Below are 72089 nucleotides of genomic sequence, written 5' to 3'. Positions count from 1 at the left end.
AAATAAAGTAAATAAAAAAAGCATAAATATGCATATTATAAAAAAAATATTGTTTATTTAAAGATAAAGAAATTGATGAATTTTATTAGACATTATTCTTTATTGATTTTTAAATAATATAATAAGAACAAATTTAATGATAATGATTAATGTCCAATAAAACCTATATGATATACTGGACCTTAAGAAGGTAAGAGATTAATCATATTTCTTTAAGTTTTTATTTCTATGCTAAAAAAGAAGTGAAAGAAGTATTTACAGATCACCATAGTTTTGTTGAGTTAAAAGGTCAAGAAGGTTGGTTGTGTGACAAATATTTTGAATATTAGATTAAATGTGAGTATAAGATGAACAATCTAAGAGAAAGTGATTTTCATCTTCAACCTCTAAGGATCACACATGTGACAAACTCTTTCATCCATGAAGTTTTGAGGATTGACCAAAACCTAGTTTCACTATGAAGCTCATGAGAAGTAGTTCTAATCTTGACATTGTTCATTTTCTTCTTAACACTAGTCAAGAAAGAGAGATAATTTTGGTATTTGAGATTGGTGTTGATCACCTCCTTTTAATATCATAGTTCCCTTTTTTCCTCCAATTCTTTATTTCCCCATAATTTATCCTTAAATTTGGAAGGAATAATATTTTTAATATTATCTAGATTCCTCTAGATGATATCCTCCTTTATTCTCCAATTGTCCAGCCAAGAATGGGAATTCTTATGCCACCCTTGCTTGAGGCCAAGGTGGGGGCTTTGGCATGAGTTAGAAGCAATTTAGGGAACCTCTTTGCGTTTATGTTGTATTAGTTCTTCTTATACATAAGATTCCTATTCCTAGCCATGCTTTTAATGGGGGAAAGGCTTGCTTCAATCCGAGGATAGGGTAGGGAGTATTTCCTTTAATATTGAGGTTGTAGGTTATAAAATAATTTTGGGTTTGTTCAATCTTTCTCCATGTCTCTTTGGATATACTGCAACCCCAAACCTCACATTCATATAAAATAATATGAGTGACAAGAGTCTCAAAAAGGTTTTTTGTTTTGTTTTTTTTTAATCCAAATCCAAAGATTTGCAGATTTGCTATTGTTTTCAAGACCATAGTAATATTTTCAACCTCCATTTATCCTTTTCTCAGTGCTATCATTCTACTTGAGCTTATGATGGATTTTGATTGCCAGATATGTATGAAGGAACTTCCTCCAAGGAGTTGTTGTGATAAATGAAAGTATCATAGGTGATCTTTCTGGATTTAATTATCATGGCGCTAGTTTTATCGATATTTACAATCATATCCATCTTGAAGGATTCTTAATTGCTTGTCAAGATCATAATGGTTCCTTGCCAAAATAATAATATCGTCATCATAAAGGAGAAGAGTTATGACCATACACACATTCATTCCTCATTGTTTTTAAACAATTCACATTATTAAAGGTGATTTATATGATGCCAAGCATTAACACATGCACACACACACACATTATCATAATTCCATTTTATTTTGAGATCTTTTAAGTATCGAGATTTGCATCTCAATTGTTTTTTTGATTTGCATACACTAACATGCATCCATCTTAACTCAAGATCTTTTAAGTACCAAAAAATTTGAATCTTAATTATTTTTTGTATTCCTCTTGGTGTTTAATAAATTAGAAAAATGATGAGAGATTCAAAGTATTGGGAGAAGTAAGGAAAATCATAGCATGCCATCAACAACTATGTTCCTAAACTCTTCATAATTCAAGCCCAAGCCAACATTCCTTATTGTGCTCGAGTTATGGGAATGTGAGAGAATATTCTTATAGAAATAAAGGTCTTTAAATTGTTGGTTCACAATTTTAATCTAACCAATAAAGATTGCCTTGTGTTGAATAAATTTGTCAAAGGATGGATATCGTTCCTCACTTGGATCTGTTAGTCTAGCTCCAAGGAAAAAAACTCTTATCCTCCATGGGCAAGCCCTAGTGGAAAAGTTCATAGGCTTGTGACCCCATCCAAGACCCATAGAATCATGGGTAGCAAAATAATTGGCTCCCAGGCTCTGAGGATAGGGAATTTTGTTTACTTTAGGAAGAGGTTTTTTCATATCGTATTCCGGAGCAAGGAAGACCAAGTCTTGATCTTCCACTTAGGGCCCTATTTCATGGGATCTAGGGGTCTATTTATAACCAACTGTCTCTTAATTTCAATGTAGAAGAAGAGATCACAACAACCTTTATGTGGGTTAGACTGCCTCATCTTCCATTTATGTTTTATGATGCTATAAATCTCAAAGATATAGGGATTAAGCTGATATGTTTTATAGATATAGCATAACTGAAAGGAAATATGTATTTGTGTGGTGTGCCATTGGAATTGGAGAAGGGCATATCAAAGGAAATACAAATTAATATGGGGTCTGGAGCCATTTAAAAGCTCTATATTATGATTAAATTATGTTCAAATTTTATTTGTGTCACAAGTATGGACACTTTACTGAGATTACCTAAAGAACCCAAAAATATTCCCAAAAGTGGAAATTGAATTCCACTAGTAATTGGAAACATAATCCTTTCAAGCTAATCTCAAACAAGAGAAAAAAATAGCATTCCAAGGCAGTGTAACATTTAGAGATAAATTAAAAAATCCATCAATTGTGAACAACAATAGATATGAGTTTCTTGAGGTTATAAAGGAAGTGAGCAAATATAGTTTACAAATAGAACCAAATATAATTCAATCAGAACCTATAGATGGATCAATAACATTTGAGGTCCTTGCAAAAACAACAAATACAACAACAAAGAGAACAAAAGTAGATCCAATGTAAGAAAAACTTCATAAACACAACTGGATTCAAACTTGAAACAAGTAAGGAAAATCCTTTGGAACTAAGTCCTTTTGAATCCATTAAAAGAGGAAGAGCGGGAAAAAGAGGAACCAATGGAGGAATCAAGGGAAGTTGAGGAGATAAAAGAGGAGGATGTAGGAGAATAAGCCCCTCATACTATGTTCTTAGTGCAATAATTGGATCTTTTTGAGACTCTGGAATCATTGTCTTTTTCTAATACCCCAAGGAAAGGTTCTCAACCCTCTCCTCCTCTCACAAGGGGAAGAAATCAAGGCAATCATAGAGAGACATGAAAGTAAAGTGAAATATTTCTTAGTTCATTAGTCAAAATTGGAATCCATAGTCAAGAGGGGGAGAATTTGGTTAAATAACTAGTTACATATTGCAAGTCTATATTGATCCTAGGCCAGCTTTTTAGGATCTATACTTATATGCCTCTTTGTTATGCTTTTGAAATAGATAGAGTAGTTTAGTCTTTAGGCATTCATTTTATATTTTGAACATTTTCTTAAATTTCAATTTTCAAAAAGCATTATATTTCTATGTTGTTTGATACAACTTCAACAACTTTTTAGTATAATTATTGATAATTTTTGTTAAAAATAAACATAAAGTAAAAGTGGATTCATATTTGTTATATCAACATATAAATTTATATAGCAAAATCAACGTGTGTGTGAGACTAAAGAAATTTGTAACTGGATCGGTTTCGTACTTGTGTGACATCGAGTCGATTCGACTACTACCACTATAATCTCTATGTGTCTATATATGTCCCTTCTATAAACACAAATAAATCAAGAAAATTTAAACCTAAAATCTCTTAATACATAACTCTTCATTCCTATAACATTTAACCAACCCAACCATTTGTTCATTTCGCATAAATAACTACAACATTAAACAAAAAAAAGCTTACCTCTACCATGAAAAACCAAAACAAGATATTTATCTTTTTAAGATGAACTTTTGATAGTTCAAGCAAGGCACTTGCATTATCGTGAAGAAAGTGCCCTTCTTTTGTTTGCTTTTAAAGCCGAACATCACTTTTAATTTTTTATTACAAGCAAGACTTGGGAGAGAAGTAAGGCACTTATGTGTGAGGCACTTCAACTTCCAAATGTGTTTATCCACGATTCTCCTTTATTTTTAACACGTGGAGTTGGATTTTGCTCTCTCCTTTTGGTTTCTCATTTACTTTTAATGTCGTGTGACCAACGTTAACAAAACTGCCTAACCTTAAAGTGTTGGAAATTCAATGGGAATGGGATTTGGTTGGACAAGACTCCACTTAATTGCAATAGAAATTACAACGTAAGACACACAATCACTATACAAAGTTGTTCTTAATTTTATTTGTGGATACTGAATAAATATAAATGTATACATATTATTTAATTAATCATCTTATTTTTTAAATGGGTAAATTGGAATGTTGAAGTATTAAAATGGTGGTGTGCATAATATTGTAAATTGGAAAATGATGGCAGGTAAAGTTAGATATAGTTATTGAATGTAAAGCTAGATATAGTTGTAGTGAAATTATTATATTTATTATTATATTATTTGTAAATATTGAAAATATTTTTGTATATTTTGAGATCACAACTTATATTTTCTTGAGATGACTTATAAAAAAATAATTTTTTTTAATTTTTTTTTTTTTTTTTTCAAATTAAAAATGATTACATTTTTTTAGAGAATATCCACACTTAAATATAATTATGATTTAATAATTCATTATCTTGATTAGACACATACTTTTCTACAAATTTTTCATAATCCAATCACCTTAAACTTTTTCTCTAAGATCACCATTGTTTTTTGTTTGTCGAGAGCTTTTCAACAATATAAATTTCATCCAAATCTAAGCTTTGGACACAAAATTATTATCTTGAGAAGTTTAACTATCTTATTCCATGTCAATAGTAGAATAACTGACATGTTACTAACTTGTGTCCACATGTTAACACTGTATTATACCATGTCATCTAACATGTGGATAACACATGGTGCTCCTGCACCCCAAGTGTCACTATTGTACTATGCGATCTCTGTAGGATAGGCATGTTAGGCCCAATGAGATCTAAATCCAAATAAATCTTATACGACCATTTTCCAAAGAGTCAAATTTCTAATCCAAAGTTCATCAAAAGATGGGAACACCTAGACAAAACGACAATTAATAGATTCTAGTCAACTACATCTGGATTCAGAAAAAAATCTTAAAAGTCTATTTTCAAAAAAGTCAAATTTATTGATTGATGGATTATGAATCCAAATTTCATCAAAAGATGGGAACACCTTGACAAAATGACAACTAATAGATTTTGTCCAAGTTCTGTCAATATTGGATTCAGGTTTTCTTAAAAAGACCCATTTTTTCAATAAATCAAATTTTCATATCTCAAGCCCACTTCTTCACTTCCGTGTCATCTCTACCACACAGGCACCACTTTAAAAACCTAATAGAGCTTCCAGACTATAATGCCACAGAAGCACACAACATCAACATGCCATGTTAGCATGCCACATCATCTAATTTTGACCTTCATGCCACGTTTACATGACACATCAGCTTGCCACACACCAAAAGGTCGATGTCATATCCTTCTTATGTACTATCGAATCTAAGTTTTTCCACAAAGTACACTTTTTAGAATTCCGGATGTCTAGAATTTCGGTATTAGAAAAATTCAAATGGTAGGACTTCACCATTTAATAGAATCTAGTAATTACCTTTTAGTTAGTTAATGAGATTCTTTCTCGTCCTCTAACATAATTTGAAAGTCTGGAAATTATTTTAATTGTGCGTTTTGGGAAAACTTGAATCTGGATGCGAGTGGATAAAAACACACAGTGGACATGTGGTGTTGGGTGTGGAGCCTGATTATCTTCTTTATTCATAGGTATCACCGCATTGGACCCCAGTTCGTAATGTGGCAGCTATTATGGCCTAAATTTACCTCAGGCTGAAAAAGGCAGGTCTAGGGTAACATCAAACCACGCTTAACCTGGTAGCTAGCCCTACCAGGTCGGGAGAGGGCTCTCTCCTTGTCAATCTCAGGAAAATATAGCAAATGAGGTTTGAGATGACTGATGTAAAGACTAATTTTAGGCTAGGTATATGCTCAGAGGAGTTTGATTGATTTTTTATGTTGGTTTGCTGGATCAAATGTGAAAGGCAATTTTGGGTCTGGGGAATGAACTCAGTCTTGTAGAGGTTTCTGTGGGGCGAGGTAGGCAAGTGCTTTAGTACTTCAGATTAGGTGTAATGGTGAGTCTTGAGATTGGTGAGGGCATGAATGTGTCATGAATCCTCTTCAAACAGTAGAAAACATGTAAAACTAATGAAACCCTAAGGTAGAGCACTGCAACATCAATGATTTCCACCTTTATACTTGATTCATTTAGTCAAGCAGAAAAGAGAAAGATAATGGAACACATAAACATATGATATCTTGAATCACAGAAGGAAAAAAAATACTAAGTCACATTGCCACAAGAATCCCACAAAATGCTGCAAACCCTGGTCTATTTCCTTGCCAAATTGCAGAGATGAATGTACAATAATGCTCAAAGCATTCACAAGAGTCTAACCTTTACAAATGACTGGAAAAACACATGATATAGACCTCCAAACCACCTATGCTATCCATCAGGGGTCGAATCCATGAGAAGAGGGGTGGTTTCAACCATATCTAAACTAGGAACACAAAAATAGGTAGTGGAACAGTTTGCCTCTTAAGCCTAGGAAACTGATTCATTCAACTCCAAACCACCTACAAATGATGTATCTACCTTATCAAGTCAATTTTTATTATTTTTACATCATAATACATCAATTTACGTCAATTTACATCATGTCACATCATGAATTTGACCATAAGAGAGAAAAATTTAAACTAGAATAAAACTAGGCGAAAAACAGAGTTTTTGAGCAAAATTGACAATTTTTTATCCTGTGCGTAGCGCCACTTTTTCTGTGCATAGTGATTTTTCCAAGCTGATTTTGGAAGGCTTCCCGAGGTCCAAATTAGGTGTAGGATAGCTCGTTGGAAATCCATACGAGTCTAATTTCTGGAACAACTTGAATTTTTTGATTTGGAGTCCATTTGCCCCTCCAAAATTGCATTCTCCCAAGACTGCTTCCTGTGTGTCCAAAAAGTGGCAGAGAGGGTATTTTGAGGTGTTTTTGGCCCTTTTGGAGGTCCAAAACTTGTCAAAATTTCCTAGTAATTTCTGGACATGCATAACTTTTCATAAGGAATCCAAAAATGCAAAGTTTTGTTCAAGTGGAGGTCTCTATCAAATGCGAGCGCTAGGTGGCGCTATGCACCTGCTGGAAAAACCTGTTTTTTCCATGAAAAATTCAAAATTGCCAAAAAGTTTACCAAATTTCTTGAAATTTGGCATGAGTGATCTATGTCAAGTGCTATGTTAGGCTAATGAGGCTTCAACCAAGATCTTGAGTTTATCTTGTTCTTGCTTGCTCTTCAAAGTCTTCCTCAACTTGGCTTTTAGGCTTCTTATCCTTGTTTTACAAATTTTGTTTCGTGCCAAATAGTGATAAGCCATGTGCCACAACATCTTTTTCTCCTTGTTGGCTTTCTCAAGCAGCTTCTCCAAGTGCATATTCACCCTCTCTAGCCAAGATTCCCGGTCGGCATCAATCTCTTACTCAAGGAGTGTCAATTTGACTTTCTTTTTGCTGCTTGCCTGTTTTCCCTTATTGGCGACCATACTAGGGAAGAAAAGTTTGCTTGTGATTGTTGTTTGCTTTGTAGACTACAGACGGAGCCTGAAGTTAGCTAGGTAGCCTTCAAACTACTCTTGCTTTACAAGTGCATAAGTAGATGAATGCTGCCTCAGTCAATCTCCGGTTTAGTTTATGAACTGAACATCTGAACTAAAAACTATTACCCCAGTATCTTAAAGCAATTCTAGACTTTGGATGATGAGTTTAGAATTTGATAGGCTAACAAATTGATAATGTCCATTTGATTTTTGGGAATAATTCAACACACTGGCTTCCAAATGATACACCAGAGCCAATCCTGATCCTGATCCTCCTCTCGTGTATGAAAACCCAAATCTCATCCCAAGGATTCTCCGTCAATCAAGTTCTGCGATTCCTGTTTTCAAATCTCATTCATGTCTAGTTGTTTTTGAATGCCTTGAAGATCTTGAGTTTGATGAACATTTTGATCTATCGTTGTTTGAAACTAAATCTGAAAGTGCAGATGGTTCTACTGTTCTAAATCTGGAGTTTGTCAAAGATCTTGAAACTGAAAAGGCTAATAGATCAATTGATGATTATATCTTGAATCTTCAAACTTCCATTGTGGCTACGAACATTCTCGAGTTCTTATAATTTTCATCCGCAACTCTTGGTTCATCTACTGTTGTATCTGGTTCAGAGGTTCCTATTGAAACTCCTTTTATCCCCACCATTCCTGTGAAAGCCATCATATTTGATCAGATACCCCTTGTCTCTTCTCCCCCATCAACCCCTTCAACACCTCAAGCATCTCATATTTCCTCCCCTCCTTCTACACCTCATACACCCATTACATTGACTGCTATTGTTGTTCCGACTCCTCCTACATCCCCAAGGCTAGTTTCAAATCCACCTAGAGCAATGGCTGCCCGATATGCACCTCTCGTTTTGCCACAAAACTTGGATGTTATGCTTGCTGATTACCAAAGAAAAATTCCATTGTTTGATGGTACCCAAGGTATCATAGCGCAACAACATGTTGATAAGGTGAACGATTTCTTTGACCTTCATGAGATAGATGAAGAAAATGTGAGCATGAGATTATTTGTGCAAACTTTTGGAGGTGAAGTGCGGAAGTGGTTCAGAGCATTGCCAGCTAGGACTATCAATTCATTGGTGGTTCTTCATAGACAATTTCTGGACTGTTTGGAGGTAAAGAAAAATCCACTACAAATTCTTTCGGAATATGAAAACATAAAGAGGAATGTTGGTGAAAGTATCCAGGATTACTGTGTTAGATTCAATACTGTTTATAATGCAATTCCAGCTGATATAAAGCCACCAATGGGGTTGTCTTTGATTAAATTTCCTGATGGATTTGATCCTGACATGGCATATCAATTGAGAGAAAGAGACTTGGCCACATTGGAGGATATGCAGAAAATTGCAGTGAGCATGGAGGAAAATCTGCTAGCTAAAAGAGCTAGAACAAAAATCGAGAAGAAAGTGACCATAAAGGAGGAAGCTTCTTCTTCAGATCACTTGCTTCGCAAGATTGAAAAGATGTTTGATAGATTAACTTTTGCAGATAAGCCCGAGACACAAATCAGAAATCCAAACTTCCGTGGTCAGCAGCAACCACAGTTCAGGATTAAACAATGGGAACAAAGAGCATAAGACCAAGCAGCACAACAACAAGTTAAAACACCATTACAACAGAATTTTGTACATGGTCCGGAATTAGATGATGATGAGAATATAATAGGAGAGGAGAATCATTTCTTTACACCTAATGGTTTGCCAATTTATATCACGGAGGATGAAGAATATTCAGAAAGCCCAACTGTACAAAAGGATGAAGATTTTATCTTAGCAAATGAAATAGTCCTAGAAGAAGAATCTGATGAATATCAGAGGGGATACATGAATGCCTTGACAACCTAGCAACGACAATATTCACTCAGGAGTAGAGAGGTACCCATCAATCCAATTCAAAAGAGGAAGGAAGCAACACGACCAAAGAATGATTCTCCAAATGTGCAGAAAAAGGGAAAGGAGGCAGCATATCCTACCACTAGCAAAACACAATCAGTAAATGAAAAGTCAAATCAACCAAGTGCATCAAAGGAGAAGACTGAAAAGAAAGATGCTCCACTCAAAGAGGTAGACAAAACTACAACCTTTAGCTTAGAGAATGAGATTTCTAAGTTAAAAGTGTCGATACCTTTGACTGAATTAATGAAGAATAGCAGCTATAAAGGTCACGTGTCAAAGATTTTGAATTTAGATCTGTTATCTGATATGGTTAATGTGGAGGATGACCAACTCGAACTTATCTTTGGTCCGACATTAGAAGGTCAATCTGAGGATAGTGATGTAGCTCATTTTTACATCAGCCTTAGATTGCATGATTATGTCTTGTACAATGCCATGTTTGATTCATGAGCATCTCATAATCTGATGCCAAAGGAAATTATGGAAAAATTGGGTTTAGACATCACTCGCAAGTACCATGATCTTTATTCCTTTTATTATGGTAGGGTCAGATGTATTAGTCTCATCAAAGATTTGGTTGTCACTTTAGATCAGATTCCAGCAAAGAATGTTCTTATGGATGTGGTTGTGGCCGACATTCCCCCTAGATTTGGCATGCTTCTATCTAGATCGTGGGGCGCAAAACTCAAAGGGACATTGCAGCTAGATTTCTCATATGCCACTATCCGTGTTTGGTTAGTTGAGGAAATTATATCGGGAGAAAAAGATGAAGTATATGATCACAAGCAAGGAGAAACCTTTGAATCATCCAATCAATTATGTACATATAAATTTAGAATCTTTTGTTCTTTATTCTGATAGTTTTAATGATGTAAATAGTCAATTAGTTGAAGTTGAAGATATTCCAGAGATCATAGAAAATTTCAAATCCATACTTGATCAAGAAAGACAAAGGCTTGATAGTATCGCTGAACGATCAACCTTCTGCCAACAACAAAAAATTGTGGACAACAAGCAAAGGTAGAAGAGCAGGCAAAATTTCAGCAGTTGGAGGACGAAGCCGGTTTGTGGAGTATGGACTTTGATGGAGCAGTAGGTAAGGATGGTGCTGGAATTGGTATTTGGATACGTAGCCCTTTTTTCCTACCAAATAAAGTCTCGAGTAATGTTAGAGTTTGTTCATATAAATTGGCATTTGACTGTTCCAATAATGAAGTTGAATATGAGGCTCTTATTGCTGGTTTGAAAATCCTCAAAAAGTTGAATGCAAAGAGAATTTCAGTTTATGGTGACTCTGAATCAGTAATCAAGCAAGTCAAGGGTGAATACCAAGCCAAACATCCTCGAATGTGGGCTTACCATAATGCGGTTTTAGATATTTTGAGGTTGTTTCCAGATTATACTTTGACATGTGTCCCCTATGTACAAAATGTTATTGCAGATTCCCTTGCTACAGCTGTAAGTAACTTGAAAATCCCGATGAATTCAAACAATAAGTTTGAAATTCATGTGAAGCATCGCCCAGCTATCCCTGATAATCAAAGATATTGGCAGGTGTTTCAAGATGACAAGGAGATTGAAGAATTTCTGCAAAATGAAGGCAAATACAAATATACTTCTATCGATGGAGAGCAAGATGATGGTGAATCAGACATAGAGGTAAATCTGATGGAAGTTTTGCAGCTGAAGGACAATGTCATTCCTAAAGGCCTAATACCTTTAGAGGAGTTATTTTATCAAGATGATGTAGCCTGGAAACCAAGCTTAGTGCTGACCGAAAAGGGAGTTGAGGATGTGAATATTGGAACAACAGAAAATCCAAAGAGGTGAAGTTGTCAAAGGCATTGCCTCCTAAGGTAAAGGAAAAATACATTAGTTTATTGTCTTCATTTACTGATGTATTTGAATGGGACTATTCAGATTTGAAGGAGTACGATAAAAGTATAATTCAGCAAATCATTCCAATCAAGCCAAACCAGAAGCCATTTCGACAAAAGTTAAGAAGGATAAATCCAAAGTTGCTGCCATCAATAGAGAAAGAGGTGAATCGATTGTACAAGGCTGGTATAATCATTCCAATAAGATTTTCAGATTGGATTTCCAATTTGGTGTTCGTGCGGAAGAAGACAGGTGAGATTAGATTATGTATTAATTTCAGAAATCTAGATAAGGTGTCTTTGAAAGATCATTATCCATTACCAAAAATGGACCACATACTTCAAAGAGTAGTTTTAGCATCTCTTATGTTATTGTTCGATGGGTATTCCGGCTATAATCAAATTATGGTCCATGAGGATGATAGGGACAAAACAACATTCACCACTCTGTGGGGGACTTTCCATTATGCCAAGATTCCATTTGGATTAAAGAATGATGGTGCAAATTTTCAGCGGGCTATAGATATCGCCTTTGCAAATGAGAAAGATGTATTTTTAGTAGTTTATCTTGATGATTTGACAGTTTTTTCCAATTCAGATGAGGAGCATCTTTATCATTTGAAGATTGTTTTTCAGCGGTGTAGAAAGTATGGCATATCTCTTAATCCAAAAAATAGCTTGTTTTCCATGGATGAAAGGAAGCTTCTCGGTCACATCATATCCAAGGAGGGCATCCACATCGATCCTGTTCAAGTGGAAGCCATTAAGAAAATTAATTTTCCACGTAGTAAAAAGGAGATCCAAGCATTCAACGGTAAGATGAACTTCTTACGTTGTTTTGTGCCAAATCTAGCTGAACATTTAAGGGAAATCACAAACATGTTAAAGAAAGATAGTGTGGTCAAGTGGACTGAAGAAGCCATCAAGTCTTTCAATTTGGTAAAGTTGGCTCTTTCTTCAGCTCCGATTTTAATCAGTGCGGATTATTCTCAAGATTTTATATTGTTTTCATTCGCTTCGGTTCATACTATGGCAGCAGTGCTAATGCAGAAAAGAGACCAGCTTGAGAGGCCAATTGCCTTTTTCAGCAGGACAATAAGAGATGTAGCCTTAAAGTATAACATTATTGAAAAGAAAGCTCTTGCCTTGGTAAAAGCTTTGAAAGATTTCCAGGTATATATTCTGCATTCTCATATTCTTGCTTATGTCCCTAACACAACCATTAAAGGTGGCTTAGTACAAACAGATCTGGAAGGGAGACGAGGCAAATGGATCGCAACTTTATTAGAATATGACGTGGAGATAAAGCCAACAAAGCTCATCAAGGGGTAGGGGCTAGCAAAACTGATGGCAGAGTCTAATTTGCATGCTTTGGACATAAAATTGATTGCTGCTATGTTCGAAGAAGATGAGGACAACTCACTTGTTCAGGTATTTGAAATTTTTCTTCATTCTCCTTGGTATTCACATGTTGTATATGTGCTCTAGCATCTTTCACTGCCACCGAGGATGGCTAGAAATAAAAGTAGAACTCTGAAATCAAAGGCTGCCAAATTTTGTATTATGAATAATGCACTTTATTGGAAAGATCTTGGCGGTATTTTTCTGAATTGTTTGGTTGAGGAGGAAGCAAAACAGGTCATGGATGATTTTCACAAGGGAGACTGTGGAGGTCACCTATTTTGGAAGACGACAACGAACAAAATTTTGAGAGCGGGGTATTATTGGCCTACCTTTTTCGTTAATGTGTATAAAACTATTACAAGCTGTCACAAATGCCAGATTTTTCAGGGAAGGAGAAATTTGCAGCCTTTACCTCTCAAGCCAGTGGAAGTTAGTGCTCCATTTCAGTAGTGGGGTCTAGATTTTATTGGTGAGATTCATCCTACATCTTTAGCTCAGCACAAGTGGATCCTCAAAACGACATATTATTTCACAAAATGGATTGAGGCGATTCCCACTCGACAGGCCACCGACTTGGTAATAATTCAGTTTCTTGAAAACAATATTTTGTCACATTTTGGCTGTCCTAACAAGTTGATTACATATAATGCAGTAGCTTTCAAATCTAAAAAGATGATTGATTTTTGTAACAAATATCAAATTACCTTGGGGCATTCTACTGCATACTATCGACAAGGTAACATATTGGTGGAATCCTCAAACAAATCATTGGTCAAAATCATCAAAAAGCTGCTGGAAACAAACAAAAAGAGCTGGCGCAAGAAGCTAGTTAATGCACTATGGGCGGATAGAGTAAGTCAGAAGAAATCAATAGGCATGTCTTCTTTCGAGATTGTATATGGTGTTGACACGGTGTTCCCGACATCTCTCGCAGTCCCGGTTTTTAAACTTCTACAAGAAGCTAGTAGCAAGGAAGATTATTTACAACGAAGAATAAACCAAATGATCTATTTACAACAGACGAGAGAGGAAGTTTTTCAGAATACCTTCAGGCTACAAGAGAGAATAAAGAAAATCTATGATCAGAAGGCAAAGGCAGACAAATTTAAGATTGAATACATAGTGCTGAAATGAGATGCTAGAAACGAGGACAAAGGCAAGCATGGCAAGTTCGAGAATTTGTGGAAGGGACCATTCAGAATTGCTGCATATCGGGGTCAAAATGCTTTCCTGCTGAACGAAATGAACAGGGAAGATTGTCTAGGTGGGTCGGTCAATGGTCGACTGTTGAAACGGTATTATCTTTGAGATATTTTCTGCTGTCACATATATCACTGTATATACCATTTTATTTCCTTCATTGAAAAGTGTGTACTATCGTCATTCATTCAGTTTGGGGCCCGAAGTGAAGGCTATAAAGATGAATGTATGATTTCAGTTTTTGGGTTGATAGAGTCAGTTGTTTGAGTCTGTTTTGAGTCAGTCTTTATAATTGAGTCAGTTTTTAGTCAGCATATTGGTTTTAGTTTGCGGAAGTTATTGACTCCTTTACCCAATGGAAGAAGGCACTTATCTGCTTTCCAGAGATCTATGGTTCTTGGCACCTCCCAGGAGCTACCATCCCCATTGGAGCCAATGTTAGTGTCGGTATCTTCATCCCTCCATCAATGATCAAAATTTCTCTTTTTGCATGCATATTAGGTGTCTCATCCGATCAGTTGCACTCCATTAGGTCATGGATCATCTGATGCTAGTGGTTCTTTGTCAAATTTCCCTCATGCTTTTCATCTGCTGGCCTATTTCCATATGTACAAGTCATCTGTTGTGATTTTTATTTCATTTCATTTGCAGTAGTCATTTTAGGGTTTTCAAGTCTCATTAGGTCTAGGGTTTCCCACCATGATCTTCAAAAGCTCAATAAGAGGCCAGGAGTCACATGAGGATTTTCAATAAGTTCATAAAATCATAAATATTATTGATGATTTGCTCCATAGAGGGTTTTTACCTCAAAACTCTGTTTTGAGGTGAAAATAGGGTTTTTCCATTTCTTGTACTAATTTTATGTAATTTTATTGTTTTCATATGTAATAAAGCATCATCTGCAGCCCTAGGTCAACTTGCCAAACTCTTGCACTCCAACTCCTGCAAAAGAGACAAGAAAATCCAAGCATTAGTCCATCAAATGACAAAAAGAGCCAAACTACAAAAACATGGTTTTTAAAAAGCAAAGTAAAACGCAACTTTAGAAAGTGGGTCTTTCCTAAATGAAAAATTAAAGTCACTTGTATATAAAGGGATCATTTGTGTTAGAAGACATCATTTTGTGCAAAGGAAAGAAAGAAAGAGCAAAAAGTCGTGTTTGAGGAGAGAAAAGGAAAAATTGCAGCAAAGTTCAGGTTTTTTTCTTGGCACGACGCACCTGGGCACTGGCGCGGCGCACCTGCCCGGCGCTACGCACCGAGCACAGGAATTACAAATATTTTTCAACGAGCGTGGCGCACCTGCCAGGCGCGTTGCACCTGGGTGTTGGCATGGCGCACTAGTCTTCCAAGCCAAAAACTCATCCCATCGATTCTCTAAGGCTCAAAAATTTCCAAATACCATCCCTTAAATTAAGTAAACCCTCCCATTTTCCATAGCAAGAGATTTAGTCATTCTTGATGATGTTTTGAAAGGTGAAAAATTAAACCCTAAGTTGTTTCAAATTTGCCTTGACAAAACTGTCCGGGGTTTTGCAGTTTTTTTCATTCTTGTTGTTTATAATCCCTTGCATAATTTTCCCATATCCCATTCCTCTCCACTAAATTTCCATAATTTTATTTCCCTTTCCCTCTCTTATTTACACTCTTCTTACCCCCTTATTCCCAAACCCTAAGCCCTACACCTAATTCCCACTATTCCCCAAACCCTTATCTTCATTCCCAAAACCATATCATCCCTTAGTAACCCTACAGCTGGCATCAAAAACCTTACTTTCCACTTATATTATCAGTCCACTCATCAAATCCAAAAGAATAAAACAACAATCACCTATTCTTGAGAAAATCTCTTCATACTCATCATTTTACACCATACATTGGCAAACATGGAAACAGATTCAACTTATGAAAGGGATGAAGAAACTGATTCCTCCCAAGAGATTCATGCACAAAGAAAACCACATAAGGGAGGAAAACACAACCAGGAGGATCCCACCACACTCACAAAGTTATTAACTTGTCCTCTTGCAGTAACATATTTTAAACATCAGTCTTGCTACCAGTTTTGTGAGATGGTGGAGAGGGTGAAATACTACCATGAACTTGCTAGGCTATTTGTCCTTCATCTTCACAATGGCCAAGTGAACTTGGCAGGTGTTTCCTTCACTTTAACACCTGAAACTATAGTTGCAGCAACATGTATTCCAAATGTAGGTGAACAGTGGAACAAAGGACAACTTGTGGGCAAAGAGCATTATGAGCCTTATGTTAAGGCTAGCATGGCTCTGGAAATTTAGGACCCGAAAAACTACCAAAAATAGTAAACTGTGCTACAATTCAGGAAACTAAAAAAATCTAAATTAACAATGGTGAGTGTCCAAGTGGAATAGGCGGGTTTCCACCAATATCCACCTGGATCATGACACCCATGGCTAAAATTAAAAATGTATTGAAAATCTTAAGCAATCCCATTAGTTTTACTGCTAATGGAAGTGTAAATGTGAGCAAAGTAAGTCTTATTGATATTAGAGTCCGTTTACATGATGCATTGGGGATAGTCGAATTTCTTTAGACCGAGTATCATGTACTACAAGACGATCCTAATTCCAAACAACAATCAAAGAGTAATGAAGTCACGTGAGGAGAAAATTTGGATGCAACTGAAATTCATGTTTAGGAAAGTGTATGTGAGATTCATTTGCATACAAATGTGTAACTTATCATTCCCAAAAATTTCATAAGACCGTGGGAATAAATTACGCATAACAAACACATAATTGGTTTGGGGTATAACAAATATTTCCTCGATGTATCATTTCATATGCCTGATTTTTATAAACCTATACAATTTGGAAGTGTTGGATTTCTAGATGGTATTGTTCCAGAACAAATTAATCGATGCCAACAATGTAATAGAGTTGGACATGTGAAAGATTAGTGTTTTGATATCATCCGTGCGAGCATTGTGGAAAGCGCAATCACCATTCAAATAATGTTCCAGAAAGAAGACTATTGGATGAGAGAAACTAAGTTTCAGATGGATTGCTTCTTGGGGTTGGTTGAAAACAACCAAGAAGGTTTGTAGGTCATACCAAATGAAACGTTTCGAGAGTGTTGACCAACCTTACAGTAATGAATAATACTTCATATTCTCACCTTGTATTCGACAAGGGGGGAATTGTTGGTGGTCTACTACAGGTTCGAAGAGTTGTCAAGTGAGCTTGAGTCAGAGATCTACAAGTGAGCCTGATCTGCTATAGGCTCAAAGATTTGTCAAGCGATCCTGAGTCAAAGATGTACACGTGAGCCTGAGCCACAACCTGTACCAGTTAGAGCCAACTTTTTATCCAGAGAGACTTTTGTTTTGGCTGATTGAGTTATTTTTGAATGATCACTTCTAGATTTGAAATTGTTCAAGGAACTACATTGATTGTTCCAGATGTTTTGGTCACCTTAAAACCACATTTTTGGTTGTTCTAAGAACTGCTTTGAAGGTTCGAGAGTTGGTGTTGGCTGAGACCTTGATTTCTCTCACATTGGTTTATGTTCATCCTTAGAAACCATTTCAGAGAGACATTCAACTCTTAGATGAGATGCATTTTTTCATTTTGAGCTCTCATTCTTGGACTTTGGTACATCCCTTTGGATTAAGGGGAGAATGTTAGATAGCTAATCCTCAGGGTTAAATATTGGGTTAGTTTGTATTATGGTGAGTAGTTATTGGAGTCCAAGAAGAACCAAAATCTGATTCAATAGTTTCTTGTATGTATTAATATGTACACATTGTACATCATTCATTCTTAGACCGAAGGTGATTTGCAGGGATTCATGTGTGAGATCTTGATGATGTTGTTCTTCTTTTTAATTGTAAGTTTATCTTATGTTTCTACATCTCTTGAATTTATGTCTTCATGCTTGGAAGAACCCGATGTTTAATTTAGAATTCATCTTAATGATGCTCTGATTTAGTTTTCCCAAGTAATCTATGTTTTCCTCTTACAGAAATATTTGTAATTCATCAACAATTTTGATGCTCTAAGTGTTGTTTCCACATTTCTTACACTTACCCTCCTACAACGATTTAACTTGATTTCATCACCAAGTCTGCCTACCTTTCCCCTGTGGAAAAACCCTTTCTCTCTTCATCATATCACCGGAGAGATTATAACTTTGACATGACTCCATGCCCAATGGATTTGTCTCCTTTCTCACTAGCAACCCTTTGAAAAAACATACCTTATTGAGCTTTATACCCTAGCCTAATATCATACTAGTTGAACAACCTAAGTGAGAGAGCCCTCTCCAAGCTAGAAGGGATAGATTCTAGCCCAAAAGTGGTTTGTGGTTACCTTTGAAATTTTTCTCCTCATCCTAGGGAAATTTACAGAGTGCTAGGATTCTGGAACTATTTCTAGGGACGAAGGCTAAATTTTCCCAGGTAAAACCTTTGTTTCAAAAGTATATCCTAGTTCCTATGGGTGGTTATGAATCATTAGGCTGAAATTTTTACCTAGAAGTTGTGTTTAAGCCTAGCTGAAATCAATATGCTTGGAAACCTAACTTCTAGAAAGATCCATACAAGATCACATCCAGATCCTAATCCCCCTAAAGTTTTAAGATATCTTGAGAAATTTCTTAGAAAGAAGAGGTTTGAAGAAGGTGAAGCAATTAAAATCCCTCTACAGAAATTTTACACCCTTCCTGAAAGTATTGTAACATTTGAAAACATTGAGTTTGATTTTCCATTTGAGCGAAGTATTTTTAGATCCAAATATGAATCTTTTCATTTGAAAACATTGAGTTTGATTTTCCATTTGAGCGAAGTATTTTTAGATCCAAATATGAATCTTTTGTGTCCGAGACAATCATTGATGAATTTGAAATAAAATTATACATTCCATCTCAGAAAGTTGGCATTTCAAAATCTGATAGAGACATTTTACAGGAATTTTGTAAGCTTGAACATTTGGTCAGTCAACTGCATGGAGCTACTAAGAAGTCACCTGTATTTAGCAGGTTGTCCCAACCTATTCTACCCCTCCATCTACCTTGGCTTTGAATTCTCCATATTATTCTACTTCACTTATATCTATTGTCCCTACTCCTTCTATCACAATAACCCAACATATCACCGTTCCACCATTTTTTTCACCTTCATTACCAAGTACAACAACCAGAACAATAACATCTCAGACCATAATCATGGCAACTCATTATGCTCCACTAGTCTTGCAGGCACCAATGAATGATATGCCATAGAATTATGGGAATTTCCTACCTTAATTTGATGGAAATGGAGCTAATACAACATAGAAACACGTAGAAAAAATGAATGACTTTGCAAATCTTGAGGAAGTTGATCATGATGATGTTAAGATGAGGCCTTTTTCCCAAAGCATTGTTGGGGAAGTCCAAAAATGGTACAGGGGACTAGTAGCAGGCAATATTTCTAATCTTCAGCAGTTTCATCAACTTTTCCTTTCTAGATGGGAAGTAAAAGAGAACCCTCTTCAAATACTAGCAGAATATGAAAATTTGAGGAGAGCTCCGGGAGAACTAGTCTAAGATTTCTCAATCAAATTCAATAATATTTATAATTCTATCTCAACAGAAATAAAATCTCCACCAGGTTTGGCCCTACTTCGCTATCCGGATGGATTCGATGCTGATATGGCTTACCAATTAAGGGAAAGAAACCCAACTACCTTAGAAGAGATGCAAAAGAATGTTGTTAGTGTAGAGGCTAACTTTCTAGCCAAGAAAGCCAAGTTGAAGACTAAAAATAGGGTGACTATCAAGGAGGATCATTCCACATCATCAGAGACTAAATTAGACACTTTGGTGAAGACCATGGAGAAGATGATGGAGAGAATGACTCTAATAGACAGGGTTGTTGCAAGAGAACCATAGGGAGGTCCCCAAATCAGAAATCCTAATTTCAGAAGGCAACAAATTCAAATAAAACAAAGAGAACAGGGGAATCCAGTTGATCAACAAAATATTACACCACCCAATAGAAGATTAGGATTAGGTCCAAGATCACATTCATTATTTTGGTGAAACATAGGACACCATCTTTTTAACAGAAGAGGAGAGATTTTTTTTCACAATCATGGAAAGAGGTCATGTATACAAAATCATAGGAGTATAAGAAGGGGTATCAAAATGAAGTTTTATAGGTACAAAAACAATATAATTTGAGAAATAGAAAGGTTCTAGTTAATCCTCCAAAGAAAACCCAATCTGATGGACCTTCCACAAGATAGAAGAAAGTTGATCCTGTTGGGCTCTTAATTGGTCATTATTATTACCACTTAACATTCATTTCATCTATTTCCACTATTATTTTATCACATTATTTACCAAAATTTATTATATAATTCCATTTCATAATCATTTATGCTCTTGTGGATAAATAATATCTGATCTCATTTATTTGTAATAATTAATGATTATTATGCATGATTTTGGTTTATTCATTCACTATAGCATCACTCATGATTTTAGCCTCGAAGATCTCTTTTAGATTGCAGATTTGGTCTTCAACAAATAATTAGATATTCCAACTCAAGAATTCGCTGGCATAGGAAGCGACCATTTTGCGTTGGATGTTTTGGGCAAATGAAAGCGAATCTGGAAAATCCGAGACATGGGTTTTGTTAAGAACAGACCGAATTAGTTACTAACAAGCAGTTTTCAGAAATTCAATTTGTATTGGGAGAAACGCAAGGTTCTTCGAAGGACATATTTGTAGATTTGCTGTTGCGGCCGTTTTCCAGAATTGCCCAAATTGTAATAACCAAATTCGACTTGTTCCAGCTGAATCATGATGGAAAGATCTCTCAGATCTCATCTTGAATATTGAGATCAGTTTGTTGTAACTTTCCTTGGATGTTTGTATATTTAAAAGACACAATTCAGAGAGAAAAAAAGCTAGTTGATGTAAGAATTGAGCTTTGTAACAGTGGAACTCTTGTTAATGAAATTTCTAGACTTCTGATATCTTTCTCAATATGTGAGTTGAGCACAACCCTGACCAGGGAGTTGGGCCCACTCTTCTGATCAGGTGCTGTGTGTGTGCCCTTTTTATGTATATTGTTTTACTTGTTGTATTTTCTTTATTGCTGTTATAGAATTCCATAGGTTTTTGTGAATGCTTTTCTTTCTACAATTTAATTTCCATTAATGTTACAACGATGCTTTGATTTCTTAATCACAAACCCTTGATTGATGTAGATTGTATCCTTGCCCCTGCATATACTTTGTGCATTACCTTGAAAAGAGTATGCAATTGGATTGATAAATTAATGTAGGAAATGGGATTGAATAATTTGTTCATACTCGGACACCAACATTTTGGCGCCATTGCCGGGGAAGGCTAATAAGGTGCAAGACATGATCTGTATCGACCAGAGGGTCAATCTCTCGTCCTGGGGAGGGAATCATCCTTTGACACCCTGCTCTAGGTCCTGAGCGTAATTATTTTTCATGCTTTTTTGCTTGTTTTTATTTATAGGATCCACTCTCTCGTCCTGGGGAAAGAAAGAGTTCTCTCACCCTGCTCCAGGTCCTGAGCTTAAATTTTTTCCTGCATTTTTGTTTGTTTTTATTTTGGAAAAACTAATCTCTTGTCCTGGGGAGGGAATGGTTCTTTGACGCCCTACTCCAGGTCTCGAGCTTTAGATTTTCTTGTGTGCATTCTTTTCTTATTTGGTTTCTTGTCCTAGGGAGGGAAGGGTCTTTCGATACCCTGCTCCAGGTCTTGAGCTTTAGATTTCCTTTCAAAGTGTTTTTTAATAACTAGGAAGAAAGAGGTAGAAATTTGAAGAAATCTTATAATTTCACTCAAGTAGTGATGTAAGCACCACCCATTCCACTAACAAATTGACAGGAATATCTGAAGGAGGAACCTCAAAGCAACACATGAAGAAGATATTATATTATGGTAAGAAACGACTCACATTGTTACTTTTGAATTCCCTATCATAGATCTAGAAGGAGTAACACAAATGCACATAATTCCTCCATCTTCTCTACCAAATTTTCATGGTTTGGATAATGAGGACCCAGATACATTCTTATTTGAGTTTGAAGTACTTTGTAGAGGATATGATTATTGTACTAATGATCAAAGGTTGAAAGTGTTTCCTCTTACTCTAAAAGGAGCAACTCTCTGATGGTTCATGAGCCTTGGTGGGAACTACATCAAAACATGAGAGGACATGAAGAATGTATTCCTGGAGAAGTACCAAGACTATTGCAAGGCCAATGAAGATATTTTCAGTATGATACAAGGGGAAGATGAAAACTTGGAGGACTATTTGGAGCGGTTTAAATATAACCTTCAAAAATCAAAGTATAAGCATTTGGAAAAAGAGATCTTAAAAACACTCATTCTTAAAGGGATCAAAGATAAAATTTTAGAAATCTTAAATCTGATAGGAAAATGTGACGTTTTTAAGCTATCATATGATGATGTTTGTGATTTATGCATAAGGTATTTAAGAGGAATATCCAAGGTTGGTAAGAATTCTAGAGAATTTTCTTCTTTCCTTTCCAAATCTGATACAATAACATGAGATATAAGAGATGAATTCAGTGATTTATTTGAACATTTTAAAGTTTATTTTATGAGCTCTCTAAATTCACAATTGCATGTTTTGTAGGTTAAGAAAAGTCAAGCAGAATTTGAAGAAGTGATTTTTCCTCAATGCCAAAAGGAGCATCCCATGGATAATTTCTCTTTCTTACTTGGGCTGAAAACGACATTTCCAAGAGATGTAGAAGCTGCAACAATTTCACAACCATGGAAACCTTGGCCTACATGTATGTTTCAAAACACTTCCTCTCCATTGTCTTACTTTCATAATCTATTATGGAATACTCATGTGTTAGGGCAGCCATGCCAATCTCAATATAACCCCCATCAACCTTGTCCAAAAGTTTGGCATGGTTCATCCTCTGATTACATGACTACTCTCTCTCATCTTGTAGCACAAACACATCATCCATATTCTTTTCCATCTTTTCAAGAACACCTTTCTTGCATATCAAAATCATCCACACATCCCAATCAACTACATCATCAAAATCCTCCATGCCCTACACAATATCCTGCTCAACTCATTCCACACCCTCACCATAATAAACCAGTACAACATGCTTACAGTGTTGAATTGCAAAATTTACCTACCCTTCCCACCCAACCTATCTCACATACGCAATTGCAGAAAACTTATATCGAGATTGGAAATGTTTCAAATCCAAAAATTGTAAAAGTTATGGAAGAAAAGGAGGTTTCTTCTAGTTTGCGTCAACAAGTTGTTTTAGAAACTCAAGAACTTCATGATATGACAACTATGGGAAATCAAGAAATTAAAGGATATATTGAAGATTGGTTCCACTCCATCAGTTGTTCGCAGCGTCACTCCATACTTCAACAATTTTTGACGCCATATTTTCAAGGGAAGTTGGTCTCTCATACCCTAGTATTTATTGACATGCATTTCTCAAATTCGGGTATGTACACACTTGAGGCCTTATTTCGAAAATGATTCCATTGGAAGTACTCTTATACGTAAGTATGTTTTACTTTTCAAGGTAGAATAGGTTAGTGTACAAAATCGAATAAATAAGTATATAAATAATTTTTGTTATATGTAGAACGAGTTGTGTTTGCTGCAACTTTCTGAGTATATCAATATCAATGGTAAATATTTGAATTTAATTGTGTATGTAGATATATTATATTGAAAATCAGATTTCTACAAACACTCATCATCATTTTGAAAAAAAAAAATTATCATATATTAGGGTGTGTGGGCTTGATAAAACCACTGAAATCACAGTCGATACAATCATGTTTTGAGAAACAAAATGGGTGTATTTTCAAAAACTGTTTCTATCCTGAGTAGCCCTTTATTTCTTCTTTCTAATCCAATTTGAATCACTCAATTTTGTTTTGAAAAGAAAAACACCTTTAAAACTCTATTTTTCCAACTGTTCCTTCGCACATTTGACCCATCAATTCTTCATGATTTCAAAACCTGTTTCTATTGGATATAGTTACATGAATCTACTTTAATCTCCAATTTGAATCAGTTCAATCCGTCATCAAACAAAAAAGTTATGCTTAAAATATCAACTGTTGGTCTAAGTTGGGAAATCGAAAATGACTCTGTTATGCAGGTTGTTCTATGTAAATTTGACATATCATATTATGGAATTTTTAAAACCTGTTTCAATTGGAGATATCCCTATTAATTCAATTTCATTTGGCTTTGGAATCACGCAAATCAGACAAAAAACAAAGAAGTTATGATTAAAATACTGTTGGTTAGTAGGGTTGGCCACTGCTGTCCCGCAGGTAATAAATTAACTCTACTTTGTTATTTGTTTTCCATGGATTTGTTTTACAAAGTAACTACTTGTTAATTTTTTTCATATTTATTGGATTTATAGAGCCCGATCACCTCTCTTCTTCCATGATTACATGTTTTATTACAGGTAGACGCTCGTTTTTTGCAAGTCCGAGGAGAATAAAGGAGGCCAATTTGTTTTTGAACAAGTGATTATTGAAGGCAATGATAATGAAATAATAGATTTTCATCCCAGCATCTATTAAGAAATCTAATATCATATAATTTTGATTCTTTCGAGGTGCCATGGAAATTGATCATAAGAGTTTGTTACAAATTATTCTTGTTATTTCTCACCAACAACATGAAGACTTTTTCATTAGCTAATTGATTCATAACCGGAGAAATGGAGAATTGATTCATTTCTGCCAAAACTTTTCATTTACCATTGACAAATTGACAGATTGTTGTTTCTTGAAACAGATTGATATTCTCTGAGAAACAACATTGATACAATTAAAATCATAGCCGTTGCAACTTGAACTATTTATTTATTTACTATTTTTCAATAAAAATTTTGTTTATTTTTTGATTTATTTTATGATGTTGTTTTCTCAAAATAAATGAAGGAAGTTCTTGGGGTTTCATGATCTTTATCCATATTTATCCATTTGTTCCTGAGTCTTATTAGTGTATGATTTCCTTAGATCCATTGGGTGCTGTTGCTCCACTGCTGTTACTCCCAAAATTTTTCTAAGTGTTGGATGCTATTACTCCTTGGATGTTGTTACTCTTGCTGTTACTCCGCTGGTGCTATTACTCCTGCCGTTACTCTCCAACTGTCGTTACTCCACCGGTGCCGTTACTCTGCAACTGCCATTACTCCACAACTGCCGTTACTCCGCCGATGCCGTTACTCCGCAATTTCCATTACTCCACCGGTGCTGTTACTTGGCAACTACCGTTACTTCGCTGGTGCCGTTACTCTACTGGTGACATTACTCCACAACTGCCATTACTCCGTAATAGCTGTTACTCCATAACTGTCGTTACTCCGCCGGTGCCGTTGCTCTGCAACTGCCGTTACTCCGCCGGTGCCATTACTCCGCAATTGCCGTTACTCCGTCGGTGTCGTTACTTCGCAACTGCCGTTTCTCCACTAGTGCTGTTACTCCGCCGCTGCTATTACTCCTCCGGTGCTTCTACTCTATGGTGAAATATTTTCTAAGTACCCAGTGCTGTTACTCTACACATGTTGATACTCTGCCAAGGTAAGTCTTCAGGTACGTCCCTAATCAACTCCGTGTATTTGATTGATGTTTCAATTATGACCGAGGACGGTCATATCTTAGTTGGGGGGAGGTGTTGCATTTGATAGAAAATGTATTATATTTAATATAATAATGTCATGCCATCATTGTTATTAAAATTTCATGTCAATTCATACATCTCACGATTATTACCACCATAATCCATAACAATCCGTAACCCCACTTATCCACACACATTGGAACTTGAATCATGCACGACGACATTAACTTGGTGAATGGGGAAATACATTTAGTTGTCTAGGTCCTCTTTGACATAGTGATTGGGTAGTCAATTATCTTTGTTTATCTATAAACATATATATATTTTTGAAGGAATAATTATGAAAAGATGATTTCATCATGGAAACTTTCAACTTTCCTAATTTGTCAAGTCCCTGATTTTGTAAAATTTATGATGATGACCACAAAATTGTACTTACATCTTTCCATCACTATCTAATGAATTATTCCTCAAACCCAAATCTTAACAAAGAAAAATACATTTATCAACAGTCATTTGAAGGTTATTAGTATTTGAGAAGCAAAATTACCCGAGTTGAAAATAGTTACTACAAAACGTTTTACGCCATCCCTAGCTCTTAAGGAGCTGGCATGCCACCCCATCTATTAAGTGATCTTTTGTTGATTAACAATAACCATAGTTAAATTTTAAACATAAATAGTCAACTGGAGGATAGGAGGTCTCATCACGAGCCGACCTACCATGATCATAGGTCCTAATAGAGTGACATTACCACTACTGGTCACCAAGCCAGGGTAATGGCCTTCGGTCATAAAACTGAAGGATAAGAGGTCTCATCACGAGCTAACTTGTTCAATTTTGTTAGTTCCCGTGAATGGCATTGTTATTAACTGGTTACCAAGCCAGAACAATGATCTTCAGTAGACATCTAAGTAAATTGAAATGCTTTTGTAACTATGTACTTATTTCTAATAGATGGGACACTGGCATCTCAATGGGTTAAAAGGCATCCCTGTCGAGGCTATGGACGCCTGCTGGCAGCAGTGGCCATGCCTATGGTATAGAAGTTAATTCAATACTATGATCTACTTGGTTACCTTGTTTTCTCAAAACTAATTGCCGATAAAGCCACTGTTGCATATATAAGGTTTGCTAGAACTCATGGTTCATGGGGTAATATTTAATCAGTTCTTAGATAATGGTGGTTATGGTTTATATCTATTATTGAGTCATAAATATTTACTTTACATGTTAGGGATGAAACTTTTAGGATATTTGATATTTGACATTTTGTATCATCTAATCTATCATTCCTTTATTCTACAAGTTTCATAACTTTAACCAAAGATAGTTGCTTTACCCAATTAATCTCTATTTAATCCTAGCTTAACAACACTATTATTATTTTGGGAAGGATGAAGAGGGCTAATTCTAATTTTGAATCCTGATGAATTACTGATTGAGGATACTCATGAGATGTGCTATATAAATCTTGATGACAGGGAAACTAATCAGTTTGGGGGAAGGAAATCCTGCTACACTTTTTGATTACTTTCTTTGAGCTTGCATGGCTTCCACCTTTCGCATCACTTACACAAGCTCAACCTACATTAGCTTCAACAAATGTTAATCCATAGATGTCATTCCATGTTATTTTGTTGAAAGCAACAATTGAGGTGAAATAACATGAGTGTTTGATTTATTAAAAGTTTAGGAGAATATCATAAACAACCATTGAGCATTATTCACTCATATTTTTCAAACCATTATTTCCCCTACTTTATACAGAGGCATTGGGTTGCATGTGGACATGCAACATATTCAGTTTGGGGGAATGTTGGGCTCTTAATTGGTCATTATTATTACCACTTATTAACATTCATTTCATCTATTTCCACTATTCTTTTATCACATTATTTACCATAGTTTATTATATAATTCCATTTCATAATCATTTATGCTCTTGCAGATAAATAATATATGATCTCATTTATTTTTAATAATTAATGATTATTATGCATGATTTTGGTTTATTCATTCGTTATAACCTCACTCATGATTTTAGCCTCCAAGATCTCTTTTAGATTGCAGATTTGGTCTTCAACAGATAATTAGATATTCCAACTCAGGAATTCGCTGGCATAGGTAGCGACTGCTTTGCGTTGGATGTTTTGGGAAAATTAAAGAGAATATGGAAAATCTGAGACATGGGTTTTGTTCAAAACGGACCAAATTAGTTACACTACGAGCTGTTTTCAGAAATTCGATTTGAATTTGGAGAAATTCAAGGTTCTTCAAATGACATATTTGCAGATTTGTTGTTGCGGCCGTTTTCCAGAATTGCCCAAATTGTAATAACCAAATTTGACTTGTTCCAACTGAATCACGATGGAAAACTCTCTCAGATCTCATCTTGAATATTGAGATCAGTTTGTTGTAACTTTCCTTTGGATGTTTGTATATTTAAAAGACACAATTCAAAGAGAAAAAAAGCTAGCCGATGTAAGAATTGAGCTTTGTAACAGTGGAACTCTTGTTAATGAAATTTCCAGACTTCTGGTATCTTTCTAAATATGTGAGTTGAGCACAACCTTGACCAGGGAGTTGGGCTCACTCTTCTAATCAGGCGCTGTGTGTGTGCCCTTTTTATGTATATTTTTTTACTTGTTGTATTTTCTTTATTGTTGTTACAGAATTCCATAGGTTTTTGTGAATGCTTTTCTTTCTGCAATTTAATTTCCATTAATGTTACAACGATGCTTTGATTTCTTAATCATGAACCCTTGATTGATGTAGATTGTAACCTTGCCCTTGCATATACTTTGCGCACTACCTTGAAAAGAGTACGCACCCGGATTGATAAATTAATGTAGGAAACGAGATTGAATAATTTGTTCATACTCGGACACCAATAGATCCTCCAAAGGAGATTCCTGAGAAGAAAGACACAATCACCAAAGAAGCAGAAAAGGGCCAATCATCCTTTAGTTTGGAAAATGAGTTATAAAAAAATAATTTTTTTATCCCATTTACTGAACTGATTAACAATGAAGTATACAAAATTCAAGTTGTCAAAGCATTGAAAGTTGGAGATGTTTAAGATAATGTGAACCTAAATGATGATCACTCGGAGATGTTGTTTGGTCCTGAAGTCGAAGAAGGTTCTCAAGATGGAAATGTGCCACCATTTTATGTAAGCCTGAATATACATAATTTGATCCTTCACAATTCCATGTTAGATTCAGGTGCTTCACACAATTTAATGCTGAAGGTTGTCATGGAAAAGTTGGGTTTAGATATTACAAGGTCATACAAATATATTTTCTCTTTTGATTCCAGTAAAGTAAAATGCTTGGGTTTGATTAAAGATTTGTGTGTTACTCTTACTCAAATTCCAGCTAAAAGCATAGTTATGGATGTAGTTGTAGCTGAAATTCCTCCAAAATATGGTATGCTGTTATCGAGATCTTGGGGTGAAAAATTGAAGGGTTCTTTGTAGATGGACATGTCATATGCTACTATCCCGGTGTTCGAAAAACCAAGGAAGTTGTATAGGGAAACTCTCATGAAGTACATGGTAAGAAGTCAAGACAAACCAAATAATTATCCTATTTATTTTGTGCATTCAGATATGGATTCATTCATACTATACAATGATATATGTTTGGAGGAAGATGCTCAAAACATGGACAACAAATCAGAAGAGGATGTAGGTAAAATGCTGGAAGAAAAATCAGAACCCGATGATGATGAAGAAGGCATGTGGAACATGGATTTTGATGGAGCAGTTAGTAAGGAAGGGGCTGGAGTTGGTGTATGGATTATGAGCCCAAAAGTAGGCAAGTCAAAGACATACTCTTACAAACTTGCTTTCGAATGCACAAACAATGTTGCTGAATATGAGGCACTGATTTTGGGACTGCAGCTATTGAAAAGGTTAGGAGCCAAAAGGATTTCAGTCCATGGGGACTCAGAACTGATCATAAAGAAAATTAAAGGTGAGTATTCAACAAAGCACCCTAGAATGAGGGCATATAGAAATGTTGTTTTATATTTTCTGCAATGTTTTCTAGAATACAGTTTGTCCATGATTCCTAGAGATCAAAATGAAATTGCTGATGTGTTGGCCACCTCAACAAGTACATTTAAGATTCCCATTCATCCAAACAAGAAGTATGAAATTGAAGTTAAACACATGCCAGTTGTCCCAGACAATATAAGGTATTGGCAAGTTTTTGATAATGATAAACAATTGGACAATTTTCTGCAAGTGAAAGGAGAGTTTTCAAATATGCACATTGATGAAGGAAATAGTTTTGATAATGATGAAGAGGGAGTTTACATAAATCAAACTAGGGAGAATCTTGACAAGCACGAATTAGACATTGAGGTGTTGCAACTGAAAGATAATGTGATCTCAAGAGGCTTAGTTCCACTGGAGGAATTTTTTGATTTCAATGATGTGGCTCATAAGCCTAAAATACTACCTACTGAGACTGAAGTGGAAGATTGTAACATAGGAACTGAAGACAAACCTAAAATTGTGAAACTTTCTAAATATTTAGTTCCTGAGGAGAAGCAAAAATATATTGATCTCATGAAAGAGTATTCTAATGTCTTTGCATGGGGGTATGAAGACTTAAATGCCTATGATACGAGCATCATCCAACACACCATTCCTATCAAGGAAGGACAAAAACCATTCAAGAAAAATCTAAGGAGAATTAACCTTGTTTTGCTGCCTCTAATTGAGAAGGAGGTATGAAAACTTTTTAATGCAAATATTATTTTCCCTTTGAGGTTTTCTAAGTGACTGTCAAATTTAGTTCCAGTGAGGAAAAATAACAAAAAAATAAGACTATGTGTTGACTTCCGAAACCTTAATAAGGCCTCTCTTAAAGACAATTACCCCTTTCCAAAGATGGATCACATATTACAATAGGTAGTTGGTTCCAGGAGGATTTCATTACTTGATGGCTTCTCCGGATACAATCAGATTTTGGTGCATCTGGATGATCAGGATAAAAAAAATTTCACTACGCCATGGGGGACATTTATGTATGTAAAGATGCCTTTTGGACTGATGAATGCAGGGGAAACCTTCCAGAGGGCTATGGACATCGCCTTTTCTGATGAGAAAGATAGGTTTATTGTTATTTATCTTGATGACATTATTGTGTATTCTAAATTTGATGAAGATCACTTGCAACATTTGAAAATTGTTTTTAAGAAGTGCAGGACGTATGGTATCTCTTTGAACCCAAAGAAATCCCTTTTTTGAATGGAAGAAGGTAAGTTAATTGGACACACATTTTCCAAAGATGGCATCATATTTGACCCAAGAAAAATTAAGGCAATTTAGAAGATTGATATGCTAAGGAATAAAAAGGAGGTGCAGTCTTTTCTTGGCAGGACAATTTTTTTGAGGCGATTCATTCCAAATCTTGCTGAAATCATAAGGGTCATCACAAATATGCTAAGAAAAGACAATGAAATCAAATGGGATGCTAAAGAAAAGAGGTCATTCAATAAGGTAAAGTCATCCTTAACACATGCTCATGTTTTGGCTAGTATTGACTACACAAAATATTTCATCATTTTCTCCTTTGTCTCAGAGCACACTATTGCAACAGTATTGGTGCAGAAAAATCAAGAGGATCATTAGAAACCTATAATTTTTTTTTGTAGGAGTTTAAGGGATGCTGCTCTAAAATATAACATAATGGAGAAGCAAGCTTTTGCGTTGGTGAAGGCTTTGAAGGATTTTTGGGTTTACATATTGCATTCTCACATAATTGCCTTTGTTCCTAATGCTGTAGTGAAAGATATTATCACTCAAGCTGACCCAAAAGGAAGGAGAGGTAAGTGGATAGAATTCATTTTCGAATATGATGTTGAAATTAAGTCCACTAAACTAATAAAGGGTCAGGGACTAGCTAAAATGATGGTTGAGTCAAATCTGCATGCATTGGACATTAATTTCATTGCTGCCCAATCAGAAGACAATGATGAAGAAGTTGTTCAATAGGTGTCAGAAAGGTTCCTCTCTTCCCCTTGGTACATTGATATCATCTATGTTTTGCAGCACCTACAAGCTCCACCTGGTTTAACAAAAACAAAAGCAAGGTTTCTTAAGTTGAAAGTTGTTAAATTTTGCATTCTAGATCAATCTTTATATTGGAAAGATGTAGGAGGTATATTGTTGAACTGTTTGTTGGAAGATGAGGAAAATAAAATAATGGAGGAGTTCCATAAAGGTGACTGTGGAGGGAATCTTTTTTGGAAAACCACAACTAATAAAATTTTGAGAGCTGGTTTCTACTGGCCTACATTGTTCGTTGATGTTCACAAAAGGGTTTCTAGCTGTCATGAGTGTTAGATATTTGAAGGGAAGAAGAAAATTTTACCTTTACCCCTGAAACCTATTTCAGTGGAGGTGCCTTTTCAGCAGTGGGGGTTAGACTTCATCGAGGAGATTCATCCAGCTTCATCAGCTCAACACAAATGGATCTTAATAGCTACGAATTATTTCACTAAGTGGATAGAAGAGATTCTGACTAGGCAGGCCATAGATTTAGTTATTATTCAATTCCTGGAAGGTAACATTCTTTCTAGATTTGGTTTTCCTCATAATATTATTACTGATAATTCTGTTGCATTTAAGTCTAGGAAGATGATTTATTTCTACAATAAATATAATATAGTACTTGGTCAATCTACTACTTATTACCCACAAGGTAATGGCTTGGCTGAGTCCTCTAATAAGAGCTTAGTGAATATCATAAAGAAGTTGCTACAGGAGAACAAAAATACTTGCAATACGAAGTTAATCAATGCATTATGGACTGATAGAGTAAGTACCAAGAAATAAATTGGGATGTCTCCTTTCCAATTGGTTTATGGAGTTGATGCAGTTTTTCCCACTTCCCTAGGGGTTCCAGTAATGAAATTATTATAGGAAGTAGAGGTGGAACCAAATGATATGTATAGGAGGATTAATCAAATGATACAATTGCAATAGACTAGAGAGGAGGTCTATAATAACACTCAGCTGATCCAAGACAAGATTAAGAGGATTCATGATAAAAGGATAAAGGCTGATGATTTTCAGATTGATGACCTTGTGCTGAAATGGGATGCTAGAAATGAAGAAAAGGGAAAGCATGGAAAATTTGAAAGCTTGTGGAAGGGACCTTATAAAATTGCAACTTTTCATGGAAACAATGCTTATCTGCTGAAAGACTTGATAGGGGAACTACTTGTTGGAGGGCCTGTTAATGGTAGGCTAATCAAGCACTATTTTACTTAAATTTCAGCTAGTTTGAACACATCATTGTACATACCATTTTAATTTTCAGTATTGCAGGTGTGGGTGGTTTCCATTAGAATTTGAAGCCCGAAGTGAAGGCCCTGAGGTTTTGATGAGCTACTACCATATGTAATAAAAATCAAGTCAGTCTTAGTTAGTTAAGAGTCAAATTTAGAAGTCAATATAGTGCCCAATGGACAAGGCTACTAGGCTATGATGTTCTTGGCAAGTCACAGGGAGGATTCCATCCCCATTGGAGCTTATGCTAGGGTCCTATGTTATAGGAATCTTGGTCATGTTAGTATTTCTATTTTATTTGAGGTCAATTTGTAAATATTAGTTATGATGACCTTACTATTATGGTTTAAAGAGGTCTAGGTTTGGTTTAATTGTCATGTAAAGTCTGTCTAATTTGTAAAAGTTCAAATATCTAAAATAACGAGGCTTCATTATTAAAGGGGTAATCATAGGAAGTCATTCGGTCACCATGGAAGAGTAGTGAGGGTTCATGTCATATAACTTTGGTTATCATAAGTTAGTCACCGAAATATAGAGATCAAGTTTATATCAAAAAAATTATGACAAAGGGTTGGAATCAGCAGCGCACAGGCTCTGACCTAGCTCTGCTCCTCTGTTCTCACTGCCTCCTGCAACTCCTCTAACTTGGCAGTTCTTATTGCTAGGTTCTTTTCCTTTGGCTTTTGGCATCCCCGCAATCGGGCTCGACCTTTCTCCTCCTGGTAGCCCTGCTGAAGGCCCCCCTCGCCTCTCACCTCTCATGGTAGGGTGCGATTCATTCCTTTTGCAAGGCCCTGAGGAACAGGAAGTGGCCTTCGCCTCTCTAATCTCAGAGAATGGAGCACCAAAAATCAAGCCTACAGCAACGAAATTTGTTAAAAAACTTGCAGACATTTCGGAAATCCCTTTACCTCCAAGTCTACCCAGGAAAGGTGCTATTTCATTATCTGAAAGAGGATTGGTAGGTTAGTTCATTGGACTGTGGCCCTCCCCCAGAGCGGTTCAGAAGTGGGTGGAGTGCAACTGGAGCGCCAATATCCAAGGGAAAATAGCAATAAGATTTTGTGGCAGGGGATATTACACGTTCCTCTTGGAAACCAAAGAAGATCAAAACCTGAGAGTTAGAAGCGAACCATATTTTTGTGGACTCAAGATGGCTATACTTGAATAGATGGTCCCCAGATTTTGATCCAGAGATGGACATCCCAAATGCTGTACCGGTCTAGGTCAGACTGCCCCACCTCCCCCTTCACTGCTGGGGAGATGAATCGGTCAAAGCAATCGGAAATGCAGTCGGCAAATACATTGACAGATGCGAACCAAAGGACAACATGCACGCCTGCGCCAGGATTTGTGTTGAAGTGGATTTGGGGAAGGGCCTTCGAGAGGCAAAAAAGATCAAGGTGGATCAGTGGACTCATATCCAACAACTGGACTACGAGCAACTCCCATTCAAATGCAAGGTATGCCACGAATACGATCATTTTGCTAATAGATGTAACAAACTAAAAGAACTAGTTTCAATGATTGATTCTATGTGATTCATTTCACTAGTTTCAATTCCACTTCTTCACCCCTGTGAGCATCACCCAATGCAATGAGTGCTAAGTGAACTATTCAAAAATCATGAGAAATTAATAAGTTATGATTACCTCTCATGGAAATGGTCATACGTGAATGACTTACTTAATGCAGTTGAATCCCAAAATGATATCTAATAAACTAAAAGAAACTGAAACTGCTGAGAATGTAGAAGCAAATGAAGGTACTTGGGAACAAGTTAAGAGAAAGAAAACCAACAATAAACAATCTGGCCCAAACCCCAAACAACCTCTTGAAAAAGCTGCTACAATCCCCACTCCTCCCCTCAACATGGTTCAGCGAGTACCCTCGACATCTAACCCTTTCAAAACCTTGGAAGAAGAAGAAGACATCCATTCCCCCACTCAGAACTTCCCATCCCCTCCACCCACCATTGATCGAATCCTCACAAGAAACAAAGTTAAAGAATCCAACAATACTTCAGAGCAGCCAAAAAAAGCAGGGAGGAAATCAAATAAAGAGATTAGAGACGAGGCAACAACAAAAGAAATGGCTACAGGTACCCAACAACCAATGGACTCTTTCTTGGCTAAACAAAAGGGAAGCAGGGAAAAGCAGAAGGAGAAGATTGGGGCTCACCAAAAATCAGGTAAATAATGATTTTGGTCTCTTGGAATGGCAGGGGTTTGGGATCCTCTCTAAAAACCAATGCAGCCTGAGATATAATAAGGTAAGAACATCCAGATATTTTCATGATCCAAGAGACCAAAGTGACCAGTCAAGAATTCCAAAAATTAATGAAGAAACAAAGAAGTTTTGAAGGAACAACGATAGACTCCATTGGAGCTTCAGGAGGTATTGGCACGATATGGAACAAAGGGAAGTGGGATCTCACTAGTCAAAAACTCAATAACTGGTGGGTCAGAACATATGTTAAAAATAAAACCACAAATGAAGAGTACACCTTGTTAAACATCTACGCTCCAAATCACTACAGGGACAAAGCACTGTTTTGGGAATCAATTAAAAAAGAGGTGCAAGAATGTCAAAGAAACAAGCTAGTCTTAGGAGGCAATCTGAATTTAATTTGGAAGATCAAAGAAAAGATGGGAGGGAAGTATCTCAATGACCCGTCTAGAGCAGCTCTGGAAGAAATTATTGAAGGTCAAAAACTCCTGGACATTCCTCCATGTAATGGGAAATTTATTTGGAGCAATAAAAGAGTCGGAACTCAAAACATCAAAGAAAGATTGGACAAGATCTTAATTCAAGAGAGCATAGCTACAGGATTCTCAACCATTAAGAGCAAGATTGTACATGCTACAACCTCTAACCACAAGCCTGTGGTTCTAATTCTAGATAAGCTCTAGAATTATGGGCCGATCCCTTTTAAAAATAATAAAAATTGGGACAGTAAGGATGAGTTCAACAAGATCATAAAGGAAAGCTGGGAATACAATGTAATAGGTTCCCCCCACTTCGTTTGGGAATCCAAGTTAAAAAAATTCAGAGTAGTAATCAAACTTTGGGCAAGAGAGAACGCTCTAAAAGAGAAAAGCAAAAAAATTGAGCTGCACAAGAATCTAGAAAAATGGAGTCAGGAAAATGAAAAACAACAAGCAATGGAGCAAGATCATGCTAAAGAAAAAGAAATATCTATGGAACTTTATAGGCAGAACAAACAAGAGGAGGAGGAAGTGAGACAAAAATCTAGGTGTCTCCGGCTAACAGCGAGAGATAAAAATACTTCCTTTTTTAACAATAATCTCAAGCTAAGAAGAGTGGGCAGCCAAATTGACAAGATTCAAGTTGAAGGAAAGGAAATAAGGGAGAGGGAGGAAATTAAAGAAGCATCTCATAGATATTTTAAAACCCTCCTAACAACAGAAGATCAATCACCGGACAACACTGATTTCCTTCAGCAAGTTAATAGTAAAATCAATGATCAACAAAACAGTGAGTTGGATAAGGAGGTGTCAGAGGAGGAAATAAGAGAAGCAACGTCGAGCATGCATCTCGATAAAGCCCCCAAGCCAGATGGCTTCACCATCGCCTTCTACAAGACCCATTGGGACATTATAAAGAAATATTTTGTAAGAATGGTTAAAAATGTTTTCAAAAAAAAACAAAATGGGAGAAAACATGAAAACCTCACATATGGTGCTCATCCCCAAGGAGCCAAATCCCCTTTCTTTTGACCGATTCCGACCCATCTCTTTATGTAATGTATCTTACAAAATCATTACAAAAATTCTGGCAAACAGACTAAAAAAGATCCTGCCCAGCCTCATCTCAGAAAACCAAGGTGGGTTTGTTCCCAAATGACAGATAATGGACAATGTGATTCTTGTACAGGAAGCCATTCATAGCAGTATTCAAAGAAATGAAAAAGGTATGGTCATCAAGCTGGACATGGCCAATGCCTTTGACAGAGTCAGTCATTAGTACTTAATGGCAGTTCTGCAAAAGTTTGGGATCTCTATGAAGTTCATCAACATTATAATGGAATACATCTCAAATCCATGGACTGCTCCGTTAATTAACGGAAGGCCCAGCCGTTACTTTCGCAGCACCAGAGGCTTGAGGAAAGGATGCCCACTCTCCCCTTTTCTCTACATCATCATGGCTGAAACATTAAGTTTACAACTTGAAAGTCAAAGGAATAAAAGGGAAATAACAGGCATCAGCATAGCTCAGGGGATTAAAGAAATCAACCATTCTCTCTTCGCGGATGACACCCTCCTAATTGGAGGAGCCTCAAGCATCATTGAAAGAAGGTTGAAGAAAATATTAGATGCCTTTCTTGCTGTCTTAGGAGGGCTGATCAATAACAAAAATTGTAGAATTTATACCTGGAATGTTTCACTAAATGTAATGCAAAGGATTTCCCAAATTATGGACATTCCGGTTCAACGGAAATGGGGACACTTCACCTACCTCGGGTTACCTTTGGCAAAGGAAGGGGTCAAGGCTGAGGTGTGGAATAAACAGATAGAAAAGATGAGAGGGAAAATCCAAAGCTGGGGGCTTATGTGGTTAAACCTAGTGGGTAGAACTATTCTCATAAAAGCTCTTCTCTCAGCCCTTCCTGTTTATCAGTACGCTATAATTCTGGCCACTTCCAGCACTCATAAACAAATGGAGTTAATCATGAGAGGATTTCTCTGGCAAGGTAGAAAACAAGATTCAAAAAAATTCAGCCTTGTTCACTGGGACCAAGTGACCCTCCCTTTTGAAAAAGGAGGTACCTCCATCAGGATCCCGAGTCTGACAATTAAAGCTCTAGGCTTCAAGCTTGTATGGCGAATGCTTATCGAGAAAGGTAGTTGGTGGGTTGAGGCGCTTTCAAAAAAATACCTTAGTGGCCAACACTCAAATATCCTCACTGAATTGATCTCACAGTGACCATGCACACAAGTGTGTAAACTCATAAAAAAAGTCATCCCTTAAATCAAAGACCAAATATCGAAGAGCCCAGAGAATGGGAAAGATACTGCTATATGGATATACATAATTATGGGATCTGCTCCATTGAATCAAAGCCAACAATTTAGAGCCCTGAAAGTCTGGATGGATAACAAAAACATAACTTTTCTCTATGATATCTCAGACTGGGAGCAAAACAGTTGGTCTGCTTGGAAGGATTTGCCCCTTCCAAATAGATTGAAAAATCAGTGGGATGATATGACGAACACTCTAGCTAGAGTTGCCCCTATAAATAAAAAGATCCAAGATAGCTATGTTTGTGATCCTAGTGGAGGGAAGTTTACAATGAAGTCCGGATATAAATTCTTCGCATGGACCCTCTTAAAAGGTAAGATACTCACTGCGGGAAAACTTAGGAAAAATGGGGTACAAGGTCCATCCATGTGTGTTTTATGCCAGAAGGAGGAGGAAAGTAGTCAACATATTTTCTTAGATTGTGCCATTGCAAAGCACTATTGGCAGAAAATTATAAGTCCCCTGCAGATGACCAATGATATTTTTGATCAGCTCACAACCTTAAATAAGAACTGGGAGAAAAACTATCCTTATACCAAGCAAAACAAATCTGCCATTCTTCGCATTTGGAAATGTCTCCCATTTGTTCTCTACTGGCAAATTTGGCTTGCAAGAAATAGCTGCATATTTAAAAATCAAAAGCCTAATCCAGGACACATTCTTGCCAAAATGTTAGGCTAGTGGAAGAGATGATTAGTGCCAATGTAGTGTTCAGTGTTGATCAAAACAACTGGAAGAATGAAGAAAAGGAGTGGTACACCAAAATTCCTTTGGTGTGTTCTGTGAGGAAGCAACTGCCAGCAAAGATAGGGGGAAGAAATAGAGGCTGGAAGCTCAGGGGAAATGAATTGGAAATCGACAAGTGGATCCAAAATAAAAAAATACACTCTCAGATTTGATGGCGCTTCTAAAAATAATCCTGGCAGAGCAGGAGTTGGGGGAATCATATATGACGAAAAAGGAGAAGTCATATCCACCTATGAATGGGGGATTGGTAACATGTCAAACAATAAAGCGGAGGCGTATAGTTTATATCTAGGCACGTGTATCCTTAGCAGACTCCAGGACAAATATCCAGTTGTAATTGGAGATTCATCAATAATCATTGCTGCAATGGAAATGGGGGGAGAATTCACAAATTAGGCTCTAAACAGAATCAAACAAAGAATCTTAGACAACACTAAACACCTGGGAAATCTCAAATATAAGCATGTCTTGAGAGCCTATAATCAAGAGGCTGATTCCCTTGCCAACAAGGCAGTGAATAGGAGGGCTGGGCAAGTAAAAGAACTCCAAAATATATATGAAAAATCGATCCCTTGACTTCCCCTCTCCTTTGGACGGAAGCAATTCTCATTGTTATGAAAGTCAAATCAATCAAGTGGCAACATCTTTCCACAGGTATAAGAATCATGTGATCGTCCAGATCAGCTCTGACATCAGATTCCCAGATCATTTTCATAGAGCAGAGTGGAGAATCTGCAGCAAGGAGAAGGATATGCACAGGTTCTCGGATCGGGAAAAATCTTGGCCAAGGGAGTCGCATAAGGTAGGCTTCAGTCAAATCAACAACAGAATTTCCTGCACTGGTCAGAGGAGCAATGATAATTGTGACAGAAATAAGCTAGAGAACGGTGCCCAGTGTGTCACGAGAAGAGAGTGACCGAGCAACTATTTAAGTAGGAACGGGCTAGAAGATTTCATCAGAGAAACAGTTTTTGTGACATTAAGGATAGAGATCGCACAAAGCGCGCATTCTCTTATTTCTCTGAGTCTGGTGCGGACATTTTCATTTGCAGCTTCTATATCTGGCAGTTTCTAAGTAGCGATCACAGAACTGACTGTAGTGTTATTTGCTGGAGGTGTTCAAGAAACAACAGCCTCTCTTCTTCCCCCTAGCACGCTGGCAAAGGTATTGCTGTCTCATTTATCTGTTTTTGTTATTTTTATGTTAATCCTCGGCCTGTCAATGTGGTCTAGTTTGCACTAAGTGCTCTCCAAGTTCTCTCAGCGGTGGTAATCTGCCCAACGCCGATGTCTACATCCTCCTACCTTCAAATCTTCCTACACCTTCTCTGTTTCTCGTCCCCTTCATTGACAAGGCATGTCACTGTGGTTCAGATTGCTCCAAGGGCTTCTCAAGTTTATTCAGTGGTTATAATCTGTCTCTCGTCAGTTCCATCTTCTTTCTGCCCCCAGACTTCCCCTCATACTCTCTGTTTCTCTCTTATATCAGTGCCTATAGTCTCTGTCCCTACTAATAGTCTGAGCTTCTCACGCTGTACCTCCTACTCTTTCATCAGCTTCCACACCTACAAACACCTGCACCAGCCTTCATTCGGATTATTTCTGCATCCCAAGTTCTCCCTGGCCTTCAGCATAGTTTTGATCAGTTGGAATTTCCTAGACACTACCTTCAGAACCTCTGCTCTCCACCCTCCTACCTTCAGAAGACCGCAGGTCAAGCATCGACTCAAGCACAAGGAGAAAGTTCCTCTAGCATCAAACATGTCTGATAACCCATTGGACTGGATTGAGACCAACAACAGCTGTGCTCTCTGCAAGGTGCACTGTTTTATGATAGGATGATTTATCAAATACTTCAACGAACTCAAGGCTGAAGTTGAGTCCGAAAACAAATCCAAGAAAAAGAAATTTGAGAAACAGAAAGCCGAAATTGAAGGGCTCAAAGAGAAATGTCACCACCTAGAAGAAGCAGTAAGTTACATCAGGACTCTAAACCAAAGCGAGTCAAGCTCAATGAAAAGAAAGATTAGCTTCCTGATGACACTGTCAACCAATTCTAGTGATTCCTTAGTTAAATATCCATACAATGTAAATTTTGCTTACTATTAGGCCAGTTCCTCTGACAATATAGTCGGTTTGTTTTTCAAATCTCAAGAAACATGAACAGTGAATTGGAAATTGGGACTGTGTTCCCATTTTGCTCCAATTTCACCGAGTTCATCTCTCCATATATACTGGGACTTCATCCCATTTTCGATGTTTCATAATATATAAGTATCCGATCTTGTTAAAAAAAAATATGACAAAGGATTGGGCATAGATTTGGAGGTTCTATCAATACAAATGTCATTTCAAGAGTGGTTATGACTAAGCTGGAATACAACGTTCATAAGGACAAATTTTTTCCTTTCCTCAAGCACTGTGTTTTCCAGGAGGTGATACACATTCATCATTTCCACTTTCAAATCACAATCATCGCTATCATTTCTGCTACAAGATATTTTGGAAGGTTATTTGAACTTCTGTCTTCATTCAACATCACTTAGTTCTTCTTCATTTCCATCGAAAATTGTGGTGTGCTCGTGTTGGTTTTCTATACAAAGGAGGCAGGGGCATTGTGTTTCCACACAACGCTGCATTTCTTGCAAAATGGTGGTCAACTCTCCTTCATAGGTGAAAATCCAAGCTTGTATTTGTTCCTCAATCCTAGATGAATCCTCAAATTGCATGTATGAGCTAGCAAAAACCGTAGAAAGATAGATAAATTTATCTTCGCTACATTTTTTAAATCACTGCATTTCTGCTTATTTCGTTGCGCTTTATCCTAGTTGTTGCGATTCCACACAGTGCCCCATATTTTTCATTTGTCGCTGCCAAGTCTGCATTTTTCTCTATGTAGCCTCCACATGCCACGTATGCCATAGGTTTAAAATTGAATTGAAGCTTCTCACCTTAAGTGTTTGCGCTTAAAAGGTGTTAGAAAACCCAATTACCTTGAGCACTACATTTTTCACAAAGTGTTGCGCCTGTCCTTTTTAGTTCTCTATCAGACGATGAAAATTTGCAAGTTTTTAGGGTTTTTCTGAGAAAGTCTGCATTGATTAGTATTTTTAGGTAAATCTTGTCGTTTCTTAAGTCATCATCATAGGTTTAAAATATCATCACTCCTCCACTATTATAGAAAACAAGTTGCTTAAAACCCTACACTATTCACTGCTACAAAAACAAAATCATGTCAACTCCAGAGGGAAAGAAACACAAGGGAGGTGCCATTGTTCGGTTTGAGCCACAAGATGTCACAATTATTAATGTAGATCAAACCATCAGAGTGGATTTTGAGTAGGTGGGGTGTTTGAGGTTTTGTGAAAAGATTCAGGGGTATAATCACAAGTGACTAAGGAGTTTTCCAAGGGTTTTCATGGATTATGGGCAAATATTGGAGCACTTACTTTTCTAGTCACAACCCAATCAATAACTAACACCACTGAGATACCTTTACATCATGAGGAATGGTTTAAGGGTATGGAATTAGATTTATCTCATTTCAAAGACTCTCTGAAACCACAATACCAAGAGGGGTATGGGTTTTTTTTTTCCAAGGAGCTATCTACAAGACCACCATAACAAACTGCTAAAGGTGATTCAAAGGTATTTCACATTTGAAGGGAGGTTCAGTAAATTTTATTAGTATCATATAATACTCCTAATGCATTTTTCTAAGAAAAACCTTTGAATATTCCTTAGTATCTATTTAGGATTCTTAGAAAAATGGCCGATATAGAGTCAAACCAAAGGGAGTCAGATTGAACCTAGTATATTTCATTTTTCATTAATTAAACTGCTGGTGATAAAGGGGATTGACAAGAAGGGGCAGTCATGGCAGGACTTCTTTATCTCTTCAGGGTGGATGAAACAATCTTCTGAAAACCAAAGGACTAAGAGAGATAACCCATCAGTTGCAATCAAAGAGGCTTCACTTGCAATAGCTAGCTCGGTAAAAAACCCTTTGACTAAGAACAAACCAGTTGACAAAAGAAGTGCCAAAAAACTTCACCTCTCACCTAAGGTAGAAATAATGGCTAGGGGACCAAGAACAAGAGCCTCAAACAAGAGATTGCATGTAGACTCTTCACCTATTCAAGCCATTGAGATATCAAAAAGTGCACATGAAGAAGGAGAAGTTGATGAAAGGGATTAGAAGATTAAAGACTTGCAAGATCAGTTGGACAAAGCTCATCTAACAGTAGCATATTTTCAACAATAAAATAGAGAACTTAGGTAGAAAGTATCACAAGAAACTTCCCACATTAGTGAAGGAGAACCATCAAGTAGAGCATTAACACATCCTATTAAAACCAAAAGCAAGCATATCATAGATGTTGAAGAAATGCAGGTGACAATTGAGCAATAAAGGAGGCCGATGAATACATATGCTACCAAGATGGAAATGAAAATGGAGGATACCATTTAACATGAATAGAAGGTGGCTTTTGATGAGTAGAAGGAGTTTGAAAAACTGTTGGAACAACTTGAAGGAGTTCAACAATAGGTAGATTGGATTGTAGAAAAAGATCAAAGGGATAAGCTAAATTTGTTTAAGAAATTACAAGTTGTTGAACCTATCCTTGATAAGGCTAAGAATAAGTTAAAGTGGACCTTTCCTCTGCATAGGCAAGTGAGAAATTTGTATACACATAATTTGGTCTTGAAGAGGAGACTCAGATTAGTGAAGCAACAACTTACTGAGGCCAAGAAATCTAGAGGAAAGAGGAAGAGGGGAAAGTTGGATATACTAGTAGAGGCCAACACAAAGGTAAATATTCATTAGGAGGATGCCACTAAGCTCTAAGTTTTGTATTTTTTCTCAACAAGTTAGAAATAGGTTAGTTTTGGGCAGAGTTTGCAAAAACGCAACAAGGACTTGCTGCACTTTTTATATAATCCTTTATGCTGATGAGATAGTGAAATTTTGAGGTGTTGATTGTCCTGTGGGGTGTTATAAGAATATCTCAACACTAATATGTTCCCCCAACACTTTATATCAGAGGAAGCCATCATATGCTCAGAATTTTGAAGGTGTTGTGAGAGTTGACAATTTACTGCTAAAGTTTGCTACAAGTGATGAGGAGGTCGCAACAATTTCAAAGGATGTTTCAGGATTTCATTACCATCATAAGGGTATTTTGATACTACCTAGTTTTTTTCATAGGAATACCACATATATACAAAACTTCAGGTGCTGCGAAAGTTGATGCGAAACTAGGAGTTTTGCAATAGATGTTGCGTTTTCACACAGTCTTGATTTTACCTTGTAAATTCTATTTTTTTTTTTGGGTTTCCAATGTTATTTAATCATGTTTATAGGTGGCATAAATCTTTAATATGTTATATCTAGTGTTTGGTTTTGATTATTTCTAATTTTAATGATGTATTAAGTTGAAAACTGCATTAGGTAATTAGTTCCTACTTTTATGCAAAGTAGGTGAATAGTTCAATGTATCTAGCTATTTGATTAGTTTCCTTTTGGAAAATTTGACCTGGATGGATGAGAATGGAATATTTTTGATATATTTAATATGTAAAAAGCTAAGAGAAGGGTTCTGTTGGTCATATTGGAGAGAGAGACACCTTGAGTGCATTGTATTTTCTGAATATTTTTGCCAGTGAATGAAAGACAAAAGGTGATTTGCAGGGATTCATGTGTCAGATCTTGATGGTGTTGTGCTTCTTTCTAATTGTAAGTTTGTCTTATGTTTCTACATCTCTTTAATGTATGTCTTCATGCTTGGAAGAACTAGATGTTTAATTCAAAATTCATCTTAATGATGCTCTGATTTAGTTTTCCCAAGTAATCTATGTTTTCCTCTTAAAGAAATATTTAGAATTCATCTACAATTTTGATGCTCTAAGTGTTGTTTCCACCTTTCTTACACTCACCCTCCTACAATGATTTAACTTGATTTCATCACCAAGACTGCCTACCTTGCCCCTGTGGAAAAACCCTTTCTCTCTTCGTCATATCGCTGGATAAATTATAAATTTGATATGAATCCATGCACAATGGATCTCTCTCCTTTCTTACAAGATACCCTTGAAAAAACATACCTTATTGAGCTCTACACCTAGCCTAATATCAGATTAGTTGAACAACCTAAGTGGGAGAGCCCTCTCCAAGGCTAGAAGGGCTAGATTCTAGCCTAAAAGTGGCTTATAAATGAGATACAACAAATCATTTCCATAATTCATCATGGCTAAGATTCGTTTCCCTTTTGCTTTGTTGACCATTTATATGATATCTTCATGAAATTGGGAAATTTTTTGTATTTTAGGCAGATTCGTGTTAAAAAACCAAGAATATCTTTCAAAATGTATTGCATTTTGGAAAAGGTTCTAAGACTTCACCAATTTGGTATATTGGGAACAAAAACTATGTTCTCTAATTTTCAGATTCACCTTCATTGCCTTGAGAATCATTCTCAAATTTGATTGTATAGAAAATTTGACCTATAACATTATTTGTGAGCTAGGGATTCACATTTGCAACTTAGGTGTGATCTGAGCAGCCTAGAATTATTTTAATATGCCAGACTTCAAAACCAATTGGCGTAATTTCTTCTAGAAGGACGCAAACTTGCTAACCATGATCAGGTATTGAAACTGAACTACTGATGTAGGAACTAGACTAAACTATTTGCCATTAGCAAAGTCAACTTAAAACATAATTAATTCATTTGAGACTTTGGAAATAATGAAATAACCGATTTTTATCTTGAAATGCATGTCAAAAGGGTTTTGGGTTTATAGGGATAGAAATGCATAATAACATAGGCAATAAATGATTATGAACGTAGGTTGTGAGCAGTAAAATGGTTAAATAGGATATTGAAAAATGTTCCAAAGCAAGAGCCCAACCAATGTAACAATTTTCTTATGTGAATTCAAAATATTTTATTTTTTTCTATGAAATTATACAATTTTGTAAGATCACAATTTAGTCAATGAAATAATTATTCATAGACTGTGATCATGTATTAATGTTTCCTTGACATATTTATATAATGATTAAATTATTATGGAGAAATATACAATATTTCCTAGATATTGTTTAACATTTGATTTAGGGTTTGATTTATGTATATTCATGGAACTTTTAGATTAGTTTATATACATTATCGCTAATTAGTCATGGTGGACATATTTGTCAAAAATTAAATCTTACAAAGTTTATAATCTTACATTTACATGAAACATTAATTATTTTCACACATATGATCAATTTCTTCATATAAATTTAGTACACATTCTACTATTAAATGTATGTGGAAATACTAACATCATGACCATTGATATTTAATATATATGTCTTCTTTTATGTTGGTGAATACCAACACCATTCACTTGGGCATATCCTTCTTCTTAACCTATCACCTATTAACTTTGAGAAATCTTTATTATGGGAATGATGATGTCTACTGGATATTTTCGATCAACATGTTTTAATTCAAGTTTTTATTATCTCCACTCTTTTATTAAGTCCTTTTATTTATTTATCTTACATACCATTATTAATATGGAAATCTAACACTTTAAATGATTGTTTTAAAGTAATTTGGGGAAATTATCATTTGTAACATGCGAAGGGTTACTCCTTCTAGTACAAGGAACCAACTTAATACCTAAAACATAGAAGTTTTGTAAACTTCCATTGGATTCCTTGGCATTGACTCTTAATATGGTCAATATAGGGAACAAAAACACTAATCCCCATTTTTTATTTTGTAGGAACAATCTATAGGTGACACCAATCCCTTCTACTTATTTCTAGGCATCAACCTAAAGAAGACACTGATCCCCTCTATTGCTTTGTAGGAACCAACCTACATGAAACATCAATCCCATCTACATATTTGTAGGCACCAACCTATGGGAGACACCAATCCCCTCTGTTTCTTTGTAGGAACCAACCTACATGAGACACCAATCCCATCTACTACAAGATTTGTAGGCACCAATTTATTGGAGACATCAATCTCCTTTATTGGTTTGTAGGCACCAACATATAGGAGACACCAATCCCCTCTCCTACAAGATTTTTAGGAACCAACCTACATGAGGCACAAACCCCCATTACTGCAAATATTCATAGGAACCAACTTGCTTCTTCATAATTTTTATTAGTTGCTTTTGCCTTCACTAGATATGTTAGTTGCTTCTACCTTCGATAGGTCTACTTCTTGCTTCTTCCTTCACCGAGTCATTTAGTTGTTTCTACCTTCACTAGACCTACTTTATAATGTCCTTGGTCACCAACCGGGCAACGCTACGCACTAAAAACCAACACTCATCGATTAATTTCATCAATATTTATGCAGAAACACATAAGCTATAATTTCCAACATTGATTTTATTAACAACAACAATTGTAACACAATATTATAATGCGCAACAAAATTGACCGATGACGTACACCCAAAATTAGGGTTTTATTAGTGGAACACATAAACATGTAAAACTATACGCAAAGGCACAAATACATGTATGTACTCAAAAGTTACCAAACCAAACTTGGGTTTACAGTAAAGTTACCCATAATTGTTAAACACGCCACATAAAAACTTAGTACAATAGATTACCAATTAATTACACACATTTTAGCATAGATCCCTAGAATTAGGTTTCCTCATAAATTTTTTATTTAGCATAGTAAAGCACATGTATACTTATTTGCATAAAATAAATATTGACTATGGTCTCTCCACATTTTGCCTTTCCATAGATTGAATGGTTCATGAATTTCAACCACGGGTCACCTTGAGCTAAGGTTATAGCTCCATAGGCAATGGTACACTAAAGCAATCATACTTCCATGACCAAGGTGACAACCCACTAGATATGTTGCTCTAGGGCTTTAGGCATCCTCTATGCTACCTGCCAAGGTGCGAACTCAACAACCATGTCGCTCTAGGGCTCGAGGTACCGTCTGGGCCACATCAAATGCTAAGATTCCAACCCAACAATCATGCTACTCCAGGGCTCTAGGAACCTTCCAGGTTAACTGCCAACATGCTAACCCAATAATCATGCTGCTCAAGGGTTCTAGGCACCCTCCAAGCATAAACTGAAATAAGATCCCAACTGGTATCAAAACCAAAGCTTAGGGCTCACCAACTCATTGCACAAGACTGAATTCCAAAATCATCATTCTCCTCATAGAAACCATCATTACAATGGTAGTCACCATAGTGATATTAAATGAATGAATTATAATGATGCCTTAGGTAGATATATATTTCCCATAACTGCATGGCGTTTCTTAGCCAAGTGCCACACCCTTAAGCCAAACGGGCTCAAAGTGTCCTCATCACCAACACACGTCATCCAACACCATTACCTCTTGTCATGATGGAGTTGCATGCCCCCCATACTCTTATCGTGGAGTAGGAATCAAAGCTAGTGTTTTTATTGTTATTAAAAGCTTTAAAAATTACATTGTATATACTATCCTGATCCTCTAGCCACTTAACCAAAACTAACACATATTCCTGGGCTTGTTGGCTCCAAAATACATAACATATCTATATGACATGCAGGTCACATAATATAACTTGGCTCACTAGTCTATATTATTGTACGTACAATTACAACATCATAAGCGGTCATATAACTACAACATCATATGAGGGAAGGGGTATTACATCCCCCCCCCCATTTTATGCACTATACTTAGTGCATCTTAACCAAAACTAACACATTCACTATCAATATCAATATTATATAATTAATATCAATATTATAGAATTAATGTGAATATAATATAATATATTATTATTTATATTATTAATATAATATTTTTATATTTAATATTATAATAATATAATATATTTATTACTATTAATATTTATATTAATAAATATATTATTATTATTATTATTACCTTAATAATCTTAATAATTATAACAACAATAATTATTCTCCTATAGTAACATGATATTATTAATAATGTGATAAATACAACATATTATTGATATTATAAACCCAAATGATTAATATTATAAACCCAAGGCGTTAATTACCCCAAGGAATTATTAATATTATAGACAAGAGGGATTAATACTATAAACCCAATAGATAAATATTACAAACCAAAGGGATTAATTAACCAATGGATTAATATTATAAATAAGAGGGATTAATATTAAAAACCCATGAAAATAACAACCCAAGGGATTAATGTTATAAACCCAAGGCATTAATAACCCCAAGGAATTATTAATATTAAAAATAGAACAGATCAATATTATAAACCCAAACAATTAATATTACAAACCCAAGGGATAAATAAACCTAAGGATTAATGTTATAAACCAAGACGATTAAAAACTCAAGCGATTAATATTGCAAACCCAAGGGATTAAGCACAATGGATTAATATTATAAATTTTAGGATTAATATTGAACCCAAGGGATCAATACTAAACCCAAGGGATTAATATTCTAGACCCCGTTAGTGTCAGTATATGCATACTTCCATCAGGGATTAAATTTGCTCTTTGCATTTTCATTTTAGGGGTCCCATACTGAAATTTTTTGCCTCATTTCATTAGGTCATGCCCAACTGATCCACTGATGGTTGTCTTCTCTTCAGAAAATCTAAATTTCTCCCTCATGGAGTATACTTACTGGCCCTTCTTCAGGTTGTCTTCAGTTATGGTTTGGTGGTCAATTTGCAATCATGCCTTTATTAGGTCATTTGGCATGTTTTCATTAGGTCTTAGGGTTTCATTTCCAAGGTCAAGAGCCTGATTTTAAAGTGTAAATAAAGGTCAGCAAGGCTATGAGGATGATAAATAAGTCAAACATGATGGCTTGTAGGTCATAGCCACTGAATAATTATCTTTTAACCTAATGTAATTTTCACCTCAAAAACATGTTTTTGAGGTGAAAACAAAGTATTTTGAGTTTATTTGTATTTCATATGTAATTTTAAGTCAATATATGTAATAAATGATCCCATCTGCACCAGATCATCTCTCCTTGCTGCAAGACAAAGAAATACTGCAAAAATAAGTTCAAGTTGAGCATTATCCACCTGAAAAGACACAAAAAAGAAAAGGCATTAAAACAGAGTTTTGAAGAAGGACAAGAAACATTAGAAAGTGGGGTTTTCAAGTGAAAAATCAATATCTACTCCTACTTAAGCCCTCACATTTCATTTTCATATTCATCATTCTCATTTGGCAAGAAAAGAGTCAAAAAGTGAGAAGAAGAGGCAAGCTTGAGTGAGTTTTGGGCAAAGGAAGGTTGGCACTGCACTTCTGGAGGGTGGCGCTGTGCCTCTATAGTAGTGGTGAAGTGGTGCTGCACATTGGTAGAGTGGCGCTGCGCGTCTGAGGCATGCAAGGTTAGCGCTACGTGTTGAGGCTAGCGCTGCGCATCTGGAAAATTTCCGCATTGTAATTTTACACTAGTGCTACGCTTCTAGGGTGGCGCTGTGCATTTGTGCACCATCGCTGTGCGTTGTGTAGGAGGGCTAGAAAAGCCTCAAATGTTCAAGAAACCTCCAAATTTTCCCTCTCTTACCTACATACAAGTAAGTCATCCTCCATACTACATTGATTGGTTTGCAATTTAACTTCCAAGCTAAATTTTCCATTGGAAAATTTGTGCCTAAAAACCCTAAACCCTAAAAATCTCCCTAGTGATGCCTAAAACCCTAAACCCTCATTGTTCATCCTATCACCTATCCCTATAGCTCTAAACTCTATCCCCTTATCCCTTCATCCCTTTACCCCTATTCCATATCATTTCCATCCCTTTATCCCTCTTCCACAAGGGAAATTTCTCAAACAAAACGAGACCTCCCTTTTCATTTTTATCATTCCTACTCCCTCATTCATTTTCTAGCCCATAAGCTCATCTCCCATCTCCCACTCCTCAAAACACTTCCACTCATTCCCTTTATACAACCTCAATTGCAAACATGGAAACAGAGGACTGAGATTATGAGGAGGAGGAAAAAACAAGTAATGACACCTCAACAGATAGAGCTAGGCAACAGAGAAAACCACACAAGGGAGGAAAAATCATCAGAGAAAATCCATCAAACCTTAGGGAATTGCAGGCCTCTCAGTTGGCTTTCACATGTTTCATATATCTTGGCTGCTATGAGTTCTGTGAGCAGGTAGAGAGAGTTCAACACCACCCTGATCTCACTAGACTTTTTGTAGCCCATCTTCAGGACAACAAGGTGACTCTTGCTGGGGTAACTTTGATAGTTTCACCTTCCATCATTTCATATGCCACCAGGATTCTGAATGTAGGGGAGAAGTGGTACAAGGCTAAGGACCTGGATGAACACTAGTATGAGCCTTATATCAAACCCTAACACAGAAATGAGTTGAAGAGACTTTTTCCTTTAAGATTTCTTGAAGACAGGTATGTCCCCATTATGAAAATCATCATGAAGTATTTCACTTGTGAGAGCAGATTCTCCAGGTTGTACACTTATCACATCAGGCTCCTCATGCATTTTACCAGGGTGAGGATGTTAAACCTCCCTTACTTCTTGTTCAGGAATATTGAGAATATGGCTCATTTTGTCCAGAAGAAGCCATACCCTCAACAGATGAGAAGTCTTTATCATTACTCCTTGATCAAGATCATTGTGCTTCATCATCTCAGTCTCCTCAACATCTCTTGGGAGACCATTGTTTCTCATGACATCTTCAGGGGTCCTCAAATTCCTCCACTAGTGTCTCAAGAAGCAGGGGGACCTTCTAGCAGTGCTTAGGTGAAAACAGATGAGGAAGCCAAGGAGATTATAACTACTGAGGTGCCTGTTTACATGGCACATTAGAGGGTCACAAGGAGATTATTTGCAGCCGATAGGCAAGTGTTTTCTCCATGGGATGTGGAAGGGACTTTGCCTTCTTCATCAGTCCATAGGCAAATGCTAGCTCCACAAGATGTGGAAGGGGCTTTGCCTTCTTTATTAGCACAATAGGTATAGGTGAAGCAGCTGCACAAAGGGAAGGAAAAGATGTCGGAGGAGAGTTGTGATGATGAGGAGGAAAGAGACTTTGACTTGACAGAGCATGATGAGCCGAAGCAGAAAATCATTGACTTAGAGGCTCAAGATGAAGACACAATAAAAGACATCATCATACAAGAAAAGGAGGCTCAAGTACAAGATTTGGCCGACAATTTGGAGAGGGCCAAGCATGTCATCACATATTTGGAGAAAGAAAACAGGCAGTTGAGTGACAAACAAGTCCTCTTGGAGCTGGAAATGCTCAAGGTAAAACGACAAAGTGGCAAAGAGGCACATGTCACTCTGAATCCCATTGAGAAGGAGATTGAAGAGGATAGAGAGAATTGGATTGAGAGAGTCAACTTACACCTTGAGAAGCTGCTATAGAAGGCCAATAGAGAAAATCAGATGATTAGACACATGGCCTATCATTACAGGACCCGAAACAAGATTTGCAATATGAGGGTCAAAATGATGAAAGCTAGGCCAAGGCGGGCTTTGAAAGGTAAAAAGGAGGAGGATAGGCTTAGGATTCTTGCAGAATATTCCTTGTCTCATCAGGATACTTGATGATGGTGCTTCTCACCAATTTTGGGCAAATTCAGAAGAGTTTTTGTCATTTCCAAATTTTGAAATTCTACACACAAGAAAATTGCCTAAATGCGCAGCGCCACTGGCACTGTGCGTTTCCTAGGGGCACCCAATAAAGAAATGGTTTGAATTTTTGGATTTAGAGTGGTGAGGATATGCACCCTAGAGATTATCAAAGTTTTTGGGGCAGAACTGGTCCACCAAAAGGTCAAAAAACACCCTAAAAATGACCTTTCTTCCACTTTTTGGACACACATAAGCAGTCTTGGGGGAATCAAGTTTTTAGGGGTCAAATGAGCTTGAAATATATACATTCTAGGTGTTTTGGAAAGTAGACTTGAATTCCTTTCCAATGAGCTATCATGAGCTCAATTTGGATGCCAGGAAGGCCTCCAAAATGGACCTGAAAGTGGCGCTGCGCGTAGGGTAGTTTTTGCTCAAGATGGCTATTTTTCCAGTTTTTGACTGTGTTCTTGGATTCTCTCTCATGGAGGATGATTTAACTTTGTAAATGATGACTTGGAATGTAACTATGATATATAAATAGTGATAGAGGGTAGATTCATTGCTTTAGAAGTCAATTTGAGCTTAAATGAATAAATTTTTCACTTTTAGAGGCAAGTTGCTGAAATGCCTATATTCTTGTTTCTTGTTCAGTATTAGTTAGATTAGCTCCTCATCTTAGGGTTGGACTCAGCTGGATGCTCAGACCTTGATTGTACACCATTTGTAGCAGTTTAGCAAGAGATCAATAAGAATTGCAGCTATTTTTATGGGATCCATGTGGTATGGAGTTTTAGTACAGTTTCTTCTTCTGTGATCATATGTTAATGTGTTTTATGTATTCCATTAATCATTTCATTGCTTCTAGTTGAATGTTTTCAAGTTGATAGGTAGAATTCATTACATTAGTGCTCTACCTTGGGAAACCATTCACCATTTTATGTTTTCTGCAGTTTAGGAAGGATCCATGGTTTTCACATGCTCTTCTTATCTTCTCACCAGTCTAACCATCTCACCCCATCAAGCCCTTGAGTGCTAAAGCCTATGCCTATCTTTACCCATTGAACACCCTGCAATTCTGACCTAATTCCCTAGACCTAAATTGTCTAGGTCCTCCTGATCCAGCAAAACTCCTTCAAAATCCAATCAAATCATCATGCTACTATACCTAGCCTAATATCCTTTACTTGATCCATTCATCTTGGCTGAGATCCTTACGGAGAGAGCCCTCTCCCGGACTAGTAAGGCTAGATACTTGGCTAAGCGTGGTTTGTGGTTACCCTGGAATTGCCTTCCTTTAGCTTGAGGTTCAATCCAAGTGATGACATTGTGGCGACTCTACTGGGGATCGAAAGACTAATCACCACGGTAATATCTTTCATTTGAAATCTTAAGCTTATGGATGATGAGTTTTAGAATTTACTAGGCTGAATTGGAAAGTTGTAAAGAAATATATAAAACTTCCAAATTTGAGCACACTGGCTTCGAAAAAGTACACTAGGGCCAATCCAAATCCAAACCCTGCCCCAGTAGTGGATAATCCTAATCTGATTTCAGGAAGATTCAAAAAACAAGAAAGTTCAGTCAGTCCCACACCTTCAATAAAGGTAGATTCATGCCCTGATGAGTGGTTGTTTTTAGAAGATCTCCCATTTGATCTATCATTTGATCTTTCCCTATTTAGAACTAGGTCTAAAAGTGCACTTGACAACATAGTTCTAGATCCTGAGTTTATTGCATATCTCGAAGTCCAAAAGGCAAACCGGTCAATTGATGAGTATATCCTAAATTCCACTCAATCATCCCTCACTACTGCTAAAATCCTTGAGATTTTTGAACCAGTGTCCACTACCCTCAGTTCATGATTATTCCCTTCAACTTATAAAGTTCATTGCCAATCCCCATTTATACCTACACTTCCCTATCAACCTATAATTCCCCATAAATCACCTATTCCTCCCAGTTCTCCATCAAATACTCCATTTACTCCTAGTAGCCCAATCCTTGCTTTAAATCCACCTCGAGTTATGGCTTCCTGCTATGCACCCCTTGTCTTACCTCAGAATCTTGGTGCCATGCCTGCTGATTATCAAACCAAGATACCTTTCTTTGATGCTACTCAAACCATTACAACTCAGAAACATGTTGATAAAATGAATGATTTCTTTGACCTCCATGAAGTAGAAATTGAAGATGTGATGATGAGTTTGTTTGTACAAAGCTTTGGAGGTGAAGTTTGAAAATGGTTCGGAGCTTTACCAACAGCTTCTATCACCACTTTACTAATCCTCCATAGGCAATTCCTGGATCGGTGGGAGGTGAAGAAGAATCCACTTCAGATTTTTTCCGAGTATGAGAACATCAAAAGAAATGTCAGTGAAAGTGTGCAAGACTATTGTGTGAGGTTTAATTCAGTATACAATGCTATTCCTGCCAACATCAAGCCACCGGAGGGATTGGCTTTGCTCAAGTTTCCAGATGGTTTCGATGCTGATATGGCATATCAGTTGCGGGAACGAGATCCTACCACACTAGAAGACATGCAAAAGAATGTTGTGAGTGTAGAAGCAAACTTGCTGGCCAAAAGAGCAAGAATGAGATCAAGGAAAAGAGTGACCATAAAAGAAGAAGCATCTACTTCAGATGTAAAGATGGATACATTGATTCGAACAGTGGAGAGGATGGCTGATCAGTTAACCATCACATATAGACCTAAAACACCAATTTGGAACCCAAATTTTAGAGGACAACTGCAGCCCCAATTCCGAATCAATCAGAGAGAATAAAAGGAACCAGAGCAACCAGCACAACAACAACAAATTAGAACTCCCTTACAACAAAATTATCTTCAAGGAATGGAAGAAGAAGATGACGAGGATCCGGTAATTAAAACAAATCACTTTTTCACTGCTGATGGTATGCCTATATTTCTGACTGAAGATGAAGAATACGCAGAATTTCCAGACATTCAAAGGGATGAGGATTACATTTTAGCAAATGATGTGGTTTTGGAGGCTGAATCTGATGATTATCAGCGTGGTTATATGAATGCTTTGACTACACAACAGAGGCAGTACTCTTTAAGGAGCAGAGATGTACCGGTCAATCCCATTCAGAAAAGAAAGGATGTGCAATCCAAGAATGATTCATAAAACACTCAGAAGAAAGGGAAAGAGCTTGCTGATCCAAGTCCCAGAAAAGTACCATTAACAAGTATCACTGCAATGGAGAAGAACATCATCAAAAAGATAGTGCAGCGAAAGAGCAAGCAGATAAGAAGGAAATTGGTGTCAAAGAGGTAGAAAAAGTTTCATCCTTTAATTTAGAAAGTGAAATTGCTAAATTGAAAGTTTCCATTCCTTTGACTAAGCTGGTTAAGAATAGCAATTATAAACACCATGTATCTAGAATATTTCAAATAGATCCTTTGTCAGACATGGTGAATGTTGAGGATGATAATCCTGAACTCATTTTTGGTCCAGCCATAGAAGGTCAGCCTGAAGATAGTGAAGTCCATCCCTTTTATCTGAGTCTTAGACTGCATGAGTACATTCTCCATAATGCCATGTTAGATTCCGGAGCTTCCCACAATTTGATGCCTAAAGCCATTATGGAAAAGTTGGGCCTGGATATCACCCGGAAATATCATGATTTGTACTCCTTTGACTCCAGTAGAGTTCGTTGCATTGGTCTCATCAAAGATTTGGTGGTTTCTTTAGATCAAATACCAGCCAAAAATGTCTTGATGGATGTGGTAGTTGCTGATATACCACCTCGATTTGGTATGCTCTTATCTAGATCATGGGGCGCTAAAATCAAAGGCACTTTACACCTTGACTTCTCTTATGCTACCATCCCTATTTTCGGTCAATTGAGGAAGTTGTAACGGGAAAAGAAAATGAAGTATGTGATCACTAGTAAAGAGAAGCATGTGAATCATCCAATAAATGTTGTACGTACTGATTTAGAGTCCTTTGTTTTGTACTCTGATAGTGGATTGAATGATGTAGATATTAAGCTTGTAGAAGTAGATGATGTACCAAAAATTTAAGAGAATTTTAGAGCAGTTCTTAATCAAGAAAAGAAAAAATAACAAGTTCTTCTGAGCAGCCTACACAACAAAAAAAGGTCAGTGAAGAGCAGAAAAATGAAGTAATCAGCCAAGGTAAGGTAGAGAAGGAAACAGAATTTCAACATCTAGAAGATGAAGCTAGCCTTTGGAGCATGGACTTCGATGGCGTTGTGAGTAAGGATGGTGCTGATATTGGAATGTGGATTTGAAGCCCTGCTTTCCAGCTTGCCAAAGTCCCAAGTAATGTTAGAGTATGTTCCTACAAGTTAGCTTTTGATTGATCTAATAATGAAGCAGAGTATGAGGCTTTGATTACAGGTCTTAAATTTTTGAAGAAGCTCGATGTGAAAAGGATTTTAGTTTATGGTGATTCAGAGCTAGTGATTAAATAGGTGAAAGGAGAATATCAAGCAAATCATCAACGGATGAGAGCCTACAGAAATGCAGTTTTGGATATTTTGAGGATGTTTCCAAAATATACCTTGAAAACAGTGCCTCGGACTCAAAACATCATTGCCGATTCACTCGCCACTGCAACAAGCAATTTGAATATCCCAATGAATTCTAGCAACAAATTTAAAATTCATGTAAAACATAGGCCTGTTGTTCATAATAATTTGAGGTATTGGCAAGTGTTTTGGGATGATAATGAAATTAATGCCTTTTTGCAGAATGAAGGAAAGTTTAAGCATGGTTCCATTGATGATGATTGTGATTCCGATGAGCAAGAGATTGAGGTAAATCATATGGAGGTTTTACAACCGAAGGATAATATTATTCATAGAGGTCTCATACCTTTAGAGGAAATTTTTTATTAGGATGATGTGGCAAGAAAACCAAGCTTAGTTCCTACCGATAAAGGAGTTGAAGATGTAAATCTTGGAACAACTGACAAGCCCAAGCTTGTAAAGTTATCAAAAGAATTGTCTCTTGAAGTAAAGGCTAAGTATGTTAGATTACTTTCTGAATTTTCTGATGTTTTTGCTTGGGATTATTCAGATTTGAAGGTGTATGACAAGGATATCATTCAACATACTATTCCTATCAAGCCAGATCAAAAGCCTTTTAGACAGAAGTTGAGAAGAATCAATCCAAAGCTGTTTCCATCCATCGAGAAAGAGGTAAATAGATTGTTTAAAGCTGGCATCATTGTTCCAATTAGATTTTCTGATTGGATTTCAAATTTGGTCCTCGTACGGAAGAAGACCAGAGAAATAAGGTTGTGCATAAATTTCCGGAACCTTAACAAAGTATCCTTAAAGGGTAATTACCCACTTCCTAAGATGGACAATTTTCTGCAAAGATTAGTTGGAGCATCACAAATTTCACTACTAGATGGTTACTCAAGCTATAATCAAATCTTGGTGCATGAAAAAGACCAAGACAAAACTTCCTTCACAACACCACGGGGAACATTTCAGTATGCCAAAATGCCATTTGGATTAAAGAATGTCGGACCCACTTTTTGTTGGAAATAATACTGAGAGGGGGGGTGAATCAGTATTATCAGATCAATAAAACCTTTTCAATTTCATACTCAGAAACATATACGCGACTTCAGTTAAGTTAATCCGCGTGTACACGCGACTGTGTCTAAAGCAACTAGCGTATATGCAGATATCTTATGATTCAGTTAATCTTATCTTCAGTAAATGCATCAGAACATTATTAAGCAATTTAACAGTAAACAGGTGCAGTATAACAGAACAGAACATCACACAAGAGCCACACACATGAACACCATGATATAAGGTGGAAACCCAATGTGGGTGAAAACCACCTGCTGCAATTCGTCTCTTTCTTCTTTAATGAGAAACTTCTTTTACAATATACTGGTGCAGTCCTTTACCAGTATGCAGGCTACAACCTGCAGAGGGCTACAACCCTCTCTTTCGTTTTCCAACTACTTCTGGAAGGGAGCTACAACTCCCTCAGCTCTTGTACTAGCTGATCCATTTACTAGTACGTAGGTGCTGACCCTACAACCTTCAGGGACCACGTTTCATCAATTTTCAGACTGGATCCAAGAGTACAAAGCAAACATTACCGCAATACAATCATCAACTTATACTTGCATCATAATTCATTAAACAACCCAATACCGAATCACTGAAACCCTGTCATCAAGAACACAGAACCCAAACCAGAATCTAGAACTCTGCAACAACCACCAGAATCAGCAACAACCTGAAATATCAACCCTTATCATGCATACGCTACTTCACTGTACCAAAACCGCGTGTATACGCGCTTTCTCCAAAGGCAACCCGCGTGCAGATCTAGAAATGATTACTTATGCCTTTGCTGTCAGATCCGACCGTTGCCAAGCGTCCCGAACAGATAACTAGCAATACCAGATCCTCTCACTGCGTCAGGCACCCACACACCTATCTTTGCCTAGTGATCTTCTCCTTATATAGCCTTAGGCCTTGTTCAATACCAAGAGCCAAAACCATAGAAACACAATACCATCAACTTCAAAACTAGGGATCGACACGCCCGTCGAGACACAATGGTCCGAAACCATAGGCACAACTTCCAAGGACTAACCGCCATGGACCAAAGGTACTTTTCCACATACACGCGCTTTTGATGAAGCCAACCTGCGTGTACACGCGACTTGGGCTTAACAAACCTGCGTGTATGAACTTCCTTGGTAAGCTGAACTAGGATCTGTCTTCTGATTAAGTTGCCATTACCTGTACCAACTTCTGAGCATCTGTACCAACCTCTGAGTGAGTTGCCATCAAGGACAACACTTGAATCATAATGCCAACAATCTCCCCCTTTGGACTTGATGGCAACCACTACACCAAGTCACTCTCCCCCTTTGACATCAAGGGTAAAGGGCGGACCAAGATATTCTCTTCTTTGGTATACCTTCTGCTGTCCATACTCCCCCTGAGTACTTGCTGAAATCTCCAACTGTGCTCCCCCTTTGTGTATGCCAAAGTGTACCAATCTATCCATCCTGCTCTTGCTGAATTGTGCTGTTCATGCTCCCCTTGACTGTAGGCAAGATCTGCAAAAGATGTTCTTCAAGAAGAACAAGGAATTATACATCATAGAAGACCTTCCTATCACCAAAAGACTCAACATACATTCATCATTCATCCCAGGCATAGTGGGGAAACCAACATAGGCCGTTACATGACCTTGACACCATAAAAAGAGATATCACAAGAGATACATGACATAGAGACGAAATATCTAGACCAAGACTTATGAAAGCCACCAACAACATCATGATCTGTACCATAAGCATCAGCCTGCAATCCCATTCCTAAACAGTAAGATGTATCATTTAGCTTCATAGACTTTATCAACAACTTCTAACCATAATGCCAACAATGCATTATTTGAAGAATATTCTCCCCCTGAGTGTGAGCCAACCATGTCTGAACCATTTCCTGAGTCTGTTCTGCTCCCCCTGAGCCTGAGCCAACCATGACTGAACCTGGGTCTGTTCTGCTGCCCTTTCTCCATATACGCGACTTTGCAGCCTGTAACTCGCGTATATACGCGACTTGTCTTCATTATTTCAGCGTATGCAGGATGGAATACTGAATCTCATCACTTTCAGATTCCCCTGTGTCTGTTATGTCAGCTGACTGAGTTGTCCCACACCTTTCTGTCTCTGTCTTCTTCAATTCCTGCAACTGTGATGATGTATGGTCCCCTTGTCTTGAATTTTGAAATCTGCTCCTGCATTCCCTTGCTTTATGCCCATAGTTGTTGCATGTATAACACCTTATATTTTTCATGTTCCTTCTATCACAATCAATTGCTTTGTGTCCATATGCATTGCAGGCAAAGCAATACCCTCTGAAATACTTGGGATGCGATGATCTTTCTTGAACCATTCTACTTCTGCATCTGGCTGCAACATGTCCAAGATTATGACATACATAACATTCAACATTATTCAGCGGAGGAAATAATCGTCTATCACGTCCATAGTTAGGAGTAAAGGATCTTCCTTGAGGAATTTCTTTCCTTGGTTGTTCCTTGAGCATTTCAGATTTCTCATTAGAGTTTCTTGCCTCACCTTGTGAACTAGATTCACCTTCACCATATTCATGAAAACCAAGACCAGTCTTGATAGCAGGAGATCTTTGACTATTAAGAATATCATCCAAGACTTTAGAACTATCTTGAAATCGTAAGAGCTTATCCTTTTCTTCTATTTTACCTTTCAAGATATTTACCTCAACCTGATGTTGTTCTTCCTTTTTCAGATACTGCTTCCTTAGGTCTTCTTCAACTTTTCTCCCTTCTTCCACTTGTCGCTTTAGTTTGATCACTTCATGTTCTTGATCTTCAAGATCTTCTTTTAGAGAGAGGATCTTTGATTCAAGTCTCTGAATAGTTGTGCTCTGATCTTTTGCTATATCCTGCAATCTCTCCCTTACCCTGGTTTCTGTTTCCAATAGTTCTTTTAATTTGGCAGCTTCTTCAGTTTCTGCATTCTTCTCTTCATGTGCCATGAGACTTTTAATATCCTCGCTATTATTGGATGAAGCATTCTTCTTCTTGTGCGCCATGAGACTTCTAATATCTTCACTATCATTTAATGAACTTTTAATATGGGAATAATAGCTTCTACCATCTTCTTCATATATCCTTTCTTTGTTATGAGGACATCTAGCAGCATAGTGACCAACTCTACCACATAGAAAACATTTGAAAGGCAGCTTATCTTTGAACCGTCCAGTTCCCCGTTCAAGATTCTTGACAAAATTTACCTCATCTTCTTCCTCTGACACTTCGAATGCGGCCTCTGGTGGTACCTCTTGTCGCATTTCAAAAGCAGTTAAGATCCCGTGAAGCTGTGACATGGTAATTTTCCGCACATTCTCCTTTTCTTCTATGGCAGATACTTTAGAATCAAATTTAGTAGACAGAGATCTCAAAACCTTTTGAACTAAGACAACTTCCTCAAATTCTTCACCCAGATCCCTCATACAATTCACAATCTCATCCATACGCAGGAAATAATTAGCTACGCTTTCATTACTTCGCATCTTAAGAGTTTCATACCGGATTCTGAGAGTTTGAAGCTTCGCTATTTTTACCTGATCATCTCCTTCGTAGCTTGTAACGATTTTGTCCCATATTTCCTTAGCTGATTTGAGATGCATGATCTTCATAAATTCTGATTGAGTCAAAGTACTCAATAGGACATTAACTACTTTGGCATTGAGCTCATATTGCTTTTTCTCTGCTGGATCTGTAGGAGTTGCTGATGGGAATTTGTATCCTCCTTCTACGAGTCCCCAAACTTCTGCTCCAAGAGACTGTAGATATGCAGTGGTTCTTATCTTCCAGTGAGTAAAATTGTTCCCGTCAAAGACTGGTGGCCTGATGTGTGCCTCTCTTTCTGGATTAGCCATTTGATGGATCTTTTCCTTCAAGCGATCAAGCTTCCTCTGAAGGACCTGCTCTGATACCAATTGTTGGAAATAATACTGAGAGGGGGGGTGAATCAGTATTATCAGATCAATAAAACCTTTTCAATTTCATACTCAGAAACATATACGCGACTTCAGTTAAGTTAATCCGCGTGTACACGCGACTGTGTCTAAAGCAACTAGCGTATATGCAGATATCTTATGATTCAGTTAATCTTATCTTCAGTAAATGCATCAGAACATTATTAAGCAATTTAACAGTAAACAGGTGCAGTATAACAGAACAGAACATCACACAAGAGCCACACACATGAACACCATGATATAAGGTGGAAACCCAATGTGGGTGAAAACCACCTGCTGCAATTCGTCTCTTTCTTCTTTAATGAGAAACTTCTTTTACAATATACTGGTGCAGTCCTTTACCAGTATGCAGGCTACAACCTGCAGAGGGCTACAACCCTCTCTTTCGTTTTCCAACTACTTCTGGAAGGGAGCTACAACTCCCTCAGCTCTTGTACTAGCTGATCCATTTACTAGTACGTAGGTGCTGACCCTACAACCTTCAGGGACCACGTTTCATCAATTTTCAGACTGGATCCAAGAGTACAAAGCAAACATTACCGCAATACAATCATCAACTTATACTTGCATCATAATTCATTAAACAACCCAATACCGAATCACTGAAACCCTGTCATCAAGAACACAGAACCCAAACCAGAATCTAGAACTCTGCAACAACCACCAGAATCAGCAACAACCTGAAATATCAACCCTTATCATGCATACGCTACTTCACTGTACCAAAACCGCGTGTATACGCGCTTTCTCCAAAGGCAACCCGCGTGCAGATCTAGAAATGATTACTTATGCCTTTGCTGTCAGATCCGACCGTTGCCAAGCGTCCCGAACAGATAACTAGCAATACCAGATCCTCTCACTGCGTCAGGCACCCACACACCTATCTTTGCCTAGTGATCTTCTCCTTATATAGCCTTAGGCCTTGTTCAATACCAAGAGCCAAAACCATAGAAACACAATACCATCAACTTCAAAACTAGGGATCGACACGCCCGTCGAGACACAATGGTCCGAAACCATAGGCACAACTTCCAAGGACTAACCGCCATGGACCAAAGGTACTTTTCCACATACACGCGCTTTTGATGAAGCCAACCTGCGTGTACACGCGACTTGGGCTTAACAAACCTGCGTGTATGAACTTCCTTGGTAAGCTGAACTAGGATCTGTCTTCTGATTAAGTTGCCATTACCTGTACCAACTTCTGAGCATCTGTACCAACCTCTGAGTGAGTTGCCATCAAGGACAACACTTGAATCATAATGCCAACACTTTTTAGCGGGCGATGGAAATAGCTTTTGCTAATGAGAAGGATGTTTTCTTGGTTGTTTATTTAGATGATTTGACAGTATTTTCTGGTTCTAATGATGAACATTTGCACCACTTAAGAATTGTCTTTCAGAAATGTAGGAAGTTCGGGATTTCTCTAAACCTGAAAAAGAGTCTTTTTGCCATGGACGAGGGTAAGCTTCTTGATCATATAATTTCTAGAGATGATATTTGCATTGATCCTTCAAGGGTGGAGGCAATTCAGCATATAGAATTTCCGCGTAAAAAAAAGGAGATTCAGGATTTCAATGGTAAGATGAATTTCTTACGCAGATTTATACCAAATTTGGCTGAACATTTACGTGAAATAACTAATATGTTGAAAAAGGATAGCACTGTGAAATGGACTGAGGATGCCATGAAATCATTCAATTTGGTAAATTTTGCTTTGACCACAACCCAATCTTGATTAGTCGTGATTATACTCATGATTTTATAATATTTTCATTTGCATCCGAGCACACCATGGCTATGGTATTGATGCAAAAGAGAGATCAGGTGGAGCAACCCATTGCTTTTTTCAGTAGGACTATTCGAGATGCCGCCTTGCGTTACAGTATCATTGAAAAGAAAGCGTTGGATCCTATAAAAGCATTGAAGGATTTCAGAGTATACATTCTGCATTCACATACTATAACATACGTTCCTAACGCAGCAGTCAAGGATGTTCTCATGCAAACTGATCCGGAGGGAAGAAGAGGTAAGTGGATAGAAACAATGTTGGAGTATGATCTTGAGATTAAGCCCACTGAACCGATCAAAGGACAAGGCTTGGAAAAACTGATGGCTGAATCAAATCTGCATGCTCTAAACATAAATCTCATTGCAACAATGTTAGAGGACGAAGATGGTGGCTCACTCATTCAAGTATCAGAGATGTTTCTCAAATCACCTTGGTATTTTGATATATTTTATGTTCTTCAGCATCTTTCGTCACCTCTTGGAATGTCAAGAAGTAAAGGTGGGTCACTAAAACTCAAGTCTGCAAAATTATACATTCTAAATAGTGCTCTCTATTGGAAATATCCGGGAGGAGTTCTTCTTAATTGTTTGGTTGAAGATGAAGCTCAGCAGGTAATGAATGATTTTCATAGAGTTGATTGTGGCAGACATTTGTTTTGGAAAACAACAACTGACAAAGTGTTGAAAGCAAGATATTATTGGTCGAATATGTTTTCAAATTTGTATAACACAGTGATGGGCTACCATGAATGCCAAGTTTTTCAAGGAAAAAGGAAGTTGCTTCCTCTTCCTTTGAAGCCAGTTGAAGTAAATGAACCTTTCTAGCAGTGGGGACTTGATTTCATAGGGGAAATCCATCCCACATCATCAACACAACAAAAATGGATTTTGACAGCTACTGATTACTTCACCAAGTGGATTGAGGCCATTCTAACAAGGCAAGCCACATATACGGTAATTATCCAATTTTTAGAATCTAATATCTTGTCTCGTTTTTGTTGCCCTCACAAGATTATAACAGATAATGTAGCAGAATTTAAGTCCAAGAGGATGGTTGAGTTTTGCAACAAGTACAATATTACATTGGGTCATTCCATGCCATACTACCCGTAGGGCATTGGGCTGGCTGAGTCATGAAATAAGTCCTTGGTGAACATTATCAAGAAAATGTTGGAGGCAAACAAGAATAATTAGCATCGAAAGCTTGTTAAGGCCTTGTGGGCCGACAGAGCGATCAACAAGAAATCCATAGGTATGTCACCTTTTGAGTTGGTTTATGGTATTGATACAATATTTCCCACATCATTTGCAGTCCCGATCATGAGATTGTTACAAGAAGCTGGCAGCGAAGAGGATGATATTCAACGTAGAATTAATCAAATGATTCACCTTCAACAAACAAGGGAAGAGGTTTCCCAAAATACTTTTCGGTTGCAAGAAAAGATAAAAAAAATTTATGACTGCAAAACCAAAGCATAAAATTTTCAGCTGGAAGATGTAGTGTTGCAGTGGGATGCATGGAATGAGGAAAAGGGAAAGCATGGTAAGTTTGAAAATTTATGGAAAGGACCATATAAAATCTCAGCTTATCGGGGACATAATGCATTTTTGTTGAAGGAAATGGATGGTCAGGAATGTTCAAGAGGGCCAGTGAATGGTAGGCGCTTGAAGCACTACTACTTTTGAGGTTGCTCCCTAAAGTTACTTCACCTTCATCATTGTCGGCCGGATAAATCATTCTTGCGGACAAGACCGATCTCCCTAGTATCAACAGATATCTAACGACAAGCAGAACAAGCAAATCTACCTTTCTCTAAATATATTACGATTTATTAATAAAAACCAAGAGGTGTTTTAGACCCTACCTTAAGTCCAATGCTAGTTTGTGGCAGCCACGCTTTGATCACCCGAAAGAGTTTCCTTTTAAGAACCTAAAATCACAAACAAGCACACATCAAGTAACACCTGCATAGCTAATATAATAAATCATATTCATCATGGTGATCAAGGAATCCATGAAATAAACCATAAAACACAGCTTATTGAGAAAAATAAACTTGATTGTATTAACTTTGAAAATAGAATAACTTTACAACCTTTGGTGCCTTGATGTTGTACAAGCTCCTCCCAGGGTCCAAGCAGGAATCTCCTCTACTTTGACAAGCCTCACACTCTTCCCAATGAGATCAAAAAAGGTATGTAATCTCTCCTCTCAAACTCAATTAGGAAGACTAAATTACAACATCATTTCACCTCAAAAATATTCAGCTTTCAACTTCCTTAGTAACCAGCCCAATGCCCCATTTTATAGTGCAGATGAAGTTACAAGTCCACCTATGAAGGGATAGAGTCCTCCTTCAAAGGGATAAGCTCCTCACATCAAGGGGTTAGCTCCTTTAGGTATGGGATGCATGAACCTTAAAGGAGCGAACTTGCCACCTCAAGATTCCCTCTAGAAGCTTCCAGAAATAACCCAAAGTGAGTTTTTAAGAATGTACTTGCACCTTTTTGACTTTTACAGGGGTCTGCACCCATTACACAGAAACAGAGCGGTCAGGTACGCAGGGGACATGACCAATAGGTGCGGGACCATAGGTAATGCTAAGAGAAAGTGTGGAACCAGAGTTTTAGAGACTTTTAAGGGCTTTCTCTTATTTTTCAAGGCTTGACATGAAGAACTGAGGTTTAAGACTTGCAAAGGAGGAAAGTATGAGTGGTGATAGACTCACACTGATTGCAGAATGTCATGGTAACAATATTTTGTGCAACAATTGTATATACCAGTTTGATTTTCCTTGCAAAGTTTCAAGTACACTGTCATATAAACTTGGGCCTCGAAGTGAAGGCTATAAAGTTTGAATGATTAGTGTCAAGTTTGGTCGATTTAGTCAAGTTTAGAGTCGGTTTGGTTGTGAGTTAGTTTTTAGTTTGTATTGAGTCATTTTTCACTTTTTTTTGTTTTGACCGTATTGCCCAATGGATGAGGCACTTGGTCTACGGTGTTCTTGACACCTCCAAGGAGCTGCCATCCCCAATAAGGCCAATGTTAATGTTAGTATATGCATACTTCCATCAAGGATCAAATTTTCTCTTTGCATTTTCATTTTAGGGGTCCATATTGAAAATTTTGCATCATTTCATTAGGTCATGCCAAATTGATCCACTGATGGTTGTCTTCTCTTCTGAAAATCTAAATTTCTCCCTCATAGAGTATGCTTGTTGGCCCTTCTTCAGGTTGTCTTCAGTTATGGTTTCAGGCCAATTTGCAATCATGCCTTTATTCGGTCATTTGGCATGTTTTCATTAGGTCTTAGGGTTTCATTTCCAAGGTCAAGAGCCTGATTTTAAAGTGTAAATAAAGGTTAGCAAGGGTATGAGGATGATAAATAAGTCAAACATGATGGCTTGTAGGTCATAGCCACTGAATAATTATCTTTTAACCTAATGTAATTTCACCTCAAAAACATGTTTTTGAGGTGAAAATAGAGTATTTTGAGTTTATTAATATTTCAAATGTAATTTTAAGTCACTATATGTAATAAATGATCCCAACTACACTAGAGCATCTCTCCTTGCTGCAAGACAAAGAAATACTGCAAAAATTAGTTCAAGTTGAGCATTATCTACCTGAAAATACACAAAAAATAAAAGGCATTAAAACAAAGTTTTGAAGAAGGACAAGAAACATTAGAAAGTGGGTTTTTAAAGTGAAAAATCAAAATCTAGTCCTATTTAAGTCCACACATTTCATTTTCATATTCATCATTCTCATTTGGCAAGAAAAAAGTCAAAAAATGAGAAGAAGAGGCAAGCTTGAGTGAGTTTTGGGCGAAGGAAGGTTGGCGTTGCGCTTCTGCAGGGTGGCGCTGCGCCTCTGGAGCAGTGGTGAAGTGGTGCTGCACATTGGTAGAGTGGCGCTGCATGTCTGAGGCAGGAAAAGTTAGTGCTGCCTGTTCAGAGCTTCGCGCTGCACTTCTGGAAAATTTCCGCAGTGTAATTTTACATTGGCGCTGCGCTTCTAGGGTGGCGCTGTGCATCTGTGCACCGGCGCTGCACATTGTGCAGGAGGGCTAGAAAAGCCTCAAATCTTCAAGAAACCTCCAAATTTTCCCTCTCTTACCTGCATACAAGTAAGTGGTCCTCCATACTACATTGATTAGTTTGCAATTTAACTTCTAAGCTAAATTTTCCATTGGAAAATTTGTGCCTAAAAACCATAAACCCTAAAAATATCCCTAGTGATACCAAAAACCCTAAACCCTCATTGTTCATCCTATCACCTATCCCTACAGCTATAAAATCTATCCCTTTATCCCTTTACCCCTATTCCATATCATTTCCATCCCTATATCCCTCTTCCCCAAGGGAAATTTCTCAAACAAAACAAGCCCTCCCTTTTCATTTTTATCATTCCTACTCCCTCTTTTCTAGCCCATAAGCTCATCTCCCATCTCCCATTCCTAAAAAAACTTCCACTCATTCCTTTCATACAACCTCAATTGCAAACATGGACACAGAGGATCGAGATTATGAGGAGGAGGAAAACACAGGCAGTGACACCTCAACAGATAGAGCTAGGCAGCAGAGAAAACCACACAAGGGAGGAAGAATCATCAGAGAAGAGCCATCAAAACTTAGGGAATTGCAGGTCTCTCAGTTTGTTGTCACATGTTTCAGATATCTTGGCTGCTATGAGTTCCGTGAGAAGGTAAAGAGAGTTCAACACCACCTTGAGCTCACTAGACTTTTCGTAGCCCATCTTCTGAACAACAGGGTGACTCTTACTAAGGTAACCTTCACAGTTTCACCTTCCATCATTTTAGATGCCACCAGGATTCCGAATGTAGGGGAGAAGTGGTATAAGGCCTAGGACCTGGATGAACACTAATATGAGCCTTATATCAAACCCCAACACACATAAATGAGTTGAAGAGACTTTTTCCTTTTAGATTTCTCGAAGATAAGTATGTCCCCATCATGAAAATCATCATGAAGTATTTCACTTGTGAGGGAAGATTCTCCAGGTTGTACACTTATCACATCAGTTTCCTGATGCATTTTACCAGGGTGAGGATGTTAAACCTCCCTTACTTCTTGTTTAGGAATATTGAGAAGATGGCTCATTTTGTCCAGAAGAAGCCATATCCTCAGCAGATGTGCAATCTTTATCATTTCTCCCTGATCAAGATCATTGTGCTTCATCATCTCAGTCTCCTCAACATCTCTTGGGAGACCTTTGTTTCTCATGACATCTTCAGGGGTCCTCAAATTCCTCCACCAGTGTCTCAAGAAGCAGTGGGACCTTCTAGCAATGCTCAGGTGAAAACAGATGAGGAAGCCAAGGAGATTAGAACTACTGAGGTGCCTGTTTACATGACACATCAGAGGGTCACAAGGAGATTATTTGTAGCCGATAGGCAAGTGTTTTCTCCACGGGATGTGGAAGGGACTTTGCCTTCTACATCAGCCCATAGGCAAATGCTAGCTCCACAGAATGTGGAAGGGGCTTTGCCTTCTTCATTAGCACAACAGGTACAGGTGAAGCAGCTGCACAAAGGGAAGGAAAAGATGTCGGAGGAGAGTTGTGATGATGAGGAGGAAAGAGACTTTGACTTGACAGAGCATGATGAGCTGAAACGGGAAATCATTGACTTAGAGGCTCAGGATGAAGACACAATAAAAGACATCATCATACAAGAAAAGGAGGCTCAAGTACAAGATTTGGCTGAAAATTTGGAGAGGGCCAAGTATGTCATCACATATTTGGAGAAAGAAAACAAACGGTTGAGTGACAAACAAGTCCTCTTGGAGCTGGAAATGCCCAAGCTAAAACAACAAAGTGGCAAAGAGGCATATGTCACTTTGACTCCCATTGAGAAGGAGATTGAAGAGGATAGAGAGAATTGGCTTGAGAGAGTCAACTTGCACCTTGAGAAGCTGCTATAGAAGGCCAATAGAGAAAATCAGATGATTAGACACATGGCCTATCATTACAGGACCCGAAACAAGATTTTCAATATGAGGGTCAAAATGATGAAAGCTAGGCTAAGGCGGGCTTTAAAAGGTAAAAAGGAGGAGGATAGGCTTAGGATTTTGCAGAAGATTCCTTGTCTCATTAGGATACTTGATAATGGTGCTTCTCACCAATTTTGGGCAAATTCAGAAGAGTTTTTGTCATTTCCAAATTTTGAAATTCTACACACAAGAAAATTGCCTAAACGCGCAGCGCCACCGGCGCTGTGCGTTTCCTAGGGGCACCCAATGAAGAAATGGTTTGAATTTTTGGATTTAGAGTGGTGAGCATATGCACCCTAGATATTATCAAAGTTTTTGGGGTAGAACTGGTCCACCAAAAGGTCAAAAACACCCTAAAAATGACCTTTCTTCCACTTTTTGGACACACGTAAGCAATCTTGGGGGAATCAAGTTTTTAGGGGTCAAATGAGCTTGAAATGCAGAAATTCTAGGTTTTTTGGAAATTAGAATTGAATTCCTTTCCAATGAGCTATCACGAGATCAATTTTGATGTCGTAAAGGCCTCCAAAATGGACCTAAAAGTGGCACTGCGCGTTGGGCCAGTGGCGCTCCGCGTAGGGCAATTTTTGCTCAGGATGGCTATTTTTCCAGTTTTTGACCGTGTTTTTGGATTCTCTCTCATGGAGGATGATTTATCTTTGTAAATGATGACTTGGCATGTAACTATGATAGATAAATAGTGATAGAGGGTAGATTCATTGCTTTAGAAGTCAGTGTGAGCTCAAATGAATCAATTTTTCACTTTTAGAGGCAAGTCGTTGAAATGCCTATATTCCCGTTTCTTGTTTAGTATTAGTTAGATTAGCTCCTCAACCATGAGGACGGGAGGAGGTTGTATTCATGTTTATATCTTCTTATTCTTTCTCATTTTAAGGGGTTGGACTCGACTGGATGCTCAGACCTTGATTGTACACCATTTGTAGCAGTTTAGCAGGAGATTAATAAGAATTACAACTATTTTTATGGGATCCATGTGATATGGAGTTTTAGTATAGTTTCTTCTGTTTTGATCATATGCTAATGTGTTTTATTTATTCCATTAATCATTTAATTGCTTCTAGTTTAATTTTTTCAAGTTGATAGGTAGAATTCATTACATGAGTGCTCTGCCTTAGGAAGCCATTCACCATTTCATGTTTTCTGTAGTCTAGGAAGGTTCCATTGTTTTCACATGCTCTTCTTAGCTTCTCACTAGTCTAAACATCTCACCCCATCAAGACCTTGAGTGATAAAGCCTATTCCTACCTTGCCCCATTGAACACCCTGCAATTTTGACCTAATTCCCTAGACCTAAACTGTCCAAATCCTCCTAATCTAGCAAAACACCTTCAAAATCCAATCAAATAATCGTGCTACTATACCTAGCCTAATATACTTTACTTGATCCAGTCATCTTAGTTGAGATCCTTATGGAGAGAGCCTTCTCCCTGCCTAGTAGGGCTAGCTACTTGGCTAAGCGTGGTTTGTGGTTACCCTGGCATTGCCTTCCTTCAGCAGGAGGTTTAATCCAGGTGATAACAAACCCTAGAATTAATATTAAGCCCTAGGATCAATAGTATAAATCCTAATATTAATATATAAAACCAAATATTAACAATAAAAACCCTAACATTATAAACCACATATATTATTATACATATTAGGAATTAATATTATAAACCTGAATGATTAATAAACCCAAGAGATTAATACTAAAAACTGAATTGATTAATATTATACTCTTACAAACCCAAGGGATTAAACAAAAGAGATTAATATTATAAACCTTAATATGTATTTTTTTTTGCAAGTATATGTGATCCTATAGGCTTGACTTGTGGCTTGATAAAATGTGACCTAGGGGCATCTAATCTGTTAAAGTCACTCGAGGATCACACCTGTCTTGGGTCACACCCTCCCTAAGCTGATTATATTTTTTGGCATGTCTCCTCCCCCTAACACATACACAACCACCCCCATGAGGTTTGATCCCAGGTCACCTTGCTAATGAGGCCCATCCTCAACTAGTTGTGCTAGCAGGACTTGACATAAACCCTAATATATTTTTATACATATTAGCGATTAATATTATAAACCCAAGGGATTATTAATATTATAAACCCAAGGGATTATTAATATTATAAACTAAGGGATTAATAAGCCCAAAAAAGATTAATATTGTAAACCCAAGGGATTAATAAACCCAACAGATTTATGTCATAAATCCAAGGAATTATAAATCCAATGGATCAATATTAAACTCAACCACATTAAACCCAAGGGATTAACAAAACCAAA

Source organism: Pinus tabuliformis, chromosome 9 (assembly GCF_031772625.1).
Source record: "Pinus tabuliformis cultivar Carrire ecotype Pingquan chromosome 9, CPIR1, whole genome shotgun sequence".
Lineage (NCBI taxonomy): Eukaryota > Viridiplantae > Streptophyta > Pinopsida > Pinales > Pinaceae > Pinus > Pinus tabuliformis.
This window is presented reverse-complemented; position numbering follows the sequence as displayed.